Source organism: Cherax quadricarinatus, chromosome 6, assembly GCF_038502225.1.
Source record: "Cherax quadricarinatus isolate ZL_2023a chromosome 6, ASM3850222v1, whole genome shotgun sequence".
Lineage (NCBI taxonomy): Eukaryota > Metazoa > Arthropoda > Malacostraca > Decapoda > Parastacidae > Cherax > Cherax quadricarinatus.
In genome coordinates, this window is record NC_091297.1 from 20,985,368 (window position 1) to 21,057,456 (window position 72,089).

Genomic DNA, 72,089 nt, shown 5'->3' on the forward strand with positions numbered 1-72,089 from the left:
CTCACTAACAGAACACAGAGAGTAGTCGTCAACAGAGTAAAGTCCGAGGCAGCTACGGTGAAAAGCTCTGTTCCACAAGGCACAGTACTCGCTCCCATCTTGTTCCTCATCCTTATATCCGACATAGACAAGGATGTCAGCCACAGCACCGTGTCTTCCTTTGCAGATGACACCCGAATCTGCATGACAGTGTCTTCCATTGCAGACACTGCAAAGCTCTAGGCAGACATCAACCAAATCTTTCAGTGGGCTGCAGAAAACAATATGAAGTTCAACGATGAGAAATTTCAATTACTCAGATATGGTAAACATGAGGAAATTAAATCTTCATCAGAGTACAAAACAAATTCTGGCCACAAAATAGAGCGAAACACCAACGTCAAAGACCTGGGAGTGATCATGTCGGAGGATCTCACCTTCAAGGACCATAACATTGTATCAATCGCATCTGCTAGAAAAATGACAGGATGGATAATGAGAACCTTCAAAACTAGGGAGGCCAAGCCCATGATGACACTCTTCAGGTCACTTGTTCTATCTAGGCTGGAATATTGCTGCACACTAACAGCACCTTTCAAGGCAGGTGAAATTGCCGACCTAGAAAATGTACAGAGAACTTTCACGGCGCGCATAACGGAGATAAAACACCTCAATTATTGGGAGCGCTTGAGGTTCCTAAACCTGTATTCCCTGGAACGCAGGAGGGAGAGATACATGATTATATACACCTGGAAAATCCTAGAGGGACTAGTACCGAACTTGCACACGAAAATCACTCACTACGAAAGCAAAAGACTTGGCAGACGATGCACCATCCCCCCAATGAAAAGCAGGGGTGTCACTAGCACGTTAAGAGACCATACAATAAGTGTCAGGGGCCCGAGACTGTTCAACTGCCTCCCAGCACACATAAGGGGGATTACCAACAGACCCCTGGCAGTCTTCAAGCTGGCACTGGACAAGCACCTAAAGTTAGTTCCGGATCAGCCAGGCTGTGGCTCGTACGTTGGTTTGCGTGCAGCCAGCAGCAACAGCCTGGTTGATCAGGCTCTGATCCACCAGGAGGCGTGGTCTCAGACCGGGCCGCGGGGGCGTTGAACCCCGGAACTCTCTCCAGGTAAACTCCAGGTAAATATTTTATAATATGAGATGGAAGGTTTTCATGCCTGGATGTTTTGGACCAGTCATTTATGAGGTCATTTGCTTTTTCAAGAGGAAAGGTTAGTTTAGTTTAATATCTTTATTATGCACCTGATACCCATCCTGTGGGCGGTAGTCAAAATATTACAAAGGTACATAATGGGTCCAGGGACTGGACCTCAAGAGGAAAGGGATGAGCAACATTGTCAGTCTTTTTTCTGGTTATTTTATTTATACCTCTCCAAGCCAAACTTAAAGGAGTGGACCTATTTAATCCACTAACAAATTGTTCCCATTCCTGTTGGCTAAGTTCTTGCTTTCTATTCCTTGCATTTGTTAGTGCAGCTTGGAACATTCTGAGCAGGTCTGGGGTTCTACAAGGCTTAATACACAAAGATATTCTTAAACACTATTCATCAGCTCTCACCAAAGTAATAAAGAAAGCCAAACAACTATACTACTCCAGTAGATTCACAGACACTAGAGGAGATATAAAAAAGACCTGGAAAACACTCTCTCAGATTCTAGGGACCCACAAACTGAGAAAAACCAAGAATATTGTCCTAACTAAACCTAATGAAACACCACTACATCCCACTGACACAGCTAACAAGATAAACGACTTCTTCTCAACCATAGGACCTAATCTCGCCAGTAAAATCCCACATACCAATGCCCATGCCGGGGACTACCTAGATGGGAATTTCCCTAATTCCTTCTATCTTGCACCAACTGAGCCCACGGAAGTCACCGAGATTATAAAGTCACTTAAAAATAACTCGGGGAATCTGCCTCATGTCCCACCATTACTGTACAAGCGAGCGGCCCATGTCCTTTCGCATGCTATTTCATTACTCTTTAACAAGTCACTAGAGACTAGCACCTTCCCGAAACTACTCAAGATGGCAAGGGTTACACCAATACATAAAGGTGGTGACCCTACAGACTTAAACAACTATAGGCCAATATCTAACTTACCATTGCTATCCAAAATCTTTGAGAAACTCGTGCACAGGAGACTGTATTCATTTATAACGGCTCAAAACATACTCAACCCCTGCCAATTTGGATTCAGGAAAAATAAAAGCACTAATGATGCAATCATAAAAATGCTAGATCTGCTTTACACAGCATTGGAAAATAAGGAATATCCACTAGGAATTTTTATTGACCTAAGAAAAGCTTTTGACACAGTAGACCACGACATCCTACTCTACAAACTTGATCATTACGGTATAAGAGGCCATGCGCTTGCTTATTTCAAATCTTACATTACTAATAGGTATCAGTATGTCACCATTAAAGACACAGCATCAGCAACACGGCCACTTGATACTGGAGTTCCGCAGGGAAGTGTCCTTGGTCCTCTGCTCTTCCTCATATACATCAATGACCTTCCAAACGTATCCCAACACCTGAAACCCATTCTCTTTGCTGACGACACGACTTATGTCATCTCTCACCCTAATCTTGCCACCCTCAACACCACTGTGAATGAGGAGCTGATCAAAATATCGACTTGGATGACAGCCAATAAACTTACGCTTAACACTGACAAAACCTACTATATTATGTTTGGTAGCAGAGCAGGAAATGCACAAATTAACATTAAGATTGACAACACTCTAATTACCAGAAATAATGGGGGCAAATTCCTAGGCTTATACCTTGACAACAACCTGAATTTCAGCACCCATATCCAGCATATAACCAAAAAAGTATCCAAAACGGTGGGGATCCTCTCCAAGATACGATACTACGTGCCGCAAAATGCCCTTCTCACACTATACCACTCACTTATTTATCCATACCTCACCTAAGCTATTTGTGCTTGGGGATCAACTGCAGCAACACACCTAAAGCCAATAAAACTTGGTGGCCCGGTGGCCTGGTGGCTAAAGCTCCCGCTTCACACACGGAGGGCCCGGGTTCGATTCCCGGCGGGTGGAAACATTTCGACACGTTTCCTTACACCTGTTGTCCTGTTCACCTAGCAGCAAATAGGTACCTGGGTGTTAGTCGACTGGTGTGGGTCGCATCCTGGGGGACAAGATTAAGGACCCCAATGGAAATAAGTTAGACAGTCCTCGATGACGCACTGACTTTCTTGGGTTATCCTGGGTGGCTAACCCTCCGGGGTTAAAAATCCGAACGAAATCTTAATAACCCAACAAAAAGCTGCAGTAAGAATAATCACTAAATCCCATCCCTGGCAACACCCCCCCCCCCACTCTTCATAGACCTAAACTTACTCCTTGTTCAGTACATCCACACTTACTACTGTGCAATCTACATCTACAGGGCCTTAAACTCTAATATCAACCTTGACCTAAAACGCTTTCTTGATAGTTGTGACAGAACCCACAGGCAGAACACCAGACACAAACATCTCTACGACATTCCCCGTGTCCGACTAAACCTTTACAAAAATTCAATGTATGTCAAAGGCCCTAAAATCTGGAATACCCTACCTGAGAACTCTAGAACTGCAGACACATTCATCACCTTCAAAACTACCATTAGAAAACATCTTATCTCCCTGATACACCCTGTCAACTAACTATACGAATACCACCTGGTGGTTCACACTTACACTCACTCACTCATTTGACCATAAACAGAAATATTAATCTCAATCTTAAAATAATGAATCCTGTGATACTCCAATACTGAAACTATGTACTGTGCCAAAACAAAAGCATTTACATTGCTAAACTCACAAACTAGTATTTAGTCACTTAGCCATAATACCAACTTACCTCATAATTTGTAATATTTTACAATTAAGAATAAAACTAAGTCTGCCCGAAATGCCTAGCCATGCTAAGCGTTCTAGTGGTACACTCTGTAATCACTATTTTACTACATGTAAACCACACAATAACCAAATTTCTGTAAACTCAGCATTGTAATCCTTATAGAGAATAAACTTTGAATTTGAATTACATTCACGGTTCGCTTTACCAATCCTCCCAGCTGCTGCATGTGTTAGATTGCGTAGCTCTGGATCATTATAGTATTTACATTGGTTTTTATTGCTATTTATAGTGGAAGGTTTATCCATATGTACCGTTAAGTAGCAGCTAATTTAAAAAAAAATGTAATATTTTGAAATAAACAATTTATTTATTTGTATTTATTAGGAGTAATATCAATGTATCACGAAAGAAAAGTTAACCCTAAAAAAAAGAATGTTGCTGTTTAGAACATTTATATATTGCGATTTTTTCAAGTTTAATTATTTTAGTTTGGTTAAAATTATTATACTCGGAATGTTTATTTTATTTTATTTGTAATTTAGAGTTTAAAAGAGCAGTGACTTGAGGCTGGTAAGAGAAACTTTGAAAAGTGAAACATGAGGGAGGTGGAGAGTGGCAGCCAGATAACCTCAGTGACAGCACTCAACACCAGTACTAACATCTTGTAACCTCCAGTACACCACGTGAAGACTAGTGACCTCCAGTACACCACGTGAAGACTAGTGACCTCCAGTACACCACGTGAGGACCAGTAGCCTCCAGTACACCACGTGAGGACCAATAACCTCCAGTACACCACGTGAGGACCAATAACCTCCAGTACACCACGTGAGGACCAGTAGCCTCCAGTACACCACGTGAGGACCAATAACCTCCAGTACACCACGTGAGGACCAATAACCTCCAGTACACCACGTGAGGACCAATAACCTCCAGTACACCACGTGAGGACCAATAACCTCCAGTACACCACGTGAGGACCAATAACCTCCAGTACACCACGTGAGGACCAGTAGCCTCCAGTACACCACGTGAGGACCAATAACCTCCAGTACACCACGTGAGGACCAATAACCTCCAGTACACCACGTGAGGACCAATAACCTCCAGTACACCACGTGAGGACCAATAACCTCCAGTACACCACGTGAGGACCAGTAGCCTCCAGTACACCACGTGAGGACCAATAACCTCCAGTACACCACGTGAGGACCAATAACCTCCAGTACACCACGTGAGGACCAATAACCTCCAGTACACCACGTGAGGACCAATAACCTCCAGTACACCACGTGAGGACCAATAACCTCCAGTACACCACGTGAGGACCAGTAACCTCCAGTACACTAAGGACATTACCACACACCAAGATGCCTCAATTGAATCGAGCAGGTAACTCTTAATTATTTGATTATATCTGAACTAAGGTATTTTATTGACCTTGGTAGCGTTTTTAATAAATAACAGTTTCTGTAGGTTAAATATGACCCCTACGGGTTTAGCAGCTCATCAGTGTCAAGTCATTTAGGTTAAGTTTCCAGACGATCTTTTTACTGACAGCACTTAAATTTCTACAGTTGTTGAACTGATCACAATATTTTTATATTTATTCAGAGCTGTATAGTCCTTGTGGCTTAGCGCTTCTTTTTTGATTATAATAATAATAATAATAATTTATATTTATTCAGTAAGTTAGGCCCCAATGGAAATAAGTCTGACTTTTTTGGGGGGTTATCCTGGGTAATTTACACATGTATAGTAATTGTACGTATGTGAGTGCCTGAATAAAGTTACTTAGGCCAGCAGCCAGTTATCCAAGAATATACTAAAACTTTATGCCAGCGTTTGGTGGTGTGGAGACGCCTTGCTCTTACCTGGGTATTTGTGACACATTTTCTTCATTCTGCCCACATTCTGACTTATTTCCATTAGGATCCTGGCAAAGTTAATGTTTTGTTTACAAGGACCAAAATGGAAATAAGCCACTTCGACATTTTTTTATTATCCTAGGTAATTAACATGTTACTATGTATGATAATTGTACATGAAAATGAAAATGTTTATTTCCTTGTAAAGTCTACAATGTGTGCTTTACATGTTATAAAATATTAATTATAAAGAAGGCAACGAGCATGCCTAGGCATTTCGGGCAGACTAATACTAATTCTTACTCAATGTTGATATAGGTTATGGAGCAGTACATTTTAACACACATTATTAGATACATACATAATTAGATTTATAACAGTGAGTAGTATAAAACACACAACAGTATTACAAATGATAAATTTAGTAATGGGATTGGATTTGTCTTGGCATAATACACTGTTTCTATTAATATTCAAATATTCAAGTTTATTCTCTATAAGGGTTACAATGTGGGGTTTACAGGTTTTGGGTATTGTGTGGTTTACATGTTATAAAATACTAATTACAGAGGGGGCCACTAGGGCACCTAGCATGGCTAGGCATTTCGAGCAGACTTAGATTAATTCTTAACATTAAATCCTTACAGATTATGGTATTAAGGCTAAGTGGCTAGTACATCATAATTTGTGAGTTTAGCAATGTGAATGCTTTTGTTTTGGCACAATACAAGGTGTCTATATTGGAGTATCATAGGCAAACTTATGACTAGTTAGGATTTAGTATTTTAAGATTAAGATTAGTATTTCAGGGTTTATAGTCAGTGGGTGAGCGAGTGTAATTGTGCACCACCAGGTGGTTATCATGTAGTTAGTTTTTGGGGTGTATCAGGGAGATAAGATGTTTTCTAACTGTAGTTTTGAAAGTAGGGTGTTCCAGATTTTAGGTCCTTTGAAATACATTGAATTTTGTAAAGGTTTAGTCGAACACGGGGAATGTCATAGAGATGTTTGTGTCTGGTGTTATGCCTGTGGATCCTGTCACAACTATCAAGAAAGCGTTTTAGGTCAAGGTTAATATTGGAATTTAAGGTCCTGTAGATATAGATTGCACAGTAGTAAGTATGGATGTTCTGAACAGGGAGTAAGTTTAGATCTATGAAGAGTGGGGGGGGTGTGTTGCCAGGGATGGGATTTAGTGATTATTCTTACTGCGGCTTTTTGTTGGGTTATTATTGGCTTTAGGTGTGTTGCTGCAGTTGAACCCCAAGCACAGATAGCATAGGTGAGGTATGGATATATAAGTATAGTGTGAGAAGGGCAGTTTGCGGCACGTAGTATCGTATCTTGGAGAGGATCCCCACCGTTTTGGATACTTTTTTTGTTATGTTGGATATGGGTGCTGAAATTTAGGTTGTTGTCGAGGTATAGGCCAAGGAATTTGCCCTCATTATGTCTGGCAATTAGAGTGTTGTTGATCTTAATGTTAAGTTGCACAACACCTGCTCTGCTACCAAACATAATATAGTAGGTTTTGCCAGTGTTAAGTGTAAGTTTATTGGCTGTCATCCAAGTCGATATTTTGAGCAGCTCCTCGTTAACAATGGTGTTGAGGGTGGCAAGATTAGGGTGGGACATGATGTAAGTCGTGTCGTCAGCAAAGAGAATGGGTTTCAGGTGTTGGGATATGTTTGGAAGATCATTGATGTAAATGAGGAAGAGCAGGGGTCCAAGGACACTTCCCTGCAGAACTCCAGTATCAAGTGGCCATATTGATGAGGCTGTGTCTTTAATGCCTAATGAATGTAGTGACAAAGAGGAAGGAGAATTATTTTTTTTATTTTCTAGCTAACACATGTATTCTTCCCTTATTCCTAGTATATCTCCTTTATAGTATAATAATAAGATGTTATCTCCTTTATAGAATAATAAGGTAAAAGGACCCCAATGGAAATAAGTCACTGACATTTTTGGGTTATCCCAGGTTCTCTACACATATGCAGCTATGTATGATAATCTATGTAACTGTATTTGTGTTAACCTGAATAAACTTACTTAATGGTGACATACTGATACCTATTAGAAAGGTAGGATTTAAAATATGCAAGCGCATGGCCTCTTATACCATAGTGGTCAAGTTTGTGGAGTAGGATGCTGTGGTCTACTGTGTCAAACGCTTTTCTTAGGTCAATAAAAATTCCTAGCGGATATTCCTTATTTTCCAATGCTGTGTAAAGCAGGTCTAGTATTTTTATAATTGCATCATTAGTGCTTTTATTTTTCCTGAATCCAAATTGGCAGGGGTTGAGTATGTTTTGTGACGTTATAAATGAATATAGTCTCCTGTGCACGAGTTTCTCGAAGATTTTGGATAGCAATGGTAAGTTTGATATTGGCCCATAGTTGTTTATGTCTGTAGGGTCACCACCTTTATGTATTGGTTTAACCCTTGCTCATAGGCTCTGGTGGCCTGGTAGCTAACGCTCTCGCTTCACACGGTGAGGGTCTGGGTTCGATTCCCAGCCAGAGTAGAAACATTGGGCGTGTTTCTTTCCACCTGTTGTCTATGTTCCCCATCAGTAAAATGGGTACCTGGGTGTTAGTCGACTGGTGTGGGTCGCATCCTGGGACACTGACCTAATTTGCCCGACATGCGTAGCATAACAAGGGGCTTTCTATATAGTAGCATGTCATTGTTGTCAGCTAGGCCTGTATACCATGTACATGTACTTGTAGTAAATAAAGATATTATTATTATTATATTGAAAAGTATCTTAGGCAAACTTAGGACTAACTTAAGATTTAATAGGCAATAGCTATACATATTAAGAATTTTATGTTTATAGTCATTTGGGTTAGTTTAAGTGTAAATTAGGGAGAATTACAGATAATGAGAGTAAGACTATGTTATTTTGGATGTGTTCATGATACAAAAAAAGAAAATTAGGTGATTTTCATTTGGTTAGCTGATGATGGGGTGTGTTAGGGAGATAAGATGTTTTTTAATGGTAGTTTTGAAAATAGTGGTAGAGTCTGCAGTTCTAGAGCTGTCAGGCAGGGAGTTCCAGATTTTAGGCCTTTTTATGTACATCAAATTTTTGTAGAGGTTTAGCTGGACACGAGGAATGCCAGAGATTTTTGTGTCTGGTATTGTATCTATGGATCCTGTTGCAACTATCAAGAAAGTTCTGTAAATGTAGGTTGCACAGTAATAGGTGTGAATGTTCTGTACAGTGAGTAGGTTTAAGTCTTTGAAGAGTGGGGGAGGCATGTTGTAAAGCATTGGATTGTGTGATTATTCTTACTGCGGCTTTCTGTTGGGTTATTATTGGCTTTAGTTGAGTTGCTGCTGTTGATCCCCAGGCACAAATAGCATAGGTGAGGTAGGGATAGATGAGTGAATAGTATAGTGTGAGTACTCCAGTATCTAGTGGTCTTGTTGAGGAGGTTTCAAGTGTGGATGAGTACAACAATCTCCCCAGTACAGTTATAGAGGCTAAAACATTGTGTAGTTTTAAAAACAAGTTAGATAAATACATGAGTGGATGTGGGTGTGGGTGGGTGTGAATTGGACCTGACTAGCTTGTGCTACTAGGTCAGATGCTGTGCTCCTTCCTTAAGTGAATGTGACCTAACCTAACTAGGTTAGGGCATTGGCTTAATCTGATAGATTTGGACCTGCCTCACATGGGCCAGTAGGCCTGTTGCAGTGTTCCTTCTTTCTTATGTTCTTAAAATAAAAATTGTTATTGTTGTTGATAAATTATGAAAGGTCTCGAGAGTTTTCCTGTTCCCTGCTTACTGGCATGATGGATACCAACATGTGATCATTAATGGCTGTTCTTCAGCAATCTAATTCATTAATAAAGTTTATTTAGGTACAGGTACATATGAGTACAATTATCATACCTAGTTAGGTGTAAATTACCTAGGATAACCCAAAAAAGTTGTACAAGAAAAGATTTAGCCTGACAAGGGGAGTGTCATAGAGATTTTTGTGCACAGTAGTATTAGTGAATGTTTTGCATGGTGAGTAGGTGTAGGTCTTTGAAGAGTGGAGTGTGTGATTGTTTGCACCGCAGCTTTTTATTCGGTTATTATTGGCTTCAGGTGATTTGTCGTTGTGGAACCCCAGGCACAAAACTAAAATTCAACGCACAGCCAGAACATTTCTAAAAGGAATCCAAAACATACTTGCTCACTTTGTACTGCTCTTATTCATACCTCACCTATTACCTGTGCATGGGTATCAGCAGCAGTTAATTACCTTAAACCTCTTGTTTCTCAGCAAAAATCATCTCTCAGAATCGCTTATTCAGGCTCCAGACAGCCCCCATTCCCTTGTTTAAAAGTTTAAATTTGCTTTACATACAAAATATTCAAACTTTAGACTGTGCATGCTATGTCTATAGGACACTCAATACTAACATTAACTGAGCTTAAATTCTATCTTGAAGTATGCAGTGTAGCACATGGACACAATACAAGGAACAGGTATCTTTGATATTCCATGTCCATGACTCGACGTATGCAAAGACTCCAGGAGAATAAAAGACCTAGTAATATAGACCTCACTGCCTGAAAATGATGAAAATTCCCCATCTGCTAGCATCTTTACTAATATTGTTAGAAAGCACCTATTAAATCTCAAATAAATGTTATGTCCATTAACTTTTTGCAAATTCTCATGCCTTGATTTCACCACTTTAATTCAGTCACTCCATAAAATTCAGATAATTGAACCAGTGTAAATTTGATGTAATTTGTGTGTGATTGTAAGGAATGCTCAGTCTGTACTCCTATCCAATGAGTAAAATTATATGCAAGGTCTAGATTTAAGTGGTAAGTTATATGATTAGTTTACTAGAAGTACATTGCATAATAAGCAACTTTCCTCTGATCTTCTAGTGTATCAAATTATATTTGTATTCTTATTAACCCTTTGACTGTCGAAACCCCTAATCATGAAATGTCTCCTGGTGTTGAAAAAATGATTTTTTCTTATAAAAATGTTAAGATTATTTTTCTGATTGTTTTAGTCCAAAAAAAAAAATTTTTTTTGCAATCAGTACTTGCCAAGATAGAGGCGTGAAGTTGGCAGAAAATGAGCTGTGTATGGCAACAACGGCGGCTGCCACTCGCCCGGTAAACTTTGGTCTACTTCAAATTCAAATTCAAAGTTTATTCTCTATAAAGATTACAATGTTGAATTTACAGAATTTGGTTGTTGTGTGGTTTACATGTAGTTAAATAATGATTACAGAGTGTACCACTAGAACTTGTATTCAAAGGTTTCTTGTTTTTTCACTATTTTATTTTTTCACATAACTTGTGTGCCCTGTGAGACCAAAGTATGGTGCAGTGTTCATATATACACTCGTTGAATGTAACACAATTATAACAAAAACACTAGTATCATCATATTGTTTACAAAACTTGTTTACACAAACAATATAAAAAATTGTTTATTATGATTGTTCTATAATATATATACATATGTACAATCACTGGACACTTTCCTAGAACTGCTGCAGCTTGTGGAATTCTATGAAACATAGGTATATGCACAATGGTGTTTTACATTCCTCACACATAAAATGAGTGTCTGCATTTTTGTGGGCATTTTGTGGTATGTGCACAGACATAACACCTCTTCTGAGCATTTTTCTTGAAAGCAGTAACAGGCAGTGGTATGGAGTAGTGATCACCAGGCCTCAGATGAGAGGGCATGTGTTGATATTTTCGTGGGCGCTGGTCTATTTCTTGAGTCATATAAGCATTCAACATGGAAATGTCAAGAAGATGGAAAAAGAGTTTTATGTTCCACTTGTAACTCTTGCGAGCACAATCAGCAAACCCAGTCTGCCTGTCACATTTGTCCACTAACTGCATATTGAGGTTGTAATCCATCACAGCTGCAGGTTTTACAATGGGTTCATTGGTCTCTATTCTGCTTGCCAGTGTCTACCATTTCGTGTCGTGAACTGATGTCAACAGTGTGACATCACGTTTCATGCCACCAAAATGCCATGATGTCATTGGCAGCAAACACCTGAACATCACCTCTGAGTGCCAGCGTTGAACCTAAGCATATGCTTACGATTTCCACGCACTGTGCCACACACATCTGTCATGTTCACTCGTAAGAAATCACTGAGTAAAGGGCTTGTGTACCAGTTGTCATTATATAAAATATGCCCCTTACCAAGATATGGTTCCATCATTGTTCTAACCACATCACCAGAGATACCCAGAAACTTCTTGGTATCTTGCAATGTTTTACTGCCAGTGTACACAATTATATCCAAAACGAGACCACTTTTGCAATCACACAATACAAATAACTTTATACCAAAGTGTTTCCTCTTGCTTGGTATGTATTGCTTGAATGAGTCTTCCTTTGAACAAAATCAAAGACTCGTCAATAACAAGCTTCCTGAAGGGATAAAAATACGTGCAGCACTTCTGTTTCTGGTACATAAACACATTTCTGATATTATATAACCTGTCGCTTCTGTCAGGCCTTGTTTTGTCTGAAAAGTGTAGCATACGTAACAGTAAAATCTATTCACTGGTATAATGTCACTGAAAGCTGGGGTTGAAATCAGGCAGTCTGTCGACCAGTATGTGTTGATATTGTGCTTATACACATGTGGCATAAGCATTATTGTGGCAAAGAACAGATAGATCTCTGCCACAGTTGTGTCCTTCCACTGGTGTAGGCATGATCTTGGTGAAAGAATTGTTTGCCATGGTGTACTCAAAGTATGTGCAGTGGACCCCCGGTATTCGATATTAATCTGTTCCTGAGAGCTCATCGAATACCAATAATATCGAAAACCGAATCAATTTTCCTCATAAGAAATAATGAAAATCAAATTAATCCGTGCAAGACACCCAAAAGTATGAAACAAAAAATTTTACTACACGAAATATTAAGTTTAATGCAATAGAATAATTACAATAACAATAAAATAATTGACACTTACCTTTAATGAAGATCTGGTGAAGATTGATGGGATGGAAGGAGGGGAGAGGTGTTAGTGTTTAGAAGGGGAATCCCCTTCCATTAGGACTTGAGGTAGCAAGTCCTTTTCCAGGGTTACTTCCCTTCTTCTTTTAATGCCACTAGGACCAGCTTGAGAGTCACTGGACCTCTGTCGCACAACAAATCTGTCCATAGAGCTCTGTACCTCCCGTTCCTTTACGATTTGTCTAAAATGGGCCACAACATTGTCATTGTAATAGCTGTATTAGGGTGATTTTCATCCACTTCAACCCACTGTGCACACATTTCCTTAATTTTTGAAGTAGGCACAATGTATTCCACAACTGGTATAGGCTTCTCAGGGATAGCCCCAAACCCTTCAAAATCTTTCTTAATTTCCATACTAATTCTCACCCTTTTCACCACAGGGTTGGCACTAGAAGCTTTCTTGGGGTCCATGGTGACTTAATTTGCAGAAACAAGTGCCAAACACAGTGATAATATGGATAATATGGAATGTACCGAATGTATCCTTAGATGCGCACACACTGGCTGGCTTGTAAACATTGGCACACAAGGGGCAGTTCAGGCCACATGTGGACAGGTCTCGTACGAATCGTATCGAATACCGGGTTTTCAATCGAATACAGAGGAAATTTTTTTGCGATATAATGCATCGAATACCGGATTTATTGAATACTGATGCCATCGAATACCAGGGGTCCACTGTATTGCTTTCCCTGACAATAATGTCCATCACGGGTTCATTGAAGAATAACTGAAAGCATTCCAGTTCAGTAGGATTGTTCCCAAGTGTACATGATGGCCATATTCCACTTTGCGTTTCATCAAAGTCATGGGGACTGGGAACAAAATTGTCACCTTGCTGCCAATCCCAGATGCGGTCTGCTGGTGGGTTCTGGATATTGAAACGTGGTTGTGCAGGTTGTGGTTGTGGATGTTGTGGGAGTGTGGGGTTTGGTGAGGCTGGTTGTGGTTGTGCTGAGTTAGCAGCGTGGGTGGTAGGGTGGCCCGCTGCTGGTGCCACATGACTCATGCCACCACCACCATCACCACTCACATCATTCATACCCATTGTAACAATATCGTCATCTTCACCATCAGTTCATGGTGTAGGGCCACGGGATGTGCTCCGAGATTTACTCCTTCCCCATGGAAAAACATATGACACTGCCAGACTGCATGCTATGTCGTATATACTGCCTCTTCACTGGAGAATATTCACCCTCACTTGAACTGCTTTCAATAGGTTTGATATCACTATCACTTTCACTGCTCATATCTGAGTTTCCTCTTTCGTCCTGGTACAGATGAACTTGAATGAGCCGGCCCAGCACCAGAGGTGGAAGGTTGTGGGTCATCTGGGTTTTTATCACTAATTACGTTATCCTGGGCACTGTTTTCGGTCACACCCTCTTGAAAACCATGGAATTCACTTTCACTGGCACTTCCATTGCTGTTAGAGCTATCACTTGGGAACTAAAGATCTCCAATCCACCAAGGAGTGAGGAACTTCTTACCGCGAGGCATGGTGAAAATGAACTACCAAGATGGCATTCCCACAATGCACCACTGAGTCCCAGACTTTTTTTCACATGGTGCCCACCCACCACTCAGACCCATTCTCTCTCATGTAGGCCTACCAGCCTTTTCCTGCTTGCTTTCCTGCTTGATTTGAAGCTGCTAGAATCTATGCATATGAATACAGTGGACCCCCGGTATTCGATGGCATTGGTATTCGATGCATTATATCGCAAAAAAATTTCCTCGGTATTCGATTGAAAACTCGGTATTCGATACGATTCATACGAGACCTGTCCACGTGTGGCCTGAACTGCCCCGTGTGTGCCAGTGTTTACAAGCCATCCAGTGTGCGCGCATCTAAGGATACATTCGGTACATTCCATATTATCCATATTATCACTGTGTTTGGTGCTTGTTTCTGCAAAATAAGTCACCATGGGCCCCAAGAAAGCTTCTAGTGCCAACCCTGTGGTAAAAAGGGTGAGAATTAGTATGGAAATTAAGAAAGATTTTGATGGGTTTGGGGCTAAACCTGAGAAGCCTATACCAGTTGTGGACTCCATTGTGCCTACTTCAAAAATTAAGGAAATGTGTGCAATGTGGGTTGAAGTGCAAACCTTTATGGATGAAAATCACCCTAACACAGCTATTGCAAGCCTTGCTGGTGACTATTACAATGACAATGTTGTGGCCCATTTTAGACAAATCGTAAAGGAACGGGAGGTACAGAGCTCTGTGGACAGATTTGTTGTACGACAGAGGTCCAGTGACTCTCAAGCTGGTCCTAGTGGCATTAACCCTTTCAGGGTCCGTCCGGTAGATCTACGGCTTTACGTTCAGGGTCCAAACCGTAGATCTACGTCATGAGCTCAGCTCACTCTGATAAACTGTGAGTGGTACATTTGGGCCTAGATATGAGAGAATACATCAATGTGGTATGTGTGCACCACATAAAACAGATCCTGCAGCACACTGTGTATAATGAGAGAAAAAAAATGAAATCATGATTTTTTGATTAAAACAGCAACTTTGCAGTGTTTTTCATATGTTTTTTATAGTTGTATTTGTGATTTCTTGGTCTCATTTGATAGAATGGAAGACTTATTACAGAAATAGAGATTATTTTGATTGGTTTTAGCGCTGGAAATGGCTTGAAACTGAGCTCAAAGTAGCAGAAATGTTAAATTTTTGCTGATATTCAAGAGTAAACAAATGACCTCACACGTCTAATACACACCAGCTGGTGGGTCTAATATGCATTCACAAATATGGTGATGATATTTATACAATTATTACAGTATTGCATAACAGTAAATCTTCTATTTTTTTGGTGTGAATAAAAATTCATTATGTGAATAAAAAATCAAAATGGAATTTATTTGTAAAGCTGCAAAACATAACTAATGAACAGAGGAAATGTTAGTTTAGTTCCAGGAATACCTACATTGTTTATTCTGGACCCTATTTTAAAACTGGAATATTTTGAACTTTGTGTTAAATTGGCCAAATTAACAATTTCCGATCACTTTAATTTGTAGTTGAAACAGTTGACTTGGTGATTTCTTGTGCTCAGTCGATAGAATAGAAGTAATACTAGTGAAATAGCTAAGAATTTGGTTGACTGGAATAATGTAATTGGCCTAAAATGGGAGTCAAAGTTGGCAAAATCGCCAATTCGTAAATATCGCTGACACATCAAAATTCGCGAGAGCATAATTTCGTCAGTTTTTCATCAAATTTCGTACTTTTTGTTTTATTACCTTCACAAAAAGATTCTCTACCATTTCATAAGAAAAAATAACAAATTTTTTTTTTGAAAATTCTTGGACACTGGGGCACCACTTCAGATTTGGGCCTTGGACCCTGAAGGGGTTAAAAGAAGAAGGGAAGTAACCCCGGAAAAGGACTTGCTACCTCAAAGTCCTAATGGAAGGGGATTCCCCTTTTAAACACTAACACCTCTCCCCTCCTCCCATCCCATCAATCATCACCAGATCTTCATTAAAGGTAAGTGTCAATTATTTTATTGTTATTGTAATTATTCTATTGCTTTAAACTTAATATTTCATGTAGTAAAATTTTTTTTTTCATACTTTTGGGTATCTTGCACGGATTAATTTGATTTTCATTATTTCTTATGAGGAAAATTTATTCGGTTCTCGATATTATCGGTATTCGATGAGCTCTCAGGAACGGATTAATATCGAATACCGGGGGTCCACTGTACGTCAAACACAGTGGTTTGTAAGATGTATATATTCAACCGAAACAGTCAAGCAGTCAAAAATGTAATCAACTGGAATATAAAACTTACTACTGTAACTTCATTGCTTGGCTCATTAAGAAATGTGATTTTATTTTATTATTTTAGTCCCAACAATAATATGCATCCTTTAAATTCCTGAAATGTCCTTGGATTTCTGGGTAATAGTTACTGACAACTACTTAGTGGAATTCAGTCATTATTTCACACTTTCCATTACATACAACTGAGTATGTTCATCATGGAATAAATAATCATTTCTCATACAAATTGTTATTTTGGGAGGCATCCTACATCACAAACTTGATCATTACAGTATCAGAGGTTATGTACTTATTAACAGACAGCAGTATGTCTCTATTAAGGACCCAACCTCTTCAACAGATCCTTGGACATTGGTGTTCCACAGGGAAGCATCCTTGGCCCTCTGCTTTTCCTCATATACATCATTGATCTTCCAAATGTATTGCAGCAACTTAGACCTGTTCGCTTTGCTGACAACACAACTTCTGTTATTCTCACCCAAATCTAGCATTACTCATAACTTTGTTAATGAAGAGCTTTTAAAAATATCCTATATGACTACCAATAAACTCACACTTAACATTAACAAAACCTACTACATTATGTTTGGGATCATAATGATTAACAATAAATATAATGATTAACAATACTCTCAGTGCTAAACATAATGAGGGAAAATTTCTGGGTCTGTCCTTGACAGCTACTTGAAATTCAACACCCACATCTAACACATTACAAAAAAGTGTTCAAAACAGTTGGCATCTTCTCCAAGATGCATTATTATGTATCACAACCAGCACTGCTTACATTATACTACTTGCTAATCTACCCCCACCTCACTTATGCTATTTGTGCCAGGGAATCCACAACAGCAAATTGCCCCAAGCCAGTAATAACAAAAGGCCACAGAACAATCACACAGTCTTGTGCCAGACAACATACACACCCCCACTCTTCAAAGACTTAAATCTACTTACATACTATATAAAACATTCACTCTTTTGTGCATCCTACATATACAGAACAATAAATTCTAATATCAGTCCTCACCTGAAGCACTTAGTTGATAGTTGCAATAGACCCCATAGACATAATACTAGACACAAAAATCTCTGTGACATACCCAATGTCTGGCTTAATTTTTTGTAAAACTCAGTGTGCATAAAAAAAAAAAAAAATTTGGAACTCCTTGCCAGCAATCTCTGGAGCCACTCTCTCTCTGCCAGCATCTTCAAAACTACCATAAAAAAAAAAAACCTTTTCCTGTTATATCTCAACAACAGCTAAATATGATTAAACTATATATTTATATTCTCATTGCCACAAGCATATGGAAAACTATGTACTTTTATTCTCATTATCTGTAATCCTGACAACCAGTAAATTTATTGAATGTGTTCAAAATATGTTAATATGCTAGAATCCTCATTACCTGTAATCATAATCCAACCTGTAATCCTTAAAACAAACTTGATAAATGTTATATAGCATGTGCATATTGATATGTTATTCAGCTCTTGTGTTCCTTGCAATTCCTAAATTGTTACAACCACTTAGAGACTGTATATATATACGTATAAGCAATAAGTTATTACCACATTAGTCTTAAGATAGGCTTAAGTTTCCCCAAAATGCTCTGTGCATGCAGGGGCTTTCTGCATGCACACCTAAACGTCACTCCTCTCTACAAACATGGTATCATGCTAAAATAAAGAATCTTGATTTCAATCTCGGTATAAAGAAAATGAATTCGGTACATTTATGTAGGCCATGCATTACACTGAGGCATGTCATATGGTTTGCAGAATGTAAGCAAAAATGGGTGGCATTTTCAGGAAGATACTAACCTGGTTTTGTTAGTATCTTCCAAAAATAAAAATTTGCACATGCACTTATTCTGTGATGTACATAGGTTGTATGTACTGAAAAGTTAGGTAATGTCCATACTGTTGAGTAGGTGTCGATAACTGTAGCTGCTTTTTTTTTTTTTTTAATTGAAATTGTCTCCTTGAAATGTCCTTGATATTTATTTCAGTTCTTAGCAGTTTACAATGATTATTGATTGTATTACCAAAATGCTTATCAGAATGCTTCCCTAGGCAGGAAATAAGACTGGCAGAGCATTCTTCAGCCTGTAGTGTTAAGATTTGTTTGGATTTTTAACCCAGAGGGTTTGCCTTCCAGAATAACCCAAGAAAGTCAGTGCGTCATCAAGGACTGCCTGTCTTATTTCTGTTGGGGTCCTTTTAATTTTGTCCCCCAGGATGTGACTCACACCAGTCAACTAACACCCAGGTACCTTCTTAATGCTAGGTGACCAGGGACAGCAGGGGTAAGGAAACATGCCCAATGTTTCCACTTATGTCAGGGATTGAACCACAGACACTGTGTGAGGCAAGTGCATTGCCAACCGAGTCACAGGATGTCATCGGGTGAGCAGTGCCGGAAGCTCAACAAGATATCAGTAGCAATGAAGTGATGTACTATTTCCTGTATGGTTTATTTGGTCGTTTCTCTTAATGGTTGGATGTTTGGATCAAAAATAATATTTTAATTTATGTAACCCCTCTCTCATTTCACACACTTTATAACTTCATTTAACTGACATCTTGCTAATTGAACTGTCAGAGATACTGTACTTGTAGCCTGCTGATGTTATAATTTTCTCCATAGACATGTTTTGTCGTATATCATTATGAAAAGCAATGGATTAGCTTGTTTGCTAGTTCTCTTCTAACAATGGTTGTTAGATTTTGATATTATGAAACCAAAATTATTCAGGTATTCAACATTTCTTCATTTATTGCTAACTTAACCATTGCATCATTTTTACTTTGTGAAAGGATATATTATAAAGTTTAATCTTTTCACTGTCCAAAGTCTCAAAATTAAGAGTGCTCTGAAAATTATCTTTTTTCTTCTGAAATGGTAGAGAATCTTTTTCTGAAGGTAATGACACAAAGGTACAAAATTTGATGGAAAAATTACAGAATTATGCAGGTGCAGTTAGCGGTCTGGGTGCAGATTAATGCAAAGGCGATTTTGCCCCCTTTGAGTTCTATTTTAAGCCAGTTCCATTTCTCACTTGGACAAATTCTTGGTTATTTTGCAAGCATGCCTTCCATTATATCTGTTGAGCACAAGAAACCACTCATTCAACTATCAGAAGTACCCTATAAATTGTACAGAAGTAGTAATTTGGCTAATTTTACCCAAAATTAAAAAAATTCAATTTAAAAAGTAAAAAATAAGCGCTCTAGACATTCCAGGCACTAAAACAACAAGACAAGACAAAGACAGAGATTTACTTCAGCATGATACAATGTTTGTACAAAGGTGACTTACATTTAGGCATGCATGCCAAAAGCCTGTTAACCCTTTCAGGGTCCGTCCTGTAGATCTACGGCTTTACGTTCAGGGTCCAAACCGTAGATCTATGCCAAAATTCTAGCGGCGTCAAATTTAGCGTGAGAAGGCTGGTAGGCCTACATCTGAGAGATTGGGTCTGGGTGGTCAGTGTGCACACTATAGAAAAAATCTGGAGGCCTGCATGGCATTGTGGAAATGCCGGCAAAGTACGTAGCTTTGTTCATTGTGCCTCGCGGCAAGGAAGCTCTCGCTCCCCGCTCACTCTCTGGGTGAATTCAGACTCTCCTCTTCACAACTTACAGTTCTAAGACTGATGGAAGTGGAGCTGAAGAGGAATTCTATGGTTTTGAACCATATGGTACCATTGTGCCATATGGTACAATGGCACCATATAGTACAGTGGTGCCATGTCATACAATGGTATATGGTACAATGGTATCACATGCCACAATGGTACCATATGGTACAATACCATATGGTACAATGGTACCATATGGTACAATGGTACCATATGGTACAATGTACCATATGGTACATTATACCATATGGTACAGGGACCCTAATGGAAATAAGTCTGTCTGACTTTTTTGGGTTATCCTAGGTTCTCAAAACATATGCTGCTATGTATGATATTCTATGTAACTTTATTTGTGTATACCTAAATAAACTTACTTATGATGCCACATGCACTTGAGTAAGTTTATTCAGGTGTACAGAAATACAATTACATGGATTATTATACATAGCAGCATATGTATAAAATCCTAGGATAACCCAAAAAAGTCAGGGTGACTTATTTCCATAGGGATCCTTGTATCTGTACCATATGGTGTCCTGTACTGTATGGTACCCTGTGCCATATGGTACCCTGTGCCATATGGTACCCTGTGCCATATGGTACCCTGTGCCATATGGTACCCTGTGCCATATGGTACCCTGTGCCATATGGTACCCTGTGCCATATGGTACCCTGCGCCATATGGTACCCTGCGCCATATGTTATCCTGTACTGCATGGTACCCTATACCATATAGTACAATGTACCATATGGTACCATATGGTCAATAGGTGTTGGTGGTAGGAGACACCAGCCAAGACTGAGTGAGTGGCGACGCAAGCTAGCTACTGACTCCGCAGTTTCCGAGACAAAGCGCTTTGTCATCCACTTCAAGGAACATGTCGAGTTCCTGTACATTTGTAAATATATAATAGAACATTACTAATATACAACATATTTGCATATTTTTTGTTGTAAACAATTATTGTAAACAAAATAATGATGAAAATATTAGTGTGTTTGTGTTGAATACAACAGTACCATTTGGTACAATGAACCATATGGTATCATTGTACTGTATGGTACAATGTACCATATGGTACCATAAGGTACCATTGCACCATATGGTACCATTGTATCATATGGTGCTAGTGTACCAAATGGTGCCATTGTACCATATTCTACCATATACCATTGTATTATATGGTACCATTTTATCATGGTACCATTGTATCATATGGTACCATTGTATCATATGGTACCATTGTACCATATGTACAATTGTACTATATGGTACCATTGCACCCTATGGCACCATTGTACTGTATGGTACTATTGTATTCAACACAATAACCACACTAATATTTTCATCATTTTGTTTACAATAAACTTGTAAACAAGTTTTGTAAGCAATATAATGATAAACAAATTAGTGCAGTTATTGTGTTGAATACAATGAGTGTACACTTATGCAATATACATTATATTGGTCTCACAGGCCACAAATGTTACTAGAAAAAGAAAAAAATAGAAAAGAAAAAAGTATAAAAAACGTAAAATAAAAAAATGCGATTTTGTGGAAGTCACTGATGTTGCCGCCACCCTGTCATTTTGGGTCAACTTCCCACCACTGTATCTCAGTAAGTACTGATCAGAATTTTTTTTTTGTGTTATTACCTTCACAAAAATATTATCTTTAATTCTGTAAGAAAAATATTTTTTTTTTTCCAAATTTCTTGGACACTGGGGCACCCCTTCCGATTTTGGCCTTGGACCCTGAAAGGGCTAACCCCTCGACTGTCGCAACCCCAAATCCTGAGGTGTCTTCTGGTGTCACAAAATTTCCGAAAAAAAAAATTATTTTTTCTTATGGAATGATAGAGAATCTTTTCCCGATTGTAATGACACCAAAAGAACGAAATTTGATGGAAAACTGAGGGAAATATGCTCTCACGAATTTAGTGACCTCGGCGATATTTATGAATCGGCAATTTTGCCCACTTTGAGCCCTATTTTCTGCTAATTCCATTGTTCCAGTCGACCAAACTTATAGCAATTTTTTTAAACTCCGTTTTTTCTATCGATTGAGTACAAGAAACAGCCTATTTACTTATTTCAACTACCCAATAATGTGGTCAGAAATTTGCAATTTGGCCAATTTCATGAAAATTAAAAAATATGACAATTTCAAAATAGGGTCCAGAATGAACAATGCAGACATTCCTGGCTCTAAAATAACATTTTCTTTGTTCATCAGTCACGTCTCCAGGCCCCTCTGATATTACTCTTGCTTTCTATTTTGAATTTTTATTCAAACAAAAAATAGAAGACTTACTGTTATGCAGACTACTGCAATATTGTAATAATTGTATAAATAATGTCAACCCATTCATGATTGCATATTAGAATGGCTAGTTGGACATTTATTGGAAAATGATATTTGTTTACTCTTGAACATCAGCAAAAATCAAACATTTCCCCTACTTTGAGCTCCATTTCAAGGTTCTTTTCATAGTAAAATCAATCAAAATCACCTCTATTTCTATAATATGTTTTCCATTCTATCAAGACCAAGAAAACAAGAATAAAACCATAAATACTATACGAAAATAGAACACAAAGTCGGCATTTTAATTAAAAAAACGGTCGAAGTTTTTTTTTTTTCCTCATTATGCACTGTGTGCTGCAGGATTTTCTTTATATGGTGCACACTGACTACACAGACCCATTCTCTCACATGTGGGTCTACCAGCTTTCTCCTGCTTGATTTGAAGCTGCTAGAATTTATGAGTATATGTACGTCAAACACGGTGGCTCGTAAGATGTATATATACGACCGAAACAGTCAAAGGGTTAATATGCAGAGTATTTCAGGCAAACTTACGACTATCTTCAGATTAATAAGACAGTGACAAATGGTTTCAAATATACACTCTTACGTGATTGTAAATGTAAATATAAATTTAGGAGTTAAAATGGATACAAGAAAACTGAATATTCTGTTAGTGCATATTGACATTATGGAGATACAATCAGTGATTTAAAGGTTGAGAGGATTACAGACATTAAGAATGAGGTTATAATGTATACATATTTTAGTGTCATTGAGAATATGGATATGTAATCTCATATTTAGCTGGTGTTAAGGACAGAAGGTGTTTTTTAATGGTAGTTTTGAAGATGTTGGCTGAGACGGTGGCTCTGGAGATTGGCAGAGAGAGCCAGATTTTGGACCCTTTTATGTGCATTGAATTTTTAGAGATTTAGCCAGACACGGGGCATGTTATAAAGATTTCTGTGCCTAGTATTATGTCTGTGGGTCCTGTTGCAACTCTCAAGAAAGTGTTTCAGGTCAGGATTAATATTAGAATATATTAATATAATTTATTTTGTAAATGTAGGATGCACAGTAGCAAGACTAGATGTTTTATATAGTGAGTAGATTTTGGTTTTTGAAGAGTGGGGGTAGTGTGTTGTCTAGCAGTGGCTTTTTGTTGAGGTAATACTGGCTTAAGGTGATTTGCTGTTGTGGATCCCCAGGCACAAATAACATAGGTGAGGTGGGGTAGATCAGTGAATAGTATAATAATTGGTGTTGAATTTCAAGTTGCTGTCGAAGTGCAGCCCCAGAAATTTTCCCACATTATGTTTAGCAATTCGAGTATTGCCAGTTATGTTTAGTTGGACATTATTTGCTCTATGCCCAAACATAATATAATGGCATTGACATTTTTGGAAATAAAATTTGTATTTTGCAATTCATCCTGGACTTCATGTTGTTTAACTGCACCCATGTCTAGAAAAAGTACCAGTAGGACTAGGGAGAAAAATGAGGACTTGATAAAAATGGAACATTATTAAAGAGTTGTCATTAGTTATTTATTACATATAGTTTAAAATACAGTAGGGCCCCACTTATACGGCAGGTTAGGTTCCAGGCTACCTCTGTAAAGCAGAAGTCATCGTAAAGTGGAACACCCTTTTTTTCCCACTTATAAATGCTAACATATATTAAGTTAGCAATAGAACTAGGCAACAAAAAACACAATAAACAGTAAAATACACACATAGTGCACTTCTTACTTACCTTAAAATGTTAATATGAATGTGTGAAAGGTGAGAGGCAATGTAAAAGTTTTTCCATGTCAGCAATAAGTCACTTTGTCTGACTTTTTTGGGTTATCCTAGGTTCTCTACACATATGCTGCTGTATGAGGGAATAAATAGCGACATAAGGAAATTTGCTGATGACACCAAAATAGGCCGTCCAATTCATTCTAATGAGGACACTAGAGCACTCCAGGATGATTTGAATAGACTGATGCACTAGTCGGAGAAGTGGCAGATGCAGTTTAATATAGACAAATGCAAAGTTCTAAATGTTGGACAGGAAAATAACCATGCAACATATAAACTAAATAATGTAGATCTTAATACATTATTGCAAAAATGATTTAGGAGTTCTGGTCTCAGACCAGGCCGCGGGGGCGTTGACCCCCGGAACTCTCTCCAGGTAAACTCCAGGTAAACAGTAATCTAAAACCAAGACAACAGTGCATTAGTGTTCGCAATAAAGCTAACAGAATTCTTGGCTTCATATCTAGAAGTATAAATAATAGAAGTCCTCAGGTTGTTCTTCAACTCTATATATCCTTGGTTAAGCCTCATTAAGACTATGCTGCTCAGTTCTGGTCACCGTATTACAGAATGGATATAAATGCTCTGGAAAACGTACAGAGGAGGTTGACAGTGATGATCCCATGTATCAGAAATCTTCCCTATGAGGATAGACTGAGGGCCCTGTATCTGCACGCTCTCTCGAAAGGCTTAGAATTAGGGGGGATATGATCGAGGTGCATAAATGGAAAACAGGAATAAAAAAAGGGGATGTAAATAGCATGCTGAAAATTTCCAGCCAAGACAGGACTCGCAGCAATGGCTTTAAGTTGGAAAAATTCAGATTCAGGAAGGATATAGGAAAGCACTGGTTTGGTAATAGAGTTGTGGATGAGTGGAACAAACTCCCGAGTACAGTTATTGAGGCTAAAACGTTGTGTAGTTTTAAAAATAGGTTAGATAAATACATGAGTGGGTGTGGGTGGGTGTGAGTTGGACCTGACTAGCTTGTGCTGCTGGGTCTGGTGCCGTGCTCCTTCCTTGAGTGGAGGTGACCAGACTGGGTGGGTAATTGGGCTAATCTGGGGGGGAAGCATGGACCTGCTCCACATGGTTCAGTACGCCTGTTGCAGTGTTCCTTCTTATGTTCTTATGTAACTGTATTTGATGGCTATCTCAGCCATCGACATGCCTTGTTAGTAAGTTTATTCAGGTATACACAAATACAGTTACAGCCTCTCCTCACTTAACCCTTTCAGGGTCGACAGGCCCTCTCCCAAACTTGTTCTCAGGGTTGAAAAATATTCGAAAAAAAAAAAATTTTCTTATGAAATGATAGTTTTTTGTGAGTATTAAAGGCCAAAAAAAATTGTTGCAATCAATACTTATGGAGATATAGAGGCATGAAGTTGACAGAAATTGAACTGCATATGGCAACATCTCTGACTGCCGATCACCTGGTAATAGTTTATTTTCTTTTTTTCTACTTTTTTCTTTTATTTTTTAATATTTTATTTTTTCAAGTAACTTTTATGGCCTCTGAGACCAATATAAAGACTATTTGGTATATATTCACTCATTGTATACTACACAATAACAGCACAAACTTTGCTGTCATTATATTATTTTTTTTTATTAACACACTGGCCGATTCCCACCAAGGCAGGGTGGCCCGAAAAAGAAAAACTTTCACCATCATTCACTCCATCACTGTCTTGCCAGAAGGGTGGTGATGGAGTGAATGATGGTGAAAGTTTTTCTTTTTCGGGCCACCCTGCCTTGGTGGGAATCGGCCAGTGTGTTAATAAAAAAAAAAAAAAAAATATATATATTGTTTACAAAACATGTTTACACAAACCAACAATAAAAAATGTTGTTTATTACTATTTTTCTATCATATATATACACATGTAGAGTCACTGGACAGGTTCCTATAACTACAAGAGGTTCTGAAAGCTTGTAGTTGTGTGGGGGTGGACTTGTAAATATGCTGAGTCACCGGTGTGTCTTGTGTCACAATGATGCATCATAACACCACTCACTAACCCTCACTTTCTTCCACAACACATTCCTTCCTCCCCACAAACCTACCTTCCTTCTTTCCTTCCTTCCTTCCTTCCTCTCATCTCTTCCTACCTACCTTCCCTCCTTCCTTACTTCTTCCTTCATTTTTTTTCTTCATTCAAGTAATTTTTATGGCCTGTGAGACCAATATAAGGTATATTGAATGTATATTCACTCCTCGTGTGCTACACAATAACCGCACACAGTCATTATATTGTTTACAAAACACGTTTACACAAACCAACAAAAAATGTTTATTACTATTTTTCTATCACATATATACACATATAAAGTCACTGGACACTTCCCAGAACTGCTACAGCTTCTATAAAGCTCGTAGTTGTTGTGTGGGGGTGTCACAATGACAAATAACACCATCACTCACCACCCTCACTGCCTGTCAACTTCCTCCCCACCCCACCAATCCACATGGAAATAAGTCACTGTCTGATTTTTTTGGGTTAGCCTATGTTAATGGTCTCCTTCCTTCCTTCCTTCCTCTCGTCTCTTCCTTCCTCTCGTCTCTTCCTTCCTCTCGTCTCTTCCTTCCTCTCGTCTCTTCCTTCCTCTCGTCTCTTCCTTCCTCTCGTCTCTTCCTTCCTCTCGTCTCTTCCTTCCTCTCGTCTCTTCCTTCCTCTCGTCTCTTCCTTCCTCTCGTCTCTTCCTTCCTCTCGTCTCTTCCTTCCTCTCGTCTCTTCCTTCCTCTCGTCTCTTCCTTCCTCTCGTCTCTTCCTTCCTCTCGTCTCTTCCTTCCTCTCGTCTCTTCCTTCCTCTCGTCTCTTCCTTCCTCTCGTCTCTTCCTTCCTCTCGTCTCTTCCTTCCTCTCGTCTCTTCCTTCCTCTCGTCTCTTCCTTCCTCTCGTCTCTTCCTTCCTCTCGTCTCTTCCTTCCTCTCGTCTCTTCCTTCCTCTCGTCTCTTCCTTCCTCTCGTCTCTTCCTTCCTCTCGTCTCTTCCTTCCTCTCGTCTCTTCCTTCCTCTCGTCTCTTCCTTCCTCTCGTCTCTTCCTTCCTCTCGTCTCTTCCTTCCTCTCGTCTCTTCCTTCCTCTCGTCTCTTCCTTCCTCTCGTCTCTTCCTTCCTCTCGTCTCTTCCTTCCTCTCGTCTCTTCCTTCCTCTCGTCTCTTCCTTCCTCTCGTCTCTTCCTTCCTCTCGTCTCTTCCTTCCTCTCGTCTCTTCCTTCCTCTCGTCTCTTCCTTCCTCTCGTCTCTTCCTTCCTCTCGTCTCTTCCTTCCTCTCGTCTCTTCCTTCCTCTCGTCTCTTCCTTCCTCTCGTCTCTTCCTTCCTCTCGTCTCTTCCTTCCTCTCGTCTCTTCCTTCCTCTCGTCTCTTCCTTCCTCTCGTCTCTTCCTTCCTCTCGTCTCTTCCTTCCTCTCGTCTCTTCCTTCCTCTCGTCTCTTCCTTCCTCTCGTCTCTTCCTTCCTCTCGTCTCTTCCTTCCTCTCGTCTCTTCCTTCCTCTCGTCTCTTCCTTCCTCTCGTCTCTTCCTTCCTCTCGTCTCTTCCTTCCTCTCGTCTCTTCCTTCCTCTCGTCTCTTCCTTCCTCTCGTCTCTTCCTTCCTCTCGTCTCTTCCTTCCTCTCTCTTCCTTCCTCTCGTCTCTTCCTTCCTCTCGTCTCTTCCTTCCTCTCGTCTCTTCCTTCCTCTCGTCTCTTCCTTCCTCTCGTCTCTTCCTTCCTCTCGTCTCTTCCTTCCTCTCGTCTCTTCCTTCCTCTCGTCTCTTCCTTCCTCTCGTCTCTTTCTTCCTTTCTTCTTCCTTCAGGTTTCCTGGGCATTGTTTTCGGTCACAAACTCCTCAGAACCATGAAATTCATCTTCACTGACACTTCCACCTGTGTTTGAACTGTCACTTGGGAACAAAAGAGCCCCAATTAGCCGAGGAGTTTCTTAGTGCTAGACATGGTGAACAAGGTGTAATAAAATGGCTTTCCCACAATGCAGCACTTGGTCCCCGATGTTTTTTGTACTGTGCACACTGACCATGGAGACCCATTCTCTCACATCTAGATGTACCAGCTGTTTCCTGCTTAATTTGAGGCTGCTAGAATTTATGCGTACTAGTACGGCACCAACCCTGGCACGTAAGCCGTACTAGTACTACACCAACTCTGAAAGGATTAATGACGGAGTTCCGTTCCTAAGGCCATGTCGGTAAGCGAATTCGTTGCTAAATGAGGAGCATACTATAATGGTAGTGAGTTTGCCTCAACAATCTTTGGTACTGTTTTAATGTCACATTTGTACCATTTATGACATTTCTGGTATATGTATTTTAAAATGTTTATACAGTAGTGTACTGTATATTGTAATAAACAGAATAGAGGAAATCAACTCTAATATACATTATTTAGGTATGCATACTGGTCAGAAAGCCTGTCGTAAGTCTGAGTCATTGGTAAACGAGTACAGCACTAAGTGAGGAAAGGCTGTACATAGATTATAATACATAGATTAACCCTGTGACTGTTTCGGTCATGTATATACGTCTTACGCGCCACTGTATCTGACGTATTTATACGCGTAAGTTCTAGCAGCTTCAAATCAAGTGGGAGAAAGCTGGTAGGCACACATGTGAGAGAATGGGCCTGTGTGTACCACATAAAAAATCTGCAGCACGCAGTGCGTAATGAGAAAAAAAAACTTTTTTTGGATTAAAAGGCCGACTTTGAGGTGTATTTTCGTATAGTATTTATCATTGTATTCTCGTTTTCATGGTCTCAGGTGATAAAATGGAAAACATATTACAGAAATAGAGATGATTCTGATTACTTTTACGATGAAATTGAGCTCAAAGTAGCGGAAATGTTCGATTTTTACCAATGTTCAGGAGTAAGCAAATCACACCACACGTCCAATACACTTCAACTGGGGAGTCTAATATTCTTTCACTAGTGCACTGATATTACAGTATTTGTACCATTTTTACAATAATGCAGTAGTCTGCATAACAGTAAATTTTGTATTTTGTATGAATAAAAAATCAAAATAGAAAGCAGTGGTAATATAAGAGGGACCTAGAGACGTGACTAATGAACAGAGGATATGTTATTTTAGTGCCAAGAATGTCTACATTGTTTATTCTGGACCTTATTTTGAAATTGGCATCTTTTTTAATTTGTGTGAAATTGGCCAAATTGCCAATTTCTGACCACTTTATTGGGTAGTTCAAATTGGTAAATGGGCGGTTTCTTGTACTCAACTGATAGGAAAAATGGAGTTCTAAAGAAATAGCTATGAGTTTGGTTAACTGGAACAGTGGAATTGGCCAAAAAGAGGGTTCAAAGTCGGTGAAATCTCCGATGCGTGTCACCAAGACCGCTAACTTCGCGGGAGCGTAATTCCATGAGTTTTCGACCAAATTTTGTACTTTTGGTGTCATTACCATCGGGAAAAGATTCTCTATCATTTCATAAGAAAAAATAATTTTTTTTTTCCAAAACTTTATCGACACAGAATGACAGTTTCAGAAAGGTGCCTGCAACAGTCAAAAGGTTAATCATTTCTAACTTGGCACCTAAAGTAAGAGGCTTACGACTCTTCTTTTTATCACAACTAAGCTTAGACGCCATTGTCAACGAGAGCAACTAGTTAACGAAATAGTAAATGAGAGAGAGAACGAGATACATGGAGTTCAGTCAAGGTAAAAACAAACTGAACAGGTGGCGGACAATCACTTGGTCAGGCGAAATAAATGCATATTAATATGTCCAATTTTAGTTCATTTACGTATGTTTGTAAGAGTTTGTGAAACTTTTACCTCCCAATATTTTTTTTATTATAATTACTTCGCAATACAAATGCTCTTACATTGTGTACAAGTTAGTACAGACAAATAAATAAACAGCAACACTCCCATTCTCATGCAACACGCCATTTTTGGAGGGAATGGTGATAGTGGCACACTGAGTTTCGAACTTAATCCGTTCCAGGAGCTGGTTCTTAAGTCCAAACGTTTGAAACCCAAAGCAATATTTCCCATAAGAAATCATGTAAATACAATTAATCCGTTTCAGAAACCCAAAAATGGTCACAAAAAAATACATTTTATAGTGATTAATTATAGTTTTTACATACAACAAACGTACATAATACAATTAGTAATAGATAAATAAACACTTAAACATACAGTAGGGCCCCTCTTTACGGCATTCCGCTAATACGGTTATTTCAAATTATGACCAAAACTCTCTATACAGCTCCCCCCACCTGACTTTCTAATACGGTCACTGCGCCCCACCTGGTTTGCTTACATTCTCTGTGAGATCCGTAAGCACCGAGTCTCTCCATTATGTCTGGAAACTCCAAAATTTCAAGTGTTTTTAGAAGTTATTTCATATTTTGTATATATTCTGATAATTATACTTACGTACACCTGTACCTAGATAAACTTACATACTGTGCTGGCATGCAGGTAAACATTAAAATCAGTATATGTGTCTTAAATCTCGAGACGTCATGTTAGTACAGTGGACCCCCGCATAACGATATTAATCCATTCATGAGAGCTCATTGTTATGCGAAATTATCGTTATGCGAATGAATTTTCCCCATAAGAAATAATGGAAATCAAATTAATCCGTGCTAGACACCCAAAAGTATGAAAAAAAAATTTTACCACATGAATTATACATTTTCCTACACACAAAGAGAAGGATACATGCACAATAGTAGAGTAGTACATGCACAGTATATATTGTGCATGTACTACTCTACTAAATGAAGAATAAATGACACCTTTATTGAAGATGCAGCAATAACTGATGAGACACTGTGTCCTGGGAGTGCCTTTTCCTCCTGAGTACTGTAGGTCCTGTTTGGCATTTTCTTCCAGAACAGGCCTTATCACACTGTGTATGCCACTACGATTCTTAAATCTCTCAAACCAACCTTTGCTGGCTTTAAATTCACCAATATGAGCACTAGTTCCAGGCGTTTTTCCCTGTTCACCTGGGTGTTAGTTGACTGGTGTGGGTTGCATCATGGGAGACAAGATTAAGGACCCCAATGGAAATAAGTTAGACAGTCTTCGATGACACTGACTTTTTTGGGTTATCCTGAGTGGCTAACCCTCTGGGGTTAATTGTTTCTTGGTATTCTCAATAAGCCACACCAACAATGGTGCTACAGCAGCAGCAGCAGCAGCTGACAGTGCTACAGCAGCAGCAGCTGACAGTGCTACAGCAGCAGCAGCTGACAGTGCTACAGCAGCAGCAGCTGACAGTGCTACAGCAGCAGCAGCTGACAGTGCTACAGCAGCAGCTGACAGTGCTACAGCAGCAGCAGCAGCAGCTGACAGTGCTACAGCAGCAGCTGACAGTGCTACAGCAGCAGCAGACGATGCTACAGCAGCAGCAGCAGACGGTACTACAGCAGCAGCAGCAGCTGACTGTGGTACAGCAGCAGCAGCAGCTGACGGTGGTACAGCAGCAGCTGACGGTGGTACAGCAGCAGCTCACGGTGGTACAGCAGCAGCTGACGGTGGTACAGCAGCAGCTGACGGTGGTACAGCAGCAGCTGACGGTGGTACAGCAGCAGCTGACGGTGGTACAGCAGCAGCTCACGGTGGTACAGCAGCAGCAGCAGCTGACAGTGCTACAGCAGCAGCTGACAGTGCTACAGCAGCAGCAGACAGTACTACAACAGCAGCAGCAGCAGCTGACGATGGTACAGCAGCAGCAGCAGCTGACAGTGCTACAGCAGCAGCAGCAGCTGACAGTGCTACAGCAGCAGCAGACGATGCTACAGCAGCAGCAGACGATGCTACAGCAGCAGCAGACGGTACTACAGCAGCAGCAGCAGACGGTACTACAGCAGCAGCAGCAGCAGCAGCTGACGGTGGTACAGCAGCAGCAGTAGCTGATGGTGCAGCAGCAGCAGCAGCAGCAGCTGACGGTGGTGCAGCAGCAGCAGCAGCAGCTGACGGTGGTGCAGCAGCAGCAGCAGCAGCAGCAGCTGACGGTGGTACAGCAGCAGCAGCAGCTGATGGTGCAGCAGCAGCAGCTGACAGTGCTACAGCAGCAGCAGCAGCAGCTGACAGTGCAGCAGCAGCAGCAGCAGCTGACAGTGCAGCAGCAGCAGCAGCTGACAGTGCTACAGCAGCAGCAGACGATGCTACAGCAGCAGCAGACGATGCTACAGCAGCAGCAGACGATGCTACAGCAGCAGCAGACGGTACTACAGCATCAGCAGCAGCAGACGGTACTACAGCATCAGCAGCAGCAGCAGCAGCTGATGGTGCTACAGCAGCAGCAGCAGCAGCAGCAGCTGACAGTGCTACAGCAGCAGCAGCATCAGCAGTTGACCGTGGTACCACAGTATTTCGATAATATTTCTCACCCTTTTTACCACAGGGTTGGCACTAGAAGCTTTCTTGGGGCCCATGGTCACTTATTTTGCAGATAAAATCACCAACAACACTGTAATAATACGAAATGTTATTATTGTATGCTTGGATGTTACCACGGAGGCTGGCTTGTAAACAATGCCACCGGCGGAACATGTGAGGCTGGCTCAGGCCGCACATTAGACGCGTCTCGGATGAATAGTGTTGAGCGGGTTTTTTAGCAGTATGCGAGGCAAAATCTTAGTGATAAAATGTATCGGTATGCGGATTTAACGTTATGTGATGCCAACGGTATACGGGGGTCCACTGTAATAATAATAATCACTGAGTCTCATTTAAATGTCGTATATTACATTAATATACACATTTTCATTAATCCATCCATATTTTTTTCAAAATTATATAATAAACACGATACATAACATATAAAGATGATAAATACACCCCACAATAAAATAAATAAACATAAATATAAGATGTCATAGCCAGACGACTTGCACAAATGACTCCATATTAGAAATGATAATAGTAATCACCGAGTCTCATTAAATGTCGTATATTATGCTAATATACACATTTTCATTAATCCGTCCATGATATTTTTTTCAAAATTATATAATAAACACGATACACAACATATAAAGATGATAAATACACCCCCAATAGAATAAATAAACATAAATATGAGATGTCGTAGCCAGATAACTTGTACAAGTGTCGGCAAGAATAACATTTTCTCTAGTCTAACATAAGAGAAAATGTATTACTGGGGGTAACTGAAAATTATTCCTTTTGTATGTATGTAAGTAAGTTTATTCAGGTATACACAAATACAGTTACATAGATTATCATACATAACAGCATATGTGTAGAGAACCTAGGATAACCCAAAAAAGTCAGCCCGAGTGACTTATTTCCATTGCCTTCACTCAGAGCATCATTTCTTCTAAAAATGGTGTTACATGAGAATGGGAGTGTTCTTCTTTATTTATTCTACCGTATCAATGTAGAGACAACTTGTACACAATGTAACTTGTACACAAACCAGACGTGTACACTTCGTTTACAAAACTTACGTTCGCCTGGTTTGTTTACATAACTCTGTGCCTGTCCTCCCTCATGTACTCATTTTTTCTCTCTCATTTATTCGTTTTATCTCGTTTACTCACCCCTGACCCTACATTAAGACTACAAATATTTTAAGGTAAGTAATGAGTGAACTGTATATGCATTTTATCGCTCTAGGATGCTTAAATATCATAGAATATTATGTGTGGGTGGAATGGCCTGGTATGGTAGCCTAGCTGACTACCATACATACCACACTTGATTTCTTACAATAAATACTACTCAATTCAAAGTCTAAGTTTATTCTCCATAAGGATTACAATGCTGAGTTTACAGAATTTGGTTATTGTGTGGTTTACATGTAGTAAAATAATAATTACAGAGTGTATCACTAGAACACCTAGCATGGCTAGGCATTTCGGGCAGACTTAGATTAAATCTTAAGTTTAAAATATTACAAAATTATGAGGTAAGTTGGTATTATGGCTAAGTGACTAAATACTAGTTTGTGAGTTTAGCAATGTGAATGCTTTTGTTTTGGCACTATACATAGTTTCAGTATTGGAGTATCACAGGCCAACTTATGACTAGTTAAGATTCATTATTTTGAGATTGAGATTGATATTTCTGTTTATGGTCAAATGGGTGAGTGAGTGTAAGTGTTAACCACCAGGTGGTATTCATGTAATTAGTTGACAGGGTGTATCAGGGAGATAAGATGTTTTCTGATGGTAGTTTTGAAGGTGATGAATGTGTCTGCAGTTTTAGAATTTTCAGGTAGGGTGTTCCAGATTTTAGGGCCTTTGACATACATTGAATTTTTGTAAAGGTTTAGTCGGACACGGGGAATGTCATAGAGATGTTTGTGTCTGGTGTTGTGCCTGTGGGTTCTGTCACAACTATCAAGAAGGTGTTTTAGGTCAAGGTTAATATTGGAATTTAAGGTCCTGTAGATGTAGATTGCACAGTAGTAAGTGTGGATGTACTGAACAGGGAGTAAGTTTAGATCTATGAAGAGTGGGGGGGGTGTGTTGCCAGGGATGGGATTTAGTGATTATTCTTACTGCGGCTTTTTGTTGGGTTATTATTGGCTTTAGGTGTGTTGCTGCAGTTGAACCCCAAGCACAGATAGCATAGGTGAGGTATGGATATATAAGTGAATGGTATAGTGTGAGAAGGGCAGTTTGCGGCACGTAGTATCGTATCTTGGAGAGGATCCCAACCGTTTTGGATACTTTTTTGGTTATGTGTTGGATATGGGTGCTGAAGTTCAGGTTGTTGTTGAGGTATAGGCCTAGGAATTTGCCCTCATTATGCCTGGCAATTAGAGTGTTGTCGATCTTAATTTTAATTTGCGCATCTCCTGCTCTGCTACCAAACATAATGTAGTAGGTTTTGTCAGTGTTAAGTGTAAGTTTATTGGCTGTCATCCAAGTCGATATTTTTGATCAGCTCCTCATTAACAATGGTGTTGAGGGTGGCAAGATTAGGGTGAGAGATGACATAAGTCGTGTCGTCAGCAAAGAGAATGGGGTTCAGGTGTTGAGATACGTTTGGAAGATCATTGATGTATATGAGGAAGAGCAGGGGACCAAGGACACTTCCCTGCGGAACTCCAGTATCAAGTGGCTGTGTTGTTGATGCTGTGTCTTTAATGGTGACATACTGATACCTATTAGTAAGGTAAGATTTGAAATGTGCAAGCGCATGGCCTCTTGTACCATAATGGTCAAGTTTGTGGAGTAGGATGCCGTGGTCTACTGTGTCAAAAGCTTTTCTTAGGTCATTAAAAATTCCTAGTGGATATTACTTATTTTCCAATGCTGTGTAAAGCAGATCTAGCATTTTTATGATTGCATCATTAGTGCTTTTATTTTTCCTGAATCCAAATTGGCAGGGGTTGAGTATGTTTTGTGCCGTTATAAATGAATATAGTCTCCTGTGCACGAGTTTGTCAAAGATTTTGGATAGCAATGGTAAGTTTGATATTGGCCTATAGTTGTTTAAATCTGTAGGGTCACCACCTTTATGTATTGGTGTAACCCTTGCTGTCTTGAGTAGTTTTGGGAAGGTGCTAGTTTCTAGTGGCTTGTTAAAAAGTAATGAGATAGCATGTGAGAGGACATGGGCTGCTCTCTTGTACAATAATGGTGGGACATGAGACAGATTCCCTGAGTTATTTTTAAGTGACTTTATAATCTCGGTGACTTCCGTGGGCTCAGTTGGTACAAGATAGAAGAAATTTGGGAAATTCCTATCTAGGTAGTCCCCGGCATGGGCATTGGTACGTGGGATTTTATTGGCGAGATTAGAACCTATGGTTGAGAAGAAGTCGTTTATCTTGTTAGCTATGTCAGTGGGATGCAGTGGTGTTTCATTAGGTTTAGTTAGGACAATATTCTTGTTTTTTTTCAGTTTGTGGGTCCCTAGAATCTGAGTGTGTGTTTTCAAGGTCTTTTTTATATCTCCTCTTGTGTCAGTGAATCTACTGGAGTAGTATAGTTGTTTGGCTTTCTTTATTACTTTGGTGAGGACTGATGAATAGTGTTTAAGAATATCTCACCCTAGATTAAGACTACAAATATTTTAAGGTAAGTAATGAGTAAACTGTACTATATGCATTTTATCGCTCTGGGATGCTTAAATGTAATATTGTGTGTAGGTGGGGTGGCCTGGCTGACTACCATACATACCACACTTGATTTCTTACAATAAATACTACTTGTCTCACCCTAGATTAAGACTATAAATATTCTAAGGTAAGTAATGAGTGCACTATGTGTGTATTGTGCTTTATTGTTTTTTTGATGCCTAGTTCTATTGCTAACCTAATATATGTTAGTGTAAACTTGTTATCTAGTACAGTGGACCCCCGACATTCGATATTAATCCGTTCCTGAGAGACATCGAATGTCGAAAATATCGAAAGTCGAATTAATTTTCCCCATAAGAAATAATGGAAATCAAATTAATCCGTGCAAGACACCCAAAAGTATGAAAAAAAAAATTTTACCACATGAAATATTAAGTTTAATGCAATAGAATAATTACAATAACAACAATAACAATTGATTAATAACAATAGAATAATTGACACTTACCTTTAATGAAGATCTGGTGATGATTGATGGGATGGGAGGAGGGGAGAGTGTGGATGGTGTTAGTGTTTAGAAGGGGAATCCCCTTCCATTAGGACTTGAACTGGCAGCCTCACCATGCCTTACCACACTGTGTATGCCACTATGATTCTTAAATCTTTTGAAACTAACCTTTGCTGGCCTTAACCCTTTCAGGGTCCGTCCCGTAGATCTACGGCTTTACGTTCAGGGTCCAAACCGTACATCTACGTCATGAGCTCAGCTCACTCTGATAAATTGTGAGTGGTAAATTTGGGCCTAGATATGAGAGAATACATCTATGTGGTATGTGTGCACCACATAAAACAAATCCTGCAGCACACTGTGTATAATGAGAGAAAAAAAAACTGAGACCGTGATTTTTGATTAAAACAGAGACTTTGCAGTGTTTTTTCGTATGTTTTTTATAGTTGTATTTGTGATTTCTTAGTCTCATTTGATAGAATGGAAGACATATCACAGAAATAGAGATAATTTTGATTGGTGTTAGCACTGGAAATGGCTTGAAACTGAGCTCAAAGTGGCGGAAATGTTAAATTTTTGCCGATGTTCAAGAATAAACAAACGACCTCACACGTCTTATACACGCCAGCTGGTGGGTCTAATATACATTCACAAATGTGGTGATGATATTTATACAATTATTACAATATTGCATAACAGTAAATCTTATATTTTTTGGTGTGAATAAAAATTCATTGTGAATAAAAATTCAAAATGGAATTTATTTGTAAAGCCTCAAAACATAACTAATGAACAGAGGAAATGTTAGTTTAGTGCCAGGAATACCTACATTGTTTATTCTGGACCCTATTTTGAAATTGGAATATTTTGAACTTTGTGTTAAATTGGCCAAATTACCAATTTCCGGTCACTTTATTTTGTAGTTGAAATGGTTGACTTGGCGATTTCTTGTGCTCAATTGATAGAATAGAAGTAATACTAGTGAAATAGCTAAGAATTTGGTCGACTGGAATAATTTAATTGGCCTAAAATGGGAGTCAAAGTCGGCAAAATCGCCGATTCGTAAATATCGCTGACACATCAAAATTCACGAGAGCATAATTTCGTCAATTTTCCATCAAATTTCGTACTTTTTGTTTTATTACCTTCACAAAAAGATTCTCTACCATTTCATAAGAAAAAATAATTTTTTTTTTTTTTGAAAATTCTTGGACACTGGGGCACCACTTCAGATTTGGGCCTTGGACCCTGAAAGGGTTAAATTCACTCACATCACCACTAGTTGCAGGCAATTTCTTTACCAAATCATCATGCACTCTGACACACGCACTCCACTTTCGTACTTTGCAATTATCTCTTTCTTCATTTCAATAGTCATTAGCACCTTTTTTCTCGATGGGTTGGCACTTGATGCGTTCTTGGGGCCCATGGTTACTTATTTTGCAGAAACAAGCACCAAAAACAGTGATAATATGGATAATATGGAATGTACCGAATGTATCCTTAGATGTGCACACACTGGCTGGCTTGTAAACACTGGCACACACTGGGCAGTTCAGGCCATGCGTGGACACGTCTCGTACGAATCATATCGAATGTCGGGTTTTCCATCGAATGTCGAGGCGAAATTTTTGCGTTAAAATGCATCGAATGTCGGATTTATCGAATGTTGATGCCATCGAATGTCGGGGGTCCACTGTATTTGTATGCATTTATAAGGGAAAAAAAGGGTGTTCCACTTTACGGCGATTTCCGTTTTATGGCAGTAGCCTGGAACCTAACCTGCCGTATAAGTGGGGCCCTACTGTATAAAATAACTTTTTTACTTACCTTTATTGAAGATTGTTGATGGCATCTGGAAGATAGGGAGGCAGAGTGAGGGAGCACTTATTGTTTGGAAGGGGATTCCCCTTCCATAAAGACTTTAGGTAACAAGTCCTTATCTGGAGTTATTTCCCTTCTTTAAGATTTCCCTAAAATGGGACATGGTTCTGTCACTGAACTTGTTGCAGAGATGGCTTGTTTCAACTTGCTCAGGGTGATATTTTTCAGCAAATGCCTGTACCCTATTCCACAGTGCAGAAATCTTCTTAATCTCTGAAGAAGGCACCATCCACCAATACCATCCACCACCAATACCATCCACCACCACCAATATCATCCACCACCACCAATACCATCCACCACCACCAATACCATCCACCACCACCAATACCATCCACCACCACCAATACCATCCACCACCACCAATACCATCCACCACCACCAATACCATCCACCACCACCATCCACCAATACCATCCACCACCATCCACCACCATCCACCAATACCATCCACCACCATCCACCAATACCATCCACCACCATCCACCAATACCATCCACCACCATCCACCAATACCATCCACCAATACCATCCACCAATACCATCCACCATCCACCAATACCATCCACAACCCCACCATCTACCAACCCCACCATCCATCAGTACCTCCACCACCACCATTACCATCTACCACCACCACCATCCACCAATACCATCCATCACCACCACCCACCATCACCACCATGGTAGCTTATTTCACAGTCACACTTAATAAACAAGCACCAACCACAATGAATTAATTGTGAAATGTTTAAATGAGTGTGCAGGTTAGTGCTCATGACACCTGCGCAGGGATGCGGGCAGGTGTGGACAGGTGTGGGCAGACAGACAGGTCTGGTATGTGGTTTGAAACACAGGGCACGTTTGATGCTTGGGACAAAATTGGTGCGAAAAAAGCGGTCAAAGCTCGAAGCGTTCGATAATCGATGCGTTCGAAACTTGGGGTTCCACTGTATTATTATTATTATTATAATCATAATAAAAACAAAGTGCTAAACCCACAAGGGTTGTGAACAGATATAGATAGAGTGAAGGCATACGAAAGGAGTATTTTTCTACAGTTATCCCCAGTAACTGTAATTCTTCCGACAATCCAAGCTGCTTGGTAAACACGTCTCATATTTATGTCAGTTTTTATACTGTGGGTGTACGCATCATGTTTGTGTTATGTAACGTGCTTCTTATATAATTTTGAAAAAAAATACCATAGATGGATTAATGGAAATGTCTATATTAATGTAATATACGACATTTAATGTGCCCAAGAGATTATTATGTATTATTATTATTATTATTATTATTATTATTATTATTATTATTATTTTTTTTTTTTTTTTTTGTTTTTTTTTTTTTTTTTTTTTAACAAGTCGGCCATCTCCCACCAAGGCAGGGTGACCCAAAAAGAAAGAAAATCCCCAAAAAGAAAATACTTTCATCATTCAACACTTTCGCCTCACTCACACATAATCACTGTTTTTGCAGAGGTGCTCAGAACACAACAGTTTAGAAACATATACATATAAAGATACACAACATATCTCTCCAAACTGCTAATATCCCGAACCCCTCCTTTAGAGTGCAGGCATTGTACTTCCCATTTCCAGGACTCAAGTCCGGCTATATAAAAATAACCGGTTTCCCTGAATCCCTTCACTAAATATTACCCTGCTCACACTCCAACAGATCGTCAGGTCCCAAATACCATTCGTCTCCATTCACTATCGAACACACTCATGCACGCCTGCTGGAAGTCCAAGCCCCTAGCCCACAAAACCTCCCTTACCCCTTCCTTCCAACAATTTCGAGGACGACCCCTACCCCGCCTTCCTTCCCCTACAGATTTATATGCTCTCCATGTCATTCTACTTTGAGCCATTCTCTCTAAATGACCAAACTACCTCAACAACCCCTCTTCAGCCCTCTGACTAATACTTTTATTAACTCCACACCTTCTCCTAATTTCCACACTCGAATTTTCTGCATAATATTTACATCACACATTGCCCTTAGACAGGACATCTCCATTGCCTCCAACCTCCTCCTTGGTGCTGCATTCACAACCCAAGCTTCACACCCATATAAGAGTGTTGGTACTACTATAATTTCATACATTCCTTTCTTTGCCTCCATAGATAACATTTTTTGTCTCCACATATACCTCAATGCACCATTCACCTTTTTTTTCCCCCATCAATTCTACGATTAACCTCATCCTTCATAAATCCATCCGCTGACACGTCAACTCCCAAGTATCTGAAAACATTCACTTCTTCCATGCTCCTCCTCCCCAATTTGATATCCAATTTTTCTTTATCTAAATCATTTGATACCCTCATCACCTTACGTACTGGCCAGGTTGTGGCAGCCACCACCAAAATTCTTATTTAGTGGCTAGCTGGTCCAGTGGCTAACGTGACGGTCTGGAGTTTTGAGACACTTATCGTGGGTTCTATCCCCGCCCGTGGTATGGTTTGTTTGTAGGTAGTAGGTTGGTGGACAGCAACCACCCAGGGGGGTACTACCGTCCTGCCAAGCTAGTGTGAAACGAAAGCCTGTAATTGTTTTACATGATGGTAGGATTGCTGGTGTCTTTTGTCTCTCTCACAAATATGCAAGATTACAGGTATATGTCTTGCTACTTCTACTTACACTTAGGTCACACTACACATACATGTACATTTTTATTTATACACACTCATCTGAGTTTTCTTTGATTTTATCTTAATAGTTCTTGGTCTTATTACTTTTCCTTTTATATCCATGGGGAAGTGGGATAAGAATCTTTCCTCCGTAAGCCATGCATGTTGTAAAAGTCAACTAATATGCCTGGAACAATGGGCTAGTAACTCCTTTTCCTGTAATAATTACTAAAAAGAATAAGAAGAAAATTGTCAAAGTGGGAAGTCTGAATGTGCGTGGATGTTGTGCAAATGATAAGAAAGAGATGATTGTGGATGTTATGAATGAGAAGAAGCTGAATGTCCTGGCTTTAAGTGAAACAAAGCTGAAGGGGGTGGGAGAGTTTCAGTGGAGAGGAATAAATGGGATTAGGTCAGGGGTTTCAAATAGAGTTAGAGTTAAAGAAGGAGTAGCAATAATGTTGAAGGATAAGTTATGGCAGGAAAAGAGGGAGTATAAATGTATTAATTCAAGGATTATGTGGAGTAAAATAAAGGTTGGATGTGAAAAGTGGGTTATAGTAAGCATATATGCACCTGGAGAAGAGAGAAGTGTAGAGGAGAGAGAGAGAGAGATTTTGGGAAATGTTGAGTGAATGCATGGAGAGTTTTGAACCAAGTGTGAGAGTAATGGTGGTTGGGAATTTCAATGCTAAAGTGGGCAAAAATGTTGTGGAGGGAGTAGTAGGTAAATTTGGGGAGCCAAGGGTAAATGTAAATGGGGAGCCTTTAATTGAGTTATGTGTAGAAAGAGGTTTGGTAATAAGTAATACATATTTTATGAAGAAGAGGATAAATAAATATACAAGGTATGATATAGCACGTAATGAAAGTAGTTTGTTAGATTATGTATTGGTGGATATGTATGTCATGTGGGTTTTCGATAACGTGGATGGGGTAAGAATACAGTGGACCCCCGCATAACGATTACCTCCGAATGCGACCAATTATGTAAGTGCATTTGTACGTGTATGTTTGGGGGTCTGAAATGGACTAATCTACTTCACAATATTTCTTATGGGAACAAATTCGGTCAGTACTGGCACCTGAACATACTTCTGGAGTGAAAAAATATCGTTAACCGGGGGTCCACTGTACTCACGTAGGCTGGTAGTACGTATAATATAACGGAAAGTATGGGAAGCGCCAACAGCCGACCTGCCTCTCTCTGCTCCCTATCTTCGACTGACCCACAAGTGCCTACAGGGTGAGCGGTGTTTGAAATCATGCTATGGTCAGCAGCAACATAACAGTCAGTGATTCACAGAGACAGTTGGTAGTGAGTCATCTACTGGTACACTGGTTACTGGTAACTGGTTACTAGGAACTGGTACTACTACTGAGAGCTCGGCGACGCTAACGTATGTCGTCTCGACATACAACTAATACAACTAGAGACGGCAGGTGTACGGCTTGGGCTGATTCTATACAATGTCAAAGTACACTACAATTTAACATTATAACATACATAAGTAGAATATTGGAATGGAAGCTTACGTAATTAAAGCTGTTGAACGATCACACAATAGCAAGGCTGACCATAGCAAAGCAACTGACACGCAAAATTTGTAAAGCGTTGGCAAAGTTGAATGCAATGCCAGACAGCAAGCTACACTCTGTTCCACAAGATTGACCGTAGCGAAGTGAGCACACCGAACAAGCTAGTAGCGAGCTGTTGAACGATCACACAATAGCAAGGCTGACCATAGCAAAGCAACTGACACGCAAAGTTTGTAAAGCGTTGGCAAAGCTAAATGCAATGCCAGACAGCAAGCTACACAATTCTCCTGCTTCCAGCTTCACCCTAGGCTCAACCCTTTCTCTAAGTCCAGCTCCAGCTCTTGGACAGGCTACCCATATTACAACCCAGGAGTCCAAATGGCCTGTTATCCTGGGTGTAAAGGGAGCAAAATAAACACAGTAGAAAACTTTTGACTTATATTATCCTTCACCAATTTAGAACAGAAGTCTGTACACTATATACACTATGTACAGCAATAGGTATTAGTGCACTCCACAGTAAGCAAGGCAGAATAGAAGCCACTAGAGAGCAGACTGTGCTTCAACCAGCTCTAGAATGGGAATGACAAGGGCAGACAGGAGAATGGTACCCACATAACCTCTGCGATTGCCAAAACCATCTTCTCATTGGCTGGAACCTGGGTACTGGTTGAACGACGGGGCCCCATCGTCAACCCTCAGTCGCCTGGTTTGCTGGTTGGGGGAGATAGCCTGTAAATGAGGGTGTGTACATGTGCTGAATAAAGGTTATGTACTCTTTGCATGCCACATGCACTAAAGTTATTATAATATTGTTTACCAATATTGTTTACAACAATAAACATGCACAAATGTTGTATAATACTAATGTATTATATATTTACATATGTACAGTCACTGGACATGTTTCTAGAACTGCTGCAGCCTGTGGAAGTCCTTGAAACATGGTATCATGCACAGAGGTACCTTACATCCCTCGCACACAAACCGAGTGTCTTTGCGTCTTTGTTCCTGTTGTTTTGTTTGTGCACAGACAACATTTGTCTTCTGAGCCCATTTCGTCTTAGTTGCACAAAGCTGTATTAGGAAGTGATCACCTTCCCTCCTCAAATGCTTGGGTATTTCCTGAGGAGTTCAAGGACGGTTTTGTATAGCAGGTGTTGTTACCTGGTACTTCAATATGAGTTGTCTGACAACAGAGAAACAAAATTCACCATACGGTGGTCTGTTGCCGGTCTTTATTTGGTACATGTTATATGCATTGAGCATTGAAATGTCCATGAGATGGAAGAAAAGTTTCACGTATCACTTGTAACTCTTACGAACACAATCGACAAAGCCAATCTGCATGTCACATTTGTCAACCAAACGCATGTTTTGTGTATAATCAATCACTGTTACTGGTTTTTGAATACGTTCATTAGTCACTCTATCAACTTTGCCACTGTCTTTCATTTCGTTAGGGTGAATGGTTGTCAACAATGTGACGTCTTGTTTGTCATGCCACCGGAATGCCGTGATGTCATTGGCAGTAAACACCTGCACCTCACCAGCACGAGTGCCTGTGTTGAACCTGGGCACGTGTTTATTAGAACACACTGTGCCACACACATCTGTCATGTTCACTCTCAAGAAATCACTGAGTAAAGGGCTTGTGTACCAGTTATCAGTATATAATATATGACCCTTACCAAGATAAGGTGCCATCATGTTTCTCAATACATCACCCGAGATACCCAATAACATCTTGGTATCTTTTAATGTTTTACTTCCCGTGTATACAGTAATATCCAGTACCAGGCCACTGTCACAGTCACAAACAGTTTTATACCAAAGTGTTTCCTCTTGCTCGGTATATACTGCTTGAACGACAGTCTACCTTTGAAAAAAATCGAAGACTCATCAATTACAAGATTCTTGAATGGATAAAAGTACATGTTGTTTCAGATACATAAAAACATTTCTAATCTTGTATAACCTGTCACTTCTGTCAGGCCTGGTTTTGTCAGAGAAGTGCAACATTCATAACAGTAACATAAACCTGTTCACTGGGATGATTTCACTGAAGGTCGGGGTACAAATTAGCTGATCTGTGGACCAGTGTGATTTTATATTATGCTTATAGACATGAGGCATAAGCATTATTGTTGCAAAAAGCAAATACATTTCAGCCACAGTTCTCTCTTTCCACCGGTGTAGTCTTGACTGTGGTGATATGATCGTATTTGCCATTGTGTACTCAATATACTTGTTACTTTCCCTGACAATGATTTCCATCAAGGGCTAGTCAAAGAATAGTTCAAAGAACTCCAGTTCATTTGCAGTGTTTCTAAGGGAACAAGCTGATAGTATACCACTTTGAGAGTCGTCAAACTGATGGGGAGTGGGAACAAAATTATAATTTTGCTGCCAATCCCAGATGTGGTTTGCTGGTGGATACTGGACATCATAAGCTGGTTGTGGTTGTGATGTAGTGGTGGATGACACTCCGTTTTGTCCTTGAGCTGAGGAGTCAGCGGCGTGGGTCCCAGCCTGGGCTGGTGAGTCATGCATGGCCGTGGCACTACCATCACCACTACCACTATCACCACCAATACCACCACCTACTGATGCCTGTGGTCTATCCATGCCAAGTGTAACCACATCATCCTCACTTTCACTGTCTATTCCTGGTGTAAGGCCACGGGATGTACTCCGTTCCCTGGGCACTGCATAGGGAACACTACCTGAGCTCGTGCAGCGGCATATATACCGACACTTCACTAGTGAATATGATTCATCACTATTGCTACTTGAATGATCATCAAGAGCAATAAAATCACATTCCACATCACTATCATCATCATTACTGAAGTCTGAGGCCTGGCCACGTGAAAATATTAGTTTCCTCTTGTGACGAGGTACAACTGATCGTGACTGAGACGTGCCCACACCAAAGGTAGAAGGTTGAGGATCGTCAGGATTTTCTGCACTATTTTCGATAGCCTGGTCATTGCTTTTGGTCAGTAATCGATCAAAGCCATAGAATTCTTCTTTTCCACTTCCATCAGAGTCAGAACTATCAGTTAGGAAGAGGAGAGTCCCAGTTTGCCTTGGAGTGAGAGCTGCCTTGCCGCGAAACTTGGTGAACAAAACTTACTGAGGCGGTGTTCCCACAATGCCATGCGGGTGCCTAGAATTTTTGTTTACGGCTCACACACCACGCAGACCCATTCTCTCAGATGTAGGCCTACCAGCCTTCTCTTGCTAAATTTGACACCGCTAGAATTTTGGCATAGTTCTATGGTTTGGACCCTCAACATAAAGCCGTAGATCTATGGCACGGACCCTGAAAGGGTTAAAAGTGGACAAAAAGGGCGATTCGCTTTACAACGATTTCTGTTTTACGGCGGTAACCTAGAACCTAACTCGCTGTATAAGTGGTGCCCTACTGTATATTGGATAATAACCCATTTAGACTGATATATTTAAGTTATAGAGTATGTTTGTGTGTACACTTTAGGTTACTAAATAAATGGTAATGTTAATACAAAAATATCCCCATACTGAGTCACTAGAGAACAAGATATGTGATTAAAGTATAACTTAGAGTACAGGGATACTTTATTGAGTGCCTTGGCTCATTGCTACATTGTATAAGCGTGGAAGAAAATCTTAAATCTCATGAACCGTTAATAAAAGTTGTATAGTACCTATATGTTTAATTAATTATGACATAATGTGTAAAATTTTAATAAAACACTCCTTTTGATAATGATAACCATTTTCTCCTCTCTGAAGAAAAAGCTCCGTCTGCTGAGTCATCAAATGTGGGCACACCCGTAGAAACTGAGGTTGCAGCATTCTTCTCCACCAAGTATGAATCTGTGACAAGCATATCACTCTCTAAGACAGAATATTGCTTACACTTGGCTCATGATGCTAGCTGGGAGAATTTAGCTGCTGCAGTGTCAGATAATTCTGTGACAATACTGAAGAGAGAAACACTTCAAAATATGTCTAGTTTTGAGCCTCATGAAAAATGTATCACTGGGTTAAGATTCACTCCTAGCAGCAATAATCAACTTTGGACCAGCAGTACTGATGGCTTGGTGAAAATGTGGGATATTAGGTCTAATAAGTGTGAAAAAGAATTTATAGGAAAGACTAAAAATTCATCTGTATTAAAACCTGTTACTTGTTTTGATATGTCATATAATGAAAGGATATTATGTGCAGGGACTGAATTGGTTGAAAGTGAAGCTTTTCTTTTATTCTGGGATATACGTTCTGATAAAGTGTTAGGGAGCTATTGGGAATGTCACACAGATGATATCACCCAGGTTAAATTTAACCCTTCACAGGAAGATACTATGGCAACAGCTGCTACGGATGGACTTATTAATGTGTTTGATATTTCACAAAAGACTGAGGGGGATGCTCTTACATATTGCATGAATGCTGAAGTGACAGTTGGTAAATTGTCATGGTTGAGCAAGAATGGCCGACATGAACGATTATCTGGAATAACGGATATAGAGTCTTTGCAGTACTGGGATATCAGGGAGGCTGCACCTTTGTATAAGTACAGTAGAGGAGAGGTATGTAATGCTATGAAGTCCCTAACACCAGATGAATGCTATCTGGCCTCAGTGCACATGTCAGGTGATGGGGATAATCCTGTTGTACTGACTGGCATTTGCACGGAGGAAGCAAATAATCATCTCTGTACTTTGAAACTTGATACTCACACTGGACAATTGAAGCCACATGGGTATTTTATTTCTAAGCAGCACTTGCTAATGACACGGGCAGCTTTATACCACGTTGGGGCTGACTCGTTTGTCACTGCAGGAGAATGTGGGATAGTGAGGGTGTGGAGGCCAGGGTCCACTGAATGTGTAGGCAAAACCTCTCTTACCAAGCTCACCAAAAACCAGAGATCAAAACCTTACTAGCTTAAAATAGCTTAGTAATATTAATTTGTTAAAATAAGAATTGTGATATTAAGACACTTTACACTTAAAGAATATTGTCAAAAATGTTGACTAAGGATGAATTATGAACATGTTATGGTACCATAAGCTCAGGAATAGTTGTTAAGTAAGCTTGGTCAGTTTCAGAAGACTGCTTAGTTAAGGTTAATTAGATATAATGCTTTAATGATATAGTGATTAGTTAAGCATTTAAGAATGTTCAGAGATTACTTCCAACAAAATTCACTGAAATATACCAATTCAGCAATGCTTTAGTAAGAGTCCAGTTATTTTGTATTAATGAACAGTTCAATATGAGTATGTTGTGAAATTTCTCCTTTACTGATAGCTAAACAAAAGTGTATTACAGTATTGTATTTTTTAGGTGTTACTTTAATATGCAAAAAGTTTTTGAGGAGATACATTATAAATTCATTATTTTAAAAATATTTGGATATCTTTGAATATAAATAGACTTAATCATTCTGTGGAATCTGCTGTGAGTAATTCGTCTGTGATCAAAAGGTTCCAAGATTATAAATATGCTGTATAAATTTTGCAGTTGTTGATGATTTATACAATTATGTAATTTTTGTATAATGCTAATTTTTGTTATAGATGGAGTAATGTTTTAGAATAATTACCAGTGTTTGTTCTTAAGTAAAATCTCATAAACAGTTGTATATAAAATAATGTATTTTCATACCTGCATGTTTTCATTATGTTTTAAAAGTCTGGAAGTTGTGTAAGACATTTTCACAGATAAACTTAGGAAAATCAAGTATTTTACCATATAAACTCCAGATAAATTGTAATGAATGATCATTTATTCGTTTTGTCACATGTTTATGTATAACAAGGCAATACTAAGCTTATGCTTATTAATAATAAATACTTCTGTAACAGCTCACTTCTTTCATTTTTCATAATATACCATAAAAATTTTATTTTTTTAGATTCCATGCACTGAAAAATACTGTATTTCAAAACTACCTTTAATAGTTGTTTAAATACATGTGAAGTGCTGTATCATTCTTTTCTTGCAAACCTTTTGAAATCTGTGTACTGTACTGTAATTATCTAATAGGGTCATCAAGGATTTTCTAGTGAAAAATCTTGATTCCATCTTTTTTTTTTTTTTTATTTTATTAGAGATTAACCCTTTCAGGGTCCAAGGCCAAAATCTGAAGGGGTGCCCCAGTGTCCAAGAAATTTTGAAAAAAAAAAAAAAAAAAAAAAAAAATTACAGAATTAAAGATATTTTTGTGAAGGTAATCAAACAAAAAATTGTTTTTTTCCTGATCAGTACTTACATAGATACAGCGGCGGGAAGTTGACCCAAAATGGCCGGATGGCGGCAACATCAGCGACTTCCGCAAAATCTCATTTTTTTTATTTTACGTTTTTTATACTTCTTTTCTATTTTTTTTCTTTTTCTAGTAACATTTGTGGCCTGTGAAACCAATATAATGTATATTGTTTAACCCTTAAACGGTCCAAAGAGACTGACGTTCAAATTCGTAATGCTACAAAAGTAGATCTACTTTTTTCAAATATAACCCAAAAAAAATGTAGATAAAAGTTCTTTTTACACGTTTTCAAATATAAAACAAAAAAAAAAAGATCTACATTTTTTTACATACTTTCAGATGTTGAAAAAAAGTATATATACGTTTGGACCATTTAAGTGTACACTCATTGTATTCAACACAATAACTGCACTAATTTGTTTATCAGTATATTGCTTACAAAACTTATTTACAAGTTTGTTGTAAACAAAATGATGAAAATATTAGTGTGTTATTGTGTTGAATACAATGGTATCATATAGTACCATATGGTACAATGGTGCCATAGGGTGCAATGGTACCATATGGTACAATGGTGCCATAGGGTGCAATGGTACCATATGGTACAATGACACCATATGATACAATGGTACCATATGGTAGAATATGGTACAATGGCACCATTTGGTACAATGGTACCATATGATAGTGGTACCATATGGTGCAATGGTACCATATGGTGAAATGGTACCATATGGTACAATGATACCATATAGTTCATTGTACCATATGGTACTATTCAACACAATAAACACTAATATTTTCATTATTTTGTTTACAATAATTGTTTACAACAAAAATATGCAAAAATGTTGTACATAGTAATGTTCTATTATATATTTACAAATGTACAGCCACTTGACATGTTCCTTGAGGTGGATGACAAAGCACTTTGTCTTGGAAACTGCCGAGTCACTAGCTAGCTTGCGTCGTCACTCAGTCTTGGCTGGTGCCTGGTGGCATCAATATCTCCAACTGACCGTATGGTACATGGTATCATATGTTACAGCATACCATATGGTACATAGTACTATATGGTATAGGGTACCATATGGTGCAGGGTACCATATGGTGCAGGGTACCATATGGTGCAGGGTACCATATGGTGCAGGGTACCATATGGTACAGGACACCATATGGTACAGATACAGGGATCCCTATGGAAATAAGTCACCCTGACTTTTCTGGGTTATCCTAGGATTTTATACATATGCTGCTATGTATGATAATCTATGTAACTGTATTTGTGTGCACCTGAATAAACTTACTCAAGCACATGTGGCATCGTGAGTTTATTTAGGTATACACAAATAAAATTATCATACATAGCAGCATATGTTTGGAGAACCTAGGATAACCAAAAAAGTCAGACAGACTTATTTCCATTAGGGTCCCTGCACCCTGTACCATATGGTACAATGGTACCATATGGTTCAAAACCATAGAATTCCTCTTCAGATCCACTTCCATCAGTCTTCGAACTTTAAGTTGTAAAGAGGAGAGTCAGAATTCGCCAGGAGAGTGAGTGGGGAGTGAGAGCTTCCTTGCTGCCAGGCATGATGAACAAAGCTACTTTGGTGGCATTCCCACAGTGCCATGCAGGCATCCAGATTTTTTCTAGTGTGCACACTGACCACCCAGACCCATTCTCTCAGATGTAGGCCTACCAGCCTTCTTGCACTAAATTTGACCGCTAGAATTTTGGTGTTGATCTACGGTTTGGACCCTCAACGTAAAGCCATAGATCTATGGCACGGACCCTGAAAGGGTTAATTGTGGTAGGGGACCTAAATGCTAAAGTACGAGAAACATTTAAAGAGGGTGTGGTAGGAAAGTTTTTGGTGCCAGGTGTAAATAATAATAGGGGTCCTTTAACCCTTTCAGGGTCTGTCCCGTAGATCTACGGCTTTACGTTCAGGGTCCAAACCGTAGATCTACGTCATGAGCTCAGCTCACTCTGATAAAGAGGGAGTTGGGAAATTTGGGCCTAGATATGAGAGAATACATCTATGTGGTATGTGTGCACCACATAAAACAAATCCTGCAGCACACTGTGTATAATGAGAGAAAAAACTGAGACCGTGATTTTCGATTAAAACAGCGACTTTGCAGTGTTTTTCATATGTTTTTTATAGTTGTATTTGTGATTTCTTGGTCTCATTTGATAGAATGGAAGACATATTACAGAAATAGAGATAATTTTGATTGGTTTTATCACTGGAAATGGCTTGAAACTGAGCTCAGAGTGGCGGAAATGTTAAATTTTTGCCGATGTTCAAGAGTAAACAAACGACCTCACACGTCTAATACACGCCAGCTGGTGGGTCTAATATACATTCACAAATGTGGTGATATTTATACAATTATTACAATATTGCATAACAATAAATCTTCTATTTTTTTGTGTGAATAAAAAATTGAAATGGAATTTATTTGTAAATCCTCAGAACATAACTAATGAACAGAGGAAATGTTAGTTTAGTGCCAGGAATACCTACATTGTTTATTCTGGACCCTATTTTGAAATTGGAATATTTTGAACTTTGTGTTAAATTGGCCAAATTACCAATTTCCAGTCACTTTATTTTGTAGTTGAAACAGTTGACTTGGCGATTTCTTGTGCTCAGTCGATAGAATAGAAGTAATACTAGTGAAATAGCTAAGAATTTGGTCGACTGGAATAATGTAATTGGCCTAAAATGGGAGTCAAATTCGGCAAAATCGCCGCTTCGTAAATATCGCTGACACATCAAAATTCACGAGAGCATAATTTCATCAATTTTCCATCAAATTTCGTACTTTTTTTATTACATTCACAAAAAGATTCTCTACCATTTCATAAGAAAAAATAAAATTTTGTTTTTTTTTGAAAATTCTTGGGCACTTCAGATTTTGGCCTTGGACCCTGAAAGGGTTACTTGAACTTTGTATAGAAAGGGGCTTGGTTAGAGATAATACATATTTTAAGAAAAAGGGGATAAATTAGTATACAAGATATGATGTAGGGCGTAATGACAGTACAGTGGACCCTCGTTTTTTGTAAGCATCGGAAGTCATAATTTTTGAAAATCGTAGTTTTTTCGTCAAAATATTGACTCGTGAATCGTCGTTCATCCCTGACGCGTATACACAGCCCAGAGTGGCCCCACAGCCAGTGTACCATTGTTTATCAGCGAGTGAGGACGATCTCGTGTGTTCGTACGATACATTTCGTAATATTCCATTCGTTTTAGTGCTTGCAACTGCTAAGTAAGCCACCATGGCCCCAAAGAAAGCTCCTAGTGTCAGGCCTTTGGTAAAGAAGGTGAGAAACATGATAGAATTCAAGAAAGGACTCGTAGCAAAGTACCAAAGTGGAGGAGGAAGAGAGAGGGGAGAATGTACCTTCTTCAGTGATTCTGCGATATGTATGATACTAAAGTAACAGGAGTTGAGAAAGGCTAAAGCACCAGCCAGTGATAAAGTGTAGCATTAACAGTGTAGCAAGTAAGTTAAGGGATTAATTGATAGAAAAAGGACAGCACGAACCTAACTCCCCCACTGTTTGAGTTATATAGGGCGACTGACAACACTGCCGCCTCCACCCCTACTATGTACGGCTTATGCTCTCAGTGGCCCTTATACATCCAACAACAAAACACAACACCACTCATGACATACGTAATGACATTTTTTATTCACTCTAGAGTATATGTCATGTTTCTATGTTATTAATATTCTTTGTCATATTAGATGAATTTTGATAGATAAATAAGCCGTAGAGTTGATATTAGTGTCATACTGAAGGACTGTCTTGTCCTGTCTCCAAACACACTCCCCTGGTGCTGCCACAATTCCTAACGTGTAATGACATACACATATTTTATTCATACACCAACAAGAGTCTTCAATAAAGGTAAGTGTGATGTTATTGTTTTATTCATGTCTCATTGTTTTCTGTGTATGTAAATCTATATTTCACATAAAAAAAATATTTTTTTGTTAATACTTTTTGTCTGAAATGGATTAATTGGATTCACATTATTTCTCATGGGGAAAATGGTTTCACAAATCGTCAATTTCGCCATTAGTCACACTCTCTGGAACTAATTAATTAAGAAAAATGAGGGTCCACTGTAGTTTGTTGGACTACGTATTGGTAGATAAAAGACTGTTGGTTAGCCTTCAAGATGTACATGTTTATAGAGGTGCCAGAGATAGATCACTTTTTAGTTGTAGCTACAGTGAGAGTAAAAGGTAGATGGGATACAAGGAAAATGGAAGCAGCAGGTAAGAGACAGGTGGAGGTTTATAAGCTAAAGGAGGAGGCAGGGTAAGATATAAACAACTATTGGAGGATAGACCTCTTCAAGGGGGGCTCCTTGGCTCAGTGAAGAAGCTCTTACCTTTGAAGAGTTTCGAGAGAGTAACTACTCTCGGAGCCCGGCCATGGGCCAGGCCCATCTGGTGCTTGCCTGATCAACCAGGCTGTTGCTGCTGGAAGCCCACTGCCTCACCTATCCATCACAGCCTGGTTGATCTGGCACCTGGTGAAGATACTTGTCCACTTTCCTCTTGAAGGGTTTTATACTTGTTCCAGTCATGTTTCTGATATCTTGTGGTAAGGTGTTGTATAGTCTGGGACCCTGGATGTTGATACAGTGTTCCCTTATTGTCCCCACTGCACCCCTGCTTCTCACTGGGTTGATTTTACACTTTGTCCCATATCTCTCGCTCCAGTATGTTGTTATGGTAGCGTGCAGATTTGGAAACAGGTCCTCGAGTACTTTCCAGGTATATATTATCATGTATTTCTCTTTTCTCCGCTCCAGTGAGTACATATTCAAGACCTGAAGATGTTCCCAGTAATTTAGGTGCTTTACTGGCTCAATGCAAGCCGTAAATGATCTCTGTATTTGTTCCAGCTCTAATTCTCCTGCTTTGAATGGGGCTGTCAGCAATGATCAATATTGTAAATGAGGGAGCACTAGCGATTTGAAGAGTGTCACCATTGGCATTATTTCCCTTGTTTTGAAAGTTCTCAATACCCACCCTGTCATCTTCCTGGCTGTCGTGATCTTTGCCTTGTTATGTTCCTTAAAAGAAAGGTCGGCTGACATAATTATTCCCAGGTCTTTTATGTCTTTCATTTTATTTGGTGACCCCTCTTGAGTTTTGTATATAGTGTTCCTATTGTGTTCTTCATTCTTTCCATACCTAAGTGGCTGGAACTTATCTCCATTGAACATTATGTTGTTCTCCACTGCCCTCTGGAAAACCTTGCTTATGTCTTACTGTAATTTTTCAGTGTCCTCTACCGTAGTGAGTTTCATGCTTATTTTAGTGTCATCTGCAAATGATGCAAAAGTGTGATGGGTGTTTTTATCTATGCTTTGAAGATGAGAAACGGCAGAGGTGCCAGGACAGTGCCTTGGGGCACTGAGTTTTTGACCTTGCTGATGCTGGATCTTGCTCTGTTTACTACTACTATTTGTGTTGTGTGTGTTAGGAACCCGAAAATCCATCTGCCTACCTTCCCCGTAATGCCCATGCCCCTCATTTTGTGCAGTATCACTCCATGATCACATATGTGAAACACCTTTGCAAAATCTGTGTAAATCACATCTGTTTTGGTCTTCTTCCAATGCCTCTATAATTCTGTCATAATGGTTCAGCAGCTGTGACAGGCATGATCGTCCTGCTCTAAAACCATGCTGGTTTGGGTTGTGCTGGTCCATGAAATTTGTATTCTGCCATGTCATCACTCAAAGATTTTTATGATGTGAGAAGTTAGGGCTATTGGTCTGCAATTTTTAGCTAGTACTCTACTACCTCCCTTATGCAAAGGAGCTATGTCTGCACTCTTTAAGTTCTCCAGTATTTCACCTAGATTTAAGCTTTCTCCAAAGAATACTGAGGGCTCATGCTAGTGGTACTTTACACTTCTTTATAAATAGAGCATTCCATGAATCTGGTCCAGGTGCTGAGTGAGTGGGCATGTTGTCCATTTCTTTTTAAAAATCTATAGGAGTTGTACTAATGTCCATTAGTTGGTCTGCATGGCCTTCTGCTGGAGTGAAAAATATTTCTGCATTTTCTACCTTGCTGTCATTTAGTGGGTTGCTGAACACAGACTCATACTGTTCTTTTAGGATTTCACTCATTTCCTGTTCATTGTCAGTATATGAATCTCCTGTCAATAATAGTCCAATTGGATTTTGCATAGGAATAAGAAATATTTTGGGTTTCTTGCAATATCCTGTATGGCCCTTTGTTCCCTTTATACTTCTTCTGTGAGGTATGACATCCTGAGTTTTTGCTCTTAATTCAGTGATCTCTTGGCTAAGCCTGTCTTTCCACTGTTGCAACATATTTGTGCTTTTAAGCAACTCGGTAACCCATTTTTTTCTGTACCATCTCCTATGCTCACTCTATATATCTGATCATCTTCTGGGTTTCCTCAATGGTAGGTGCTTCATACATATCCTGTATGCTTCTGTATTCAGCTTCTCTAGGCACTGGTGGGGATTTAGGGCACTCATGTCTGATTTCCAGGATATGTCTGATAGCTCTTGGTTTATTTTTTCCCAGTCAATTCTGTAGTTGTTAAAATTAAACTTACTGAACATCCCGTCTCTAACATTGGTGGTGCAGTTCTCTAACCCTGAGTTAATACTTGTTTGAACTTCTATGATGTTGTGATCAGAGTATATTGTTTTTGTACCTGTTATATGTCTGATAAGATCCTAGTTGTTTGTGAATATCAAATCCAGGGTATTTTTATTTCTAGTGGGATCAGTTATCTGTTGGCTCAATGAGTACTTTTCACAAAACCTCATTAGTTCCCTGGTATAATATCTTGGCCCAGGCCCGTGCCTTAGGCCTCAGAGGCAATCTACCATTTTTCCTTAAGAACTTCTTAATTGAAAGACATTTCCGTGTTCAGGTTAATAATATGCTTTCCTCGGACTTTGTCCAAGCTGAAGGTATCCCCTAGGGGTGTGTTCTTCCGTCCAATATTTGGTCATTGCTTTATGTCAATGACTTCACTATAGCTTGTGTAGGCACTGACAGTCACCTCATTGCAGTTTTTGTCCAGCATGTGGTAAACCGTGTCTCCAATTGGGCCACCACTCATGGGTTTAAATTTTCTAGTACTAAAACTCGCCAAATTACTTTCACTAGATGTTCTGTCGTCTCTGATGATCCATTTTACCTATATGGCTTGTGTATCCCAGAATGTGATACAGTTGGGTTTCTAGGCTTTCTGTTTGACTGTAGGTTATCCTGGAAACTTCACATTACCTCTCTGAAGGCAACTTGTCATAGCCGGCTCAACCTCCTTAAAACCCTTGCTCGCCTTTCATGGGGAGCTGATTGTAGAACTCTCGTTCGACTACATTCAGCCCTAATTTTACTGAAACTCGATTATGGCAACCAGGTATATCCGGTGGCCTCTCCTACAACTCTCTCTAGCCTTAATGCCATCCATCACCAGGGATTACGTTTATGCCTCTGTGCTTTTCGCTCTTCACTAGTTGAGAGCCTCTATGCAGAGGCGAATATTCCATCCTTGTCAGATCGCCATGATGCTCATTGCCTTCGCTATTATATTCGCTCTCATGACTTCTGCAATCCTTCCACATATAGGATAGTCACTGATGTTAGTAAATGTTCTTCATTTATTCGTCGCCCCAGTTTACTATGTCTCTTCTCTCTTCGCCTACATTTGCTCTTTCCTTCTCTTCATTTACCACCTTTCTATATTCATGTAGCATCTCACTTTTCCCTACCCCCTTGGGAAGTTCCGATGGTTCATGTCTGTTGTTTTCCACTGCCATGTGCGAAAACCCAACTGCTTAAGGTGGCTTCTCGCTTTTTTTTTCTTAACCACTTCCGATCTCATTCTCATGCCATCTCAGTGTACACCAATGATTCCAAGTCTTCTGACGGCATCGAATTTGCAGCAATGTTTCCAGACAGCATCATGCTAGGTTATATATTATCCCTGACTGAATTGTATTCCATTCTTGTAGCACTTATCCGTATTGCATCTATGCCTGTGTCACCATCTGTGGTTGTTTCAGACTCCCCTAGTGCTTTACAGGCTATACGAAAATTTGATACACCTCATACCCTGGTTCTTTGTATCCAACTTTGGTTACACCGTATCTCTAGCAAGCACAAAGATATTGTTTTTTGTTGGGTTCCTGGTCATGTTGACATACAGGGCAATGAACAAGCAGACACTGCTGCACAGTCAGCAGTACATGACCTCCCAGTTTCATATAGAGGTATTCCATTCACAGTCTATTTTGCTGTAATTGCTACCCACCTTTGCACCCGTTGGCAACGTTAGTCTGAGCTACTCTATAATAAACTACATTCTATTAATCCTTTCAGGGTCCACAGGCCCTCTCTGAGACTTGTTCTCAGGGTCCCCCAAATAATAATAATAATAATAATAATAATAATAATAATAATAATAAATACGATAGAATTGAAGAAGGAAATTGTACAAAAATATGAGGGCTGAAGCAGTGGTGGAGGAAGTGGTTGACGCATCATCAGTGTGGCTTTGTTTATGCTGGAGTGAGTATTAGTCTCTGTGCTCTTCCAAACATGTCACAATAATTCATTGTATTTGGTGCTTGTAGATTGAGTGTGACTGGAGTGGTTGAGGCAGTGGTAGAGGCAGTGATAGAGGCAGTGGGTGAGGCAGCAGTTGAGGCAGTGGTAGAGGCAGTGGGTGAGAGTGATAGAGGCAGTGATATTTACTAACATATATGTTATAAATAACAATAGTACATTATGAATAACATTTATTATTATTATTATTATAAATGTTATTAATATTAACATGTATTATTATTATTTATAACATATATGTTAGTAAATACCACTGCCTCACCCACTGCCTCTACCACTGCCTCACCCACTGCCTCTACCACTGCCTCTACCACTGCCTCTATAACTGCCTCTACCACTGCCTCAACCACTCCAGTCACACTCAATCTACAAGCACCAAATACAATGAATTATTGTGAAATGTTTGGAAGAACACAGAGACTAATACTCACTCCAGCATAAACAAAGCCACACTGACGCTGCGTCAACCACTTCCTCCACCACTGCTTCAGCCCTCGTATTTTTGTACAATTTCCTTCTTCAATTCTATCGTATTTACTATTATTATTATTATTATTATTATTATTATTATTATTATTATTATTATTATGTATAATTACTTTTATTATATTATTATTTTTATATTATTATTATTATTATTATTATTATTATTCACAGTAGCACAAATGTTTGATTCTTTGCTGTGTTCAAGAGTAAACACATGATGTCACCTTCCAATACCTGTCTGAATAGCCATTCCAATATGCAGTCATAAATGGGTTGACATTATTTATACTGTAGTTTAATAGCAAATAATGAACAAACAAAACACTCACCACACAGTGGTGGGAGGGCTGGCTGCCAGTTGTGGGGGGTCAGAGGGAGGGTAGTAGGGACTCACAGTGGTGGAGGCAGTGGTATTTAATAACATACATGTTGTTAAGGCATAACGTATGTATTTAGTACAATTTACGACGTTTTCATGTATTTTATGATTATTCATGGTTCAACAAGTTAAGGAAGCAGTATTGTATTATATTTCCCTACAATATATTGGGGCACCAAACATTCACGGTTTTTCAACATTCGCGAGGCTCTTGATCCCCTAACCCTCGTGAATGTTGAGGGAGACCTGTATATAATAAGTTGAGCAATTTATTGTACTATAAAAAGTAAAAAATAATATGAGGTAGTTGGTAGTAGCTAGCAAAAGATAGTTTTGGGACTTGAACAATAATGTAATTGAAATACAGGTCTCCCTCAACATTCGCGAGGGTTAGGGGATCAAGAGCCTCGCGAATGTTCAAAAACCGTGAATGTTTGGTGCCCCAATATATTGTAGGGAAATATATTACAATACTGCTTCCTTAACTTGTTGAACCATGAATAATCATAAAATACATGAAAACGTCGTAAATTGTACTAAATATATACATGTTATGCTTTAACCCTTTGAGGGTCGACAGGCCCTCTCCGAAACTCGTTCTCAGGGTTGGCCAAATTTAAAAAAAAAAAAAAAATTATTTTCTCTTATGAAAAGATAGAGAATCTTTTCCCAATCATAAAGACACCAAAAGTTTGAAATTTGATAGAAAACTTACGGAATTATGCTCTCGCAAAGTTAGCGGTCTCGGCGATGTTTACGGATCGGCGATTTTGCCCACTTTGAGCCCCATTTTCGGCCAATTTCACTGTACTAGTCGACAAAAAACATGAATATTTCACTAGAACTCCATTTTTTCTATCGAATGGGTGCAAGAAACCACTCATTTATGAAATTCAACTATCCAGTACAGTGGTCAGAATTTAGCAATTTTGCCAATTTCACACAAATTTCAAAAGATGCCAATTTCCGAATAGGGTCCAGAATAAACAAGAAAGACATTCCTGGCACTAAAATGACATTTCCTCTAGTCATTAGTCACGTCTCAAGGCCACTCTTATATTCTTTTGCTTTCCACTTTGAATTTTTATTTTCACAAAAAATATAAGATTTACTGTTATGCAGACTACTGCATTAGTGTAAAAAATGGTATAAATATTATTGGTGCACTTGTGAAAGAATATTAGACTCACCAGTTGACGTGTATTGGACGCTTGGCACGATTTGTTTACTTTTGAAGTTTGGTAAAAATCGAACATTTCTGCTACTTTGAGCTCAATTTCAAGGCACCTTTCTTTGTAAAACCAGACAAAATCATCTCAATTTCTGTAACATGTCTTCCATTCTATAAAATGAGACCAAGAAAACTAGAATACAACAATAAATACCATACGAAAATACACTGCAAAGTCGCTGATTTATTAAAAAAAATGGTCAAAGTTTTTTTTTTCTCATTATGCACTGTGTGCTGCAGGATTTTTTTCAGACTGTGCACACTGACCACATAGACCCATTCTTTCATATGAAGGCCTACCAGCTTTCTCCAACTAGATTTGAGGCCGCTAGAATTTATGAGTACTAGTACGTCAAAAACCCCTACGCGTAAGACGTACTAGTACGACGAAAACCCTCAAAGGGTTAATAACGTATGTTATTTATAACATGCATGTTAATAACATGTATGTTATTAAATACCACAGACTCCACCACTGCGAGTCCCTACTACCCTCCCTCCGACCCCCGCAACTGGCAGCCAGCCCTCCCACCACTCAGTGTGGTGAGTGTTTTGTTTGTTCATTATTTGCTATTAAACTACAGAATAAATAATGTAAACCCATTCATGACTGCATATTGGAATGGCTATTAGGAAAGGTATTAGACGGTGACATTATGTGTTTACTCTTGAACACAGCAAAGAATCGAACATTTCTGGTATTGCTAATAATAACAATAGTAATAATAATAATAATAATAATAATAATAATAAATACGATATAACTGAAGAAGGAAATTGTACAAAAATACAAGGGAGTGGTTGACACATCGTCAGTGTGACTTTGTTTATGCTGGAGTGAACATTAGTCTCTGTGCTCTTCCAAACATTTCACAATAATTCAGCTGTTGAGGCAGTGGAATTTAATAACATATATATTATACATAATAATAGTACATGTTATTATTAATAACATGTATTATTATTAACATGTATGTATTTAATAACATATATGTTATAAATAATAATAGTACATATTATTAAAAGCATGTATTATTATTAACATGTATGTTGAACATCAAAATGGTATACAATACCGACAGGTTGTTAGGTAAGACACATATGCAACAGTTAGACAACTTTATTCCAAAACGTTTCGCCTACACAGTAGGCTTCTTCAGTCGAATACAGAAAGTAGGCAGGAACAGTAGAGATGTGAAGACGATGTAATCAGTCCATCACCCTTAAAGTCGTAGAATTTGAGGTTGTCAGTCCCTCGGCCTGGAGAAGTTCAATTCCATAGTCAGGAACTATCTGAAGATCAAGCGACAGTGCGGAGACTTAAATACTGTCGGAAGGAGAGGTGCAGGGTAGTAGTAGTAGTGAGAGGCCACTGAGAGGGACATGACCTCTCAGTGGCCTCTCACTACTACTACTACTACTACTACTACTACTACTACTACCCTGCACCTCTCCTTCCGACAGTATTTAAGTCTCCGCACTGTCGCTTGATCTTCAGATAGTTCCTGACTATGGAACTGAACTTCTCCAGGCCGAGGGACTGACAACCTCAAATTCTACGACTTTAAGGGTGATGGACTGATTACATCGTCTTCACATCTCTACTGTGTAGGCGAAACGTTTCGGAATAAAGTTGTCTAACTGTTGCATATGTGTCTTACCTAACAACCTGTCGGTATTGTATACCATTTTGATGTTCATCTTGTCAGACACTGCAACACGTGGCATCTTGGTACAGAAAACACCTTGGACAAGCTTTTCAAGTGAGAAGTGTTGGATCTGAGAGGGACATGACCTCTCAGTGGCCTCTCACTACTACTACTACTACTACTACTACTACTACTACTACTACTACTACTACTACTACTACTACTACTACTACTACTACTACTACTACCCTGCACCTCTCCTTCCAACAGTATTTAAGTCTCCGCACTGTCGCTTGATCTTCAGATAGTTCCTGACTATGGAACTGAACTTCTCCAGGCCGAGGGACTGACAACCTCAAATTCTACGACTTTAAGGGTGATGGACTGATTACATCGTCTTCACATCTCTACTGTTCCTGCCTACTTTCTGTATTCGACTGAAGAAGCCTACTGTGTAGGCGAAACGTTTCGGAATAAAGTTGTCTAACTGTTGCATATGTGTCTTACCTAACAACATGTATGTTATTAACCCTTTCAGGGTCCATCCCGTAGATCTACGGCTTTGCGTTCAGTGTCTAAACCGTAGATCTACGTCATGAGCTCAGCTCACTCTGATAAACTGTGAGTGGTACACTTGGGCCTAGATATGAGAGAATGCATCTATGTGGTATGTGTGCACCACATAAAACAAATCCTGCAGCACACTGTGTATAATGAGAGAAAAAAAACTGAAAGATTTTCGATTAAAACAGCAACTTTGCAGTGTTTTTTCGTATGTTTTTTATAGTTGTATTTGCAATTTCTTGGTCTCATTTGATAGAATGGAAGACATATTACAGAAATAGAGATTATTTTGATTGGTTTTAGCACCGGAAATGGCTTGAAACCGAGCTCAAAGTAGCGGAAATGTTAAATTTTTGTCGATGTTCAAGAGTAAACAAACGACCTCACACGTCTAATACATGCCAGCTGGTGGATCTAATACACATTCACAAATGTGGTGATGATATTTATACAATTATTACAATATTGCATAACAGTAAATCTTGTATTTTTTGGTGTGAATAAAAATTCATTATGTAAATAAAAAATAAAAATGGGATTTATTTGTAAAGCCTCAAAACGTAACTAATGAACCGAGGAAATGTTAGTTTAGTGCCAGGAATGCCTACATTGTTTATTCTGGATGCTATTTTGAAATTGGAATATTTTGAACTTTGTGTTAAATTGGCCAAATTACCAATTTCCGATCACTTTATTTTGTAGTTGAAACAGTTGACTTGGCGATTTCTTGTGCTCAATCGATAGAATAGAAGTAATACTAGTAAAATAGCCAAGAATTTGGTCGACTGGAATGATGTAATTGGCCTAAAATGGAAGTCAAAGTCGGCAAAATTGCCGATTCGTAAATATCGCTGACACATCAAAATTCGCGAGAGCATAATTTCGTCAATTTTCCATCAAATTTCGTACTTTTTGTTTTATTACCTTCACAAAAAGATTCTCTACCATTTCATAAGAAAAAATAACAAATTTTTTTTTGGAAAATTCTTGGACACTGGGGCACCACTTCAGATTTGGGCCTTGGACCCTGAAAGGGTTAAATACCATTGCCTCAATCACTGCCTCTACCACTCCAGTCACACTCAGTCTACAAGCACCAAACACAATGAATTATTGTGAAATGTTTGGAAGAGAAGGGAGACTAATGTTCACTACAGCATAAACAAAGTCACACTGACGATGTGTCAACCACTCCCTCGTATTTTTGTACAATTCCCTTCTTCAATTATATCATATTTATTATTATTATTATTATTATTATTATTATTACTATTGTTATTATTAGCTGTAGCAGAAATGTTTAATTCTTTGCAGTGCTCAAGAGTAAACACATGATGTCACCGTCTAATACCTGTCCGAATAGCCATTCCAATATGCAGTCATGAATGGGTTGACATTATTTATACTGTAGTTTAATAGCAAATAATGAACAAACAAAACACTCACCACACTGAGTGGTGGGAGGGCTGGCTGCCAGTTGCGGGGGTCGGAGGGAGGGTAGTAGGGACTCACAGGTGGCGGGAAACTTAAATATGATTTGGTGGCTGGGAATTTGGCGGTTGGGAATTCGCGAATGTGTGAAGCCCGTGAAAGTTGAAAACGTGAATGTTGAGGGAGACCTGTATACACTAATTGCACACACACAATATAATCACTAAGATATGAAAATAATCTGAGAGTAGAAGTTGCCTTATAGCATAAAGTTTGAGCAATTAATATCACTATAGGAATAATAATTGAGGTAGTTGAAACTAGCTAGTGAGGGATGGTTCAAGGTATTGCACAGTAGTGTAGTAGGAACATACACTAGTTTGTTATTTGTAGTTTGGGAGAAAAGGGAAAATTAGGTATGATTATAAGAGAATTTTAACAGTGCTTAAGTAGGAAAGAAAAAGGTAATACAGATACGTATTATTAAAGAGTAAGTATCCTAATAACAAAAAATAAATTGTGAATTGGGAATCTGGGAAGATAACACAAAATGGGTCACACAAAGAACTGTGTGGGACACCTGGGATAATGAGGTAGTAAATACTATCTAAGAGGTGATAGTACAGGGATTAGTTCAATAATGACACAATAACATACACTAACATAGTAATATCAGTCAGACTGTAATGTTTGCATCATGAAGGAAGTTTGCTAGTTCATTTTCATTTGTAATGTAGTACACACGACCTACATTAGTTTTTCTTACTAGAATTTGTCCATCACGTACAAAGCACTGGTGAATTTTATCATTATTCTCTCGTTTTAGCTTTCTCACTCTGTACAGGAGGTTCTGTTGTTTTTTTGTGAGACACTCGTTTATGTATATATCTTTTTTTGCTTTGATAGATGAAATTATTAGATCTTTTTTCCTGTCTTGTGTGAGAAATCTGAGCATAACACTTTTTCTACTTTGGTTCCCTAGTAACCGCAATACTTTTATTTCCGACACTGGTACATTAACGTGTAGGTGGTCACGTATGATCTGGAGAGTTGTATCTTTGCAGTTTGAATGGTTTAATTTGCTGGGAAAGAGTGGAGTGTTAATTATTACTGCATCAGATAACTTATGTTGCTCTGTCTTGTCATCTTGGTTAGCAAAATAATTGTTCAATTGGGTATCCATCTCATGGAGATGTACCCTGTTCCACTCTGTGAGTATTGTCAAGTTCCAGTTTCTGTTAGCCATATTCTGTTGGACTGCCCACTCTCTCAGTGAGCACGCAGAATTTATCTCCGTCATCACTGCTTTACTGCCCTTACTTTACCTTCCCTTCTTACTGATGGATCCTCCTTTAACCCAGACTCTCTCATTGACTTTCTGACAGCAACTGATTTACTGCACAAATTCTGATGGTAATAACTTGAGCACTCCTCACAGCCCTTTCTACCTCAATCTCTTGCTACCCTCTACCCCTGCACTATCCACTGCCCCGCTGCACTCCATACCCTAATAGTCGTCCCTCTCTCTCTTGCTACCCAATACCCCTGCTTCCTTCCCTGCGCTGTATGACCCTTGTAGGTTTAGTGCTTCTTTTTGATTATAATAATAATGATAAATTAAAGATTAAAGTGATATAAGACGGCAGTAAGGATGTGCTTGGGGAAACAAAGGGGTTGCAGTACTACTAGTCATTAAATAACAGAAAAAGGCACAATACCGTGACTGGAACGATACACAAATAACCCGCACATAAAAGAGAGAAGCTTACGATGACGTTTCGGTCCGACTTGGACCATTTACAAAGTCACACTAACCAGAAGTGGAGCAGGACGGCTATATATAGGCAGTATATATGGTAGTAGTAGTAGTAGTGGTAGTAGTAGTAGAGGTGCTAGTGGTAGTAGAGGTGCTAGTGGTAGTAGAGGTGCTAGTGGTAGTAGCGGTGCTAGTGGTAGTAGCGGTCTGCTAAAACTGTCTTCCCTACTTCCAACTCGAACAGTCGCCGTCTAGTTGAATCCTCTCTAATACACAACTTTCCTTGCATGAATCTTAGCCCTGGCTTCGTCTCTGTTGATGCCTTCCTCTCCCACTACATTGTAAAATGCTCCAAACTTCAGAACACCCGTGACTTAACCTGACTCCTCTTTTTTCTTTTTCTTTTTCTTCTCCCTCTTCCCCTTTCCTCTTTCCTTTTTCTCCTCTGGGTTGTTTTTCTTCCTTCTGTCTCATGTTTATGTTCCTTCTTTATTTATTTCACCACTTCCCCTTTCACCTACCTCTATGCACTTGCTCTCCCTCTGTGGGCACCTAGCTCCCTTGCAGTGCTCCCCTTTCTTTGTATTTGACTGGCTCCTCCTCCTTATTCCCCACTACTACCACTACCACTACTACCTTTACTACTACTACCACCACCACCACCTCTTCCTGACCATTTTATTCTATACTTTTTTAAACTAGTATTTTCAACTACAACTCTTATACTATCCTGTCTACCATCTTACTAGCATATTATAACCAAGTCATTGCCATTTTTATTTTTATCATTTTTTTTTATTATTATTATTCTGCTACCTTAACTTGTGTATTTTATCCTGTCAATTTAAATCTAGTTATACTCTAATTCTTGTAAACAACTTATATAAGACCTTAGTGCAATTACAATTGAGAGTCTTGTGCCTTTTTTATATTATTAGATTAAACTCAGTTGTACAATAGTCAATACCAAATTCATTATATTAGACCATAGTGCAATTACTAGTGAGAGACTGGTGCTATTTTTAATTTGTATTTTTATACTATTAGATTAAATCTAGTTGTACTATAGCTCATTCTAGCTCAAAACATAGACTCCACAAAAGTCATTATATTAGACCTTAGTGCAATTACAAGTGAGAGTCTTGTTCTATTTTAAATTTGTATTTTTATATTACTAGTTTATACCTAGTTGTACTTTAGTTCATTCCAGCACAACACATAGACAACATCAACTTCATTATGTGTAGTAGTGACTATACTCTATATGACCAAAATACTCTAGCTATATACTTATCCAAGCTTCCCACCACTACAGATATCAGTACTAGAACTCAACACATAACTCAGGATATAAATAACCATAATTTAAACCTAGAAGATGATTGATCACGTTGACCCTGATCTAAACCTCCATAATCTGACACCCAATCAAAACCTATTGGAAAGTAACTGCCTTTATTACACAGCATCACAAGCCACCACTATCCTAAACAATGCTAAAAGTCTAGCAGTACTTAACTACAACATCAGGTCCTTAAGCAAACACTATGATGACCTCCTGGCACTCCTTGAATCACTAAAGACACCCTTCTCCTGCATTATTCTTACTGAGACCTGGCTTAAGCAGGACACAATAGATATCTACACTCTACAAGGATACACAGCAATTCACAACTGCAGACCAAACCAAGTTGGGGGTGGTATTGCAATCTATTACTCTAACCAATTATCTTGTATTAGCACCACTTGCTTTAGTGATGAATATGGGGAATACATTTTTGCTAATTTTACTGTAAAAAACCTTAAGACACCTATAACAATCGGTGCCATTTACGGGATACCTCGCACAAACATCCCAAATTTCAGTGAGAAATTAAAGTCACTAATAACAAACAGACAAATGAATAAGCACCACCTTCTCTTAGCTGGAGACTTCAACATCAACCTTGGCTTACTAGATGATCAGCCTGTAACTGATTTCATCAACAATATGAACAACACACTTCTCATACCAACAATAACTAAACCAACCAGGCTCACTGAGACAAGTGCAACCATAATAGACCACATATGGACCAATATACTAGCCCCCCTTAAATCAGGGATAATCACAGATAGCACTACAGACCACTACCCTACCTTCCTCCTGACAAACATTAATAAACCACCACTTGAATACAACAAAGTCTCATTTAGACTCCATGACGAGGCCTCAATAAGGAAGTTCACAGCTGACCTAGAGATTGTTGACTGGCCTACAGAATTCTCCAAGGCCAATGGTATTGATGACTGGACAGACATTTTTCTTAACAAATTACTTAGACTATACAACAAACATTGTCCTATAAAAACGAAACAGATCACAAACAAACGGCTTGGTTGCCCATGGCTAACCAGCACCATTCTGAAATCCATTGACAAGAAACACCAATATGAAAAGCAATATAGACAGGGCTTAATACACAAAGATATTCTTAAACACTATTCATCAGTTCTCACCAAAGTAATAAAGAAAGCCAAACAACTATACTACTCCAGTAGATTCACAGACACTAGAGGAGATATAAAAAAGATCTGGAAAACACTCTCTCAGATTCTAGGGACCCACAAACTGAAAAAAAACAAGAATATTGTCCTAACTAAACCTAATGAAACACCACTACATCCCACTGACACAGCTAACAAGATAAACGACTTCTCAACCATAGGATCTAATCTCGCCAATAAAATCCCACATACCAATGCCCATGCCGGGGACTACCTAGATGGGAATTTCCCAAATTCCTTCTATCTTGCACCAACTGAGCCCTCGGAAGTCACTGAGATTATAAAGTCACTTAAAACAACTCAGGGAATCTGTCTAATGTCCCACCATTACTGTACAAGCGAGCGGCCCATTTCCTTTCGCATGCTATTTCATTACTTTTTAACAAGTCACTAGAAACTAGCACCTTCCCGAAACTACTCAAGATGGCAAGGGTTACACCAATACATAAAGGTGGTGACCCTACAGACTTAAACAACTATAGGCCAATATCAAACTTACCATTGCTATCCAAAATCTTTGAGAAACTCGTGCACAGGAGACTATATTCATTTATAACAGCACAAAACATACTCAACCCCTGCCAATTTGGATTTAGGAAAAATAAAAGCACTAATGATGCAATCATAAAAATGCTAGATCTGCTTTACACAGCATTGGAAAATAAGGAATATCCACTAGGAATTTTTATTGACCTAAGAAAAGCTTTTGACACAGATCACGACATCCTACTCCACAAACTTGACCATTACGGTATAAGAGGCCATGCGCTTGCTTATTTCAAATCTTACCTTACTAATAGGTATCAGTATGTTACCATTAAAGACACAGCATCAACAACACAGCCACTTGATACTGGAGTTCCGCAGGGAAGTGTCCTTGGTCCCCTGCTCTTCCTCATATAGTACATCAATGATCTTCCAAACGTATCCCAACACCTGAAACCCATTCTCATTGCTGACGACACGACTTATGTCATCTCTCGCCCTAATCTTGCCACCCTCAACACCATTGTTAACGAGGAGCTGATCAAAATATCGACTTGGATGACAGCCAATAAACTTACGCTTAACACTGACAAAACCTACTATATTATGTTTGGTAGCAGAGCAGGAGATGCACAAATTAACATTAAGATCGACAACACTCTAATTACCAGACATAATGAGGGCAAATTCCTAGGCCTGTACCTTGACAACAACCTGAATTTCAGCACCCATATCCAACACATAACCAAAAAAGTATCCAAAACAGTTGGGATCCTCTCCAAGATACGATACTACGTGCCGCAAAATGCCCTTCTCACACTATACCACTCACTTATTTATCCATACCTCACCTATGCTATTTGTGCTTGGGGATCAACTGCAGCAACACACCTAAAGCCAATAATAACCCAACAAAAAGCTGCAGTAAGAATAATCACTAAATCCCATCCCTGGCAACACACCCCCCCCACTCTTCATAGATCTAAACTTACTCCCTGTTCAGTACATCCACACTTACTACTGTTCAATCTACATCTACAGGACCTTAAACTCCAATATCAACCTTGACCTAAAATGCTTTCTTGATAGTTGTGACAGAACCCACAAGCATAACACCAGACACAAACATCTCTACGACATTCCCCGTGTCCGACTAAACCTTTACAAAAATTCAATGTATGTCAAAGGCCCTAAAATCTGGAACACCTTACCTGAGAAGTCTAGAACTGCAGACACATTCATCACCTTCAAAACTACCATTAGAAAACATCTTATCTCCCTGATACACCCCATCAACTAACTACACGAATACCACCTGGTGGTTCACACTTACACTCACTCACCCATTTGACCATAAACAGAAATATTAATCTCAATCTTAAAATAATGAATCCTATGATACTCCAATACTGAAACTATGTACTGTGCCAAAACAAAAGCATTCACATTGCTAAACTCACAAACTAGTATTTAGTCACTTAGCCATAATACCAACTTACCTCATAATTTGTAATATTTTAAAATAAAGAATTAAACTAAGTCTGCCCAAAATGCCTAGCCATGCTAGGCATTCTAGCGGTACACTCTGTAATCATTATTTAACTACATGTAAACCACACAACAACCAAATTCTGTAAATTCAACATTGTAATCTTTATAGAGAATAAACTTTGAATTTGAATTTGAATATATAGCCGTCCTGCTCCACTTCTGGTTAGTGTGACTTTGTAAATGGTCCAAGTCGGACCGAAATGTCGTCGTAAGCTTCTCTCTTTTATGTGCGGGTTATTTGTGTACTAGTCATTAAATATGGAAGTTGTTCAGAAGAGAAAACTGAAATTTATTTAAGGGGAATAATTTTTTTTTACACTAACATGCAAATTAGACAAATCTGCATTTCTGCCACTGTCAAATTTTTAGGATTTTTTTTTTTTATTTTTGAAGTTATGCCATTTAGAGCTGTGGAAGTTATCTGAGCCATTCCAGGATGCTGGAAATGTGTTCAAGAGCTCTGGTGATAGGAGAGAAATATTGTTCCAAGAATTAGGTCCTACTACCATACATATTATAATCAAAGAAAGCACTAAACTGACAAGGGTCATACTACCATTCAAAGGTGCTCAGAATTTGAAGCTGAATGGATGATGCATTCTTGAGCTATGAACATAAAACAGGAAGAGGAAAAAAGAAATTAAGCAACCTCTTAAAGGTCCCCCTTTGGGGATACCTGATAACAGTATTCCTCTTGGATGTCATTGTTATTATGAAGAGATTAGATGGGGTGATGAAAACATCCAAAATCATTTGATATACACAGAATGCATGAGGTACAAAACACCCTGAATATAACTTTAGGTAATGTGGGTAGATGGGAGGGGAGTTATGTCCATGAAATATTCCATTTAAGTAGGTCGCAGCTGGGTCTGGAGTAGAAAATTCTAGTATAGTACCCAAATTTTACATTTAACAATGCTGTGAAGGTCTAAGGAATGTTGTGCTAATATTTTGTGTTAACTGATTTTCAAGGCAGAAGCTCAAACCAGGATCCTGCAGGAGAAAGCACGACTGAGGGACAATCCAGAGTGCCGGAGAGTGTACCTCGATCGCGACAGAACACAAGAAAGGATGATACTGAGAGAGAGAGTGCAAAAACAAAAGGAGGAACGAGATGCATTGATGAAGATGAGCAGAACCCAGACTAGGGTGGAAGGGCAAACACACCTTACAGAAACACCCGCAGAAGGACTCCAACCATGACAACCCCAAAGCAACTGACCAATCTAAACCAAAACCCACACACTGTTCCCTCCCCCCAACCCCCAAATCACAACCCCGACCCCTACAGTGGCTCCCTATCACAAACCACACCCATACTGCAAACCCCCATAGGCCCCCTCCAGGGCTCCCGCTCCCCCAACCCCAATATTTTCCCAGGACCACCGTGATAGATAAGTTGAAGGTGTGGTACACGAACGCAGATGGATTATCAAATAAATATGAGGAGTGGCATGAAAGAATCAGTGAGAAGTCCCCAGGCATCACAGCAGTCACAGAAACGAAACTCACTGAGACAACAACAGATGCAGTCTTCCCACCAGGATATCAGATCCTGAGGAAAGGCAGGAGGAGCAGAGGGGGAGGGGGGTTGCACTACTCATAAAAAACCGATGGGGTTTTGAGGAAACGGAAGGCGTGAGAGGATTGGAGAAAGGGACTACGTAGTAGCTACAATTCAGTCTGGGGAACATAAGGTAGTCATTGCAGTGATGTATAACCCACCACAGAACTGCAGGAGGCCAAGAGAGGAATATGAAGAGAACAACAGAGCGATAGTGGACACACTGGCTGAGGTGGCACGAAGAGCTCAATCATGCAGAGCAAAGTTACTGGTTATGGGTGAATTCAACCACAGGGAGATCGACTGGGAAAACATGGAGCCGCATGGGGGTACTGACACATGGAGAGCCAAGATGATGGATGTGGTACTGGAAAACCTCATGCATCAACACGTCAGAGACTCTACCAGAGAAAGAGGGGAGGATGAACCAGCAAGACTAGACCTTGTGTTCACCCTGAGCAGTTCAGACATTGGGGACATCACATATGAAAGGCCCCTTGGAGCTAGCAATCATGTGGTTCTGAGTTTTGATTAC

The 72,089-nt window shown here is 39.2% G+C and overlaps 1 protein-coding gene across 1 annotated transcript; it reads left to right on the top strand.

Moving 5' to 3' along the window:
• The first annotated feature begins 4,437 nt into the window (after window positions 1-4,437).
• Window positions 4,438-48,835, top strand: LOC128692587 (WD repeat-containing protein 89). Its single transcript, XM_053781764.2, has 2 exons — window positions 4,438-5,291; window positions 46,756-48,835. The coding sequence occupies exons 1-2, from the start codon at window positions 5,270-5,272 to the stop codon at window positions 47,910-47,912; spliced, it is 1,179 nt and encodes a 392-aa protein (XP_053637739.1). The 5' UTR covers window positions 4,438-5,269; the 3' UTR covers window positions 47,913-48,835.
• The last annotated feature ends 23,254 nt before the right edge of the window (window positions 48,836-72,089 follow it).

What these genes read in the sequence shown, in the direction of transcription:
- LOC128692587 (XM_053781764.2), top strand. Translation starts at nt 5,270, where the DNA reads ATGCCTCAATTGAATCGAGCAG. An exon ending in GCCTCAATTGAATCGAGCAG is followed by an intron (nt 5,292 to 46,755) that starts GTAACTCTTAAT and finishes TCCTCTCTGAAG; the next exon opens with AAAAAGCTCCGTCTGCTGAG.